Genomic DNA, 72,089 nt, shown 5'->3' with positions numbered 1-72,089 from the left:
CTTTTGGTAAGGAGTAATCTGTTAAAGAAAATACATTGCAGCATACAACAGGCCTGTTTGACTCTTGTTGGAATGGAATACTTCAAATCAGGGTACTCATTACAGCTTCTGGAGGTACTAAAGAGCATACAGGGAGTAGGAGTAGCATCCGACAACCATGTCGGCCTACAACTCTACATCCTATTTTGAGAAATAAAACAAAAAAACAAAAGAAGAAGAAGAACGGGGAAAAGAAATAAGGGACAGAGAGAGAACAGATTGAGGGAGAGGGGGAAGGGGGAATGAGGGAGGCATCATAGGGGGAGTGTGTGAGGAGGGGGTGGGATCACCACCAGCTACCCTCCCCAGTAAACCCCCAGTGTTGTGAGAGGTATAGCAATCTTTAATACACCTTTCAAGGGTTATCCCGGGATAAGTCCAGAAAGCGCTGCGAGTTTCAGCATTCAAGCCAGGGAGCCCATGTTGCCGAAAAGTAAGCTATTCTGTCTTGGGCAGTGCAAATCAACTCCTCAATCGCTGCTATCTGGTTGACCCGCATCACGCATTCCTTTATGGAAGGGGGTGACTTGGACCTCCAGTGCACTGGCAGGCATAGCCTAGCGGCATTAATCATATGCATAGCTATTGATCTATAGTATTTCTTTCGGGAAATTTTGGAGAGGTGAAGGAGGTACTGCGCTGGTGCGAACTCCAAAGCAAGTGAGGATATCTCAGTCACCACTTCTTGTCCTCTACGCCAATATGGCTGGATCAGTGAGCATGTCCACCAAATATGAAAGAGTGTCTTTAGACCCTGTTCACACCTCTAGCACTGGTCTGACACCGCCGGGATGAATTTGTGGATTATTTCCAGTGTTCTATACCACCTCATTTTGATTTTGTACCCATTCTCCTGAGTATGAGCATTCAAGGAGCCCTTGTGCATATACAGATGAACTCGATCCCAGGCAGTGTCATCGATCACTGTACCCAGCTCAGTCTCCCAGTAGGCATGTTCAGATCTCAAGGAGGCATAGGGCTCCCCAAACATTGTGGCATAAAGCCCTGAGATCAGGTGACTCTGGGGATAGAGACATGAGCACAGCCATTCCAACACTGTAGGAGTTTTCATGAAGCGTTCTCTATTCGCTGGACTGTCCAGGAAATGTTTCAGTTGAATGTAGGCCCAGAAAGGGAAAGACTTTGTATTTGACAATGACGCAAGCTCACTTTGTCGGAGAAACCTTCCTCTGGAAAAGAAGAAATGGCCTGCATTTCTGCGTAAGGCCATTCTGCTGCTAGAAAGGCCCCTTCCATACCAGGAGAAAAGTCCGGATTACCCTTGACAGACGTGATTTCACAGTGCATGGTTGAAAGCGAGTGGACTTTGCATGCCCTATCAAAGGCATGCAGGGTTGCTCTGACAAAAGGGTGAGAGTAAACGTTATCCGGTACGTGTTTCTTTGAGAACCAAGGCATAAGATGAAGTTCGGTACCAGAGATCAGTTTTTCCAGCAACACCCAACCCTTGTAGTTGGTATGAAGCCTCCAGTCCACTACCCTAGTCAAGTGGACTGCCCAATAGTACCTTTGCAGGTCTGGGAGTCCAATTCCGCCCCCCGACTTCGATAGTACTAATTTTGCCCACCCCACTCGCGCTACCTTCCCTCCCCAAAGAAAAGCTCTAGACATGCGCTTGTAAGCTGTAAAAAAGGAGGGCGGCAAGCGAATCGGGATAGTCTGTAGCTTTTACAATAAGCTGGGGAGCACCGTCATCTTTAAAATTGAGGCCCGAGATGGTGGGGGCATCCCATCTGTGGAGATCCTGCTGTATGAGTTTCAGTTCCGACAGGAAGTTCTTTTCATATAAGTCTTTAAGTTCACTAGGAAGTTGCATATCAAGATAGGTAATGGCGTCCGTTTTCCAGCGGAATGGGAAGTTCGCCTGGCATAGCTGTACTAGTTTAGGGGGCAGAGAGACCTTTAGCGCATAAGATTTTGAATAGTTGATTTTCAGATTTGAGATAGTCTTAAACTGCTCTAAAACTGGCATAAGATTGGGCAGAGACCTCAACGGGGATGAAAGAAAGAGCAAGATGTCATCTGCGAAAGCTGAGATCTTATACTCCCGTTGATGTACCTCTATACCTTTTATGTTCGGATTTGCACGGATGTTTTACGGAGGAGGGGTTCCATGGTAAGAATGTATAAGGGAGACAGGGGACATCCCTGTCTGGTCCCATTATGGATGGGGAAGGCGTCCGACAGGTGGCCATTGACCCGGACCCTAGCCCTGGACCTGGCATAGAGCGCTCCAATAAAGGCCCACATACAGGTTCCCAGGCCCAGGGCCAGGATCGCATCCATGTAGTCCCAGGCCACTCTGTCGAAAGCCTTTTCCACATCCATAGCCAGAAAACAGCCCTCCCCTGTTAGTTGAGGTGAGCCAGTATATGTAAATTGAGGGCCTTAATGGTGTTGTCCCTGGCTTCTCGTCTAGGGACAAATTTAACCTGGTCTAGTCCTATCCAGGCAGGAACATGATATCTGCCTATCCCGGTGTGTGGCTGTCCAGATCCTTCTACACGACTATATCTGCACCAGCAATCGCCAGCACCTGCGGCTCTCTGCCTTTTTGCCTTGGAGGAAGAGAAACTTCAGTTTGGTCTGTCCGGAGCGGTGGTAATTATCTTTATCTTATTCAATAGAGTGGGAGAGGGTGTTGAAAGCCCTAAGAAACTCCGGCGTCAGGAGATCAGCAAAACTTTTATAATATTGCGCCGAGAAGGCATCTGGCCCCGGGCTTTTGCCAGGCTTCGTAGCCTTCAAGGCGTCTCCCCACTCCTCCAACAACAACGGGGCCTCCAAGGCTTGCCAGTCGTTAGTAGACAGCGCCCGGGGGCTATTCTTGCCCAAAAACTCCCTAATGAGATCAGAGCGCGCACTCGCTGAAATGGGTCTATGCTCGTGCGATTCAAGGTGATATAGCTTGCTATAAAAAGAGTGAAACTGATCAGCAATGTCCTCATTTTTGGAGTGAGTTACTCCATTTGTGTCTACAACATGATGAACAGTTGATGCAAGGGTTCGCCTCTGCGTAAACCTCGCCAATAACCTCCCCAGTTTATTGCCCTGCTCGTAAAATAATTTCTGAGATAGCACCTGCCTCTTCCATGCCCTTTTATATAGTTCCTCAAGTAGAGTCGCTTGAATATCGGCTAATTCCTTAGCTACCTTAACTGCAAGTGAGCGCTTATGCTGTGCTTCCAACATGGCTATTTTTTTAGAAAGGTCATGAATCGTGATTTGGTGTTCTATTTTTTTCCTAGCTGTGATGGCTAGCAGATGTCCCCGAAGGACGCATTTGTGCGCTTCCCATTGGGTCATGGGAGTCACGTTTGGCGTATTATTGTGTCAGAAATAGTCTCTAATGGTCTGTGTGATGTCAGCCAGGTCCCCAGGGTCAGTAAGGAGAGAGGCATCCAGTCTCCAAGTCCTGGTAGTCGTTTCCCTTTGTAGGAACTGCAAAGTCAGCGTGATTGGATTATGGTCAGAGAGTAACATACTCTCAATGGTCGCGTCCTGAAGGAAGATCAAATCTGTCTGGTGGATGAATAGATAAACTAACCTTGAGTAGCGATTGTGTGGAGGCGAAAAGAATGTGAAGTCTTTCCCTTGCTGATATAACGTTTGCCAGGTGTCATGGAGCGCAAGGGAGGCTAAAGCTAGCTTAACTTGGCGTAGAGCAGAGAACGGGAGTGAGGAGGTACCCATAGCGGTTTCGAGAAGTGGGTCTAAGGCCATATTGAAGTCTCCCCCAAGTATCAAAAGGCCCATTTGGAATGTGGTGAGCTGCAAAAGGACCTCTTTTAAGAAGGTCACCTGTTTAGAGTTGGGGCAATATATGTTTGCCAAAGTCATTAGCCTATTTTTCCAAATCCCCTTTAAGAACAGGAACCTACCCTCTGGGTCAAGGACTTGGTCAGTAAGGCAGAAGGGGAATGATTTGGCAATCACTATGGACACCCCTTTTGTTTTGGAATCCAAGCAAGTCGCATGGTAGACCTCCGGAAAGCAGTTATTGGATAAGCGGGGGATTGAGCCCGATTTAAAGTGTGTTTCTTGCAGAAATTTCACTTGAGCCCTACGGCGGTATGCCTCAGCAAGAATACTGCTACGCTTCTCTGGGATGTTGAGGCCTTTAGCGTTCAAGGAATAAACCTTGAGCAATAGAGAAGTTGATGATTGCACCGCAAAAGGCATGTTCAGTGATCAGAGATGCTTGTCAGTGCCACCCTCAGAGTTCCAATGGAGGGGGTTAAAAAACCAAAAGGGAAGAAGGGTAGGGGGTAGAGGTAAGAAGAGAGGAAAAGAAAAAAAGGGGGGGGGAGTAAAGAGAGAGGGGAGAGAAAGGCAAGGATCGAGCCTGCTTCGGAATGTCACTCAGGGCCTACGAGAGACCCAAGAGAGGCTTGACACTTGCACTAGCTAGCTACTCCCTATGTGGGGAGCACGAGAGACATACCGGAGGTAAAACCAGACCAGCTGAATTACCTAATAGGGAAGGTTATAGGAGACAAAAATAGTACCTAAACAAGAATGTATACACATCCTACCATCCAGGGATTAAAGAGAGCAAGCATGAACAGAGATGATAAACCTCGGCTCCGCTGGGTGGGGTGGCACCACGGAGGTCCTCCCACAATGGGTGAGAGAAGCCCGCAGCGGACCCCCAGCAAGCCTTGCCAAGACAGGAGTATCACCCTATAGTAACATATAACTTTACAATACTTTATATTATAGGAACATTTACAGCAAAGTAGAATAAACTAAAGATTTAACAGTCCTAACCATTAACCTTTTAATATATATTAACACTTCAACAGTCTCCGTAGTGGCTGACCAGGACCGTCAAGGCCCCCGAACCCAGGACCCACCAGGTCTCTGGTGGGTCCAGGGATCAGAGGCCCTGTGCATCCACAAACATCTGAGCCATATTCACTATTATAACTAGCATATGGGAGGATATAGACCCCTATATCTCTTTACTACCTATAGGCCCCTATAGCCCATTAGGGCCAGCGAGGACAGGGTAAGGACCTCCCCTGACTTCGGGATTCCTGGGGCAACCATCCCTCACATCCACAGCCAGGCAAAGATGCAAGGGATAGAGCCCACCCTCCACAGGGTGTCCTGTAAGCTCTGACATTGTTGAATAAGGCATTGAAATGTAATGACCCACAACCTGTATAAGAAACAAACAGAAAAAAAAAGTTTTTTTGCTGAACCAAGTTAGACACTCATCCCTAGGGCCTATGGCAGTGGCATAGTGTACGAGTCTCTAAACTGTAAGCACAAGCGCATGGCCCGCAACCACATACTGGCAAGTCCAGATCCCCTCTACCCCTATGGAGTGGAGGAGGGGGTGTTATGGATGATATGTTTCTTTAAATGCAACTCTATGGTTCATCTCTGTTGTACTTCTTCCTGTGTGGCGTTTCCTGTTCCTGCTGGGTCTTTCAGTAAACATGGCTTCTGTACAGTAATGGCTTGTGCTGTCTCTTTACATATATCACTTCAAACATGGTGTCAGAAGATTTCTGGATCCATGCTCTTTCTACACACTTGATGCTGAGAGCCTGCTAGCCTTGATGTGAGTGTTCTTGGAACTGATTGTGCCTCCTGACAATTGCAGTCCTGTCCTGGATGCTGAGTATTTGCAGCAAGGAAAACAGCATCATGGCAGCTAACAGCATTCCACTGCCTGAGGCAATGAGGGTGAGTGGAGATGTCAGCAGTAACTGGGACAATTTCAGGGCAGAGTTTGAGGACTACTCCCTAGCCACAGGGTTAAATGAGAAGCCTGCAGCAGTGCAAGCAGCCACACTGAGGAGGGTGATGGGCAGTAAATGCCTCCATGTTTACAAGCATAATCTGAACCCTCTGTCATACAAGGTGTTACAGAAAAGTTAAGGATTAAGAGACAAGTATCAAAGGCATGATATGACACATCGGCCAGAGATTTGCCAGAATTGAATATTGGGGAACGCATCCGTATGAAACCATTACCTGGCGATCGAACAGGCCGTTGGAAAATAGGTACTTGTCTGCAAAAGGTTGCACCACGCTCCTATCTTATGGACGTTGAAGGAACTCTCTATCGCCGCAATCGAGTGGATTTGAGAGTGGCAGAGCAGCCTGAATCTCAGTATCCCGTTGATAGATCGGACTCACCCAGTATCACAAGGACATACCCAATGACAGTGAGGCATGTACAGAGGCAATGCCTCATACCAACGGCACTGACAGTTCTGGGCAAGCAAGTATATCTGACAGCTGTCCAGCGCAGAGCATGCCAGTACGTAGGGAATATGCCTCTCTCGCAGAACTTGTAGAAGAGGACGGAGATCCCTCCTATGTTGCAAGGTAATGGCGGACAACTCCTGGAAGAGCTGGATACATGCCCCGTCATGTTCTAGGTGGGCATGATTGTGGGCCAGGCGTAGGATCTCTTCCTTCTGGGTAAAGCTGACCAGACAGCAGACAGCATCCCTGGGTGGATCATTGTCCCTTCCCCTTGGCCTCAGCGCTCTGTGGCATCTCTCCATCTCCACTGGCGCATCTGGCAGTCTCCCCAAAAGGGTAATAAATATGGCCCAAACTGCAGCTTGCAATTGGGAGCCCTCGATTGACTCCGGGATCCCCCTGACACGAAGATTGCACCTGCGGCCATGGTTGTCGAGATCCTACATGTGCCTGTGCATGTCCATGAGATGTTGGTTATGGACATTGACTGCCTGCTGCACCTGGTGTATGCAGTGCCATGTTCCACACATGAGGCAACAGCTTTAAGCTCCGATTTTTTGGAGTAAAAGCAAACGCTTTGTGTAGCAAAAACTAACACTGTATATCACCCTGAACACACCATCCCCACCGTGAAACATGGTGGTGGCAGCATCGTGTTGTGGGGATGCTTTTCTTCAGCAGGGACAGAGAAGCTGTTCAGAGTTGGTGGGAAGATGGATGGAGTCAAATACAGGGCAATCTTGTAAACTTGCTAGCGTTTGCAAAAGACTTGAGACTGGGGCGGAGGTTCACCTTTCAGCAGGACAATGACCCTAAACATACAGCCAGAGCTACAATGGAATGGTTTAGATCAAAGCATATTCATGTGTTAGAATGGCCCAATCAAACTCCATACCTATATCCAAATAAGAATCTTTGGCAAGACTTGAATTGCTGTTCACAGATGCTCTCCATCGAATATGACTGAGCTTGAGCTATTTTGCAAAAAAGAATGGGCAAATATTTCACTCTCTAGGTGTGCAAAGCTGGTAGAGACATTTCGTATATGTCTAAAACAGATAAAAGTCTGTTTTAGACATAAATATACGAAAATTACATTTAAGTGTCAAATCAAAATTGAAATATATCATTCCAACTCAAGAAAGGGTGCAAACCGAATCGAGTCATTCAATCCTGGGTAGACATTAGCCCTTAATCTATATATCCATTTTGATTCAGTCTGTAAAATTAGTCGTCAAAGTCTCCACCCCTCGGTGGGGGATGTATTCTTGCTAAAGCTATGAATTTCAAAGAGACTGTCTTGTATTTACCCTTTAGTTTCATATGGACTCTATGTTTTTGTTTTCACTTATCATGGGTCTTTGTTTGTGAGCGCTGTATTTATAATTTGTCACTATGTCTTGTATTTGTTTCTCTCAAAAATGTCTGGCCACTGGACTTTTGTCCAGAATCCCTGTGGTGATGTAATTTACATGGTCACTAATTCTTTTCCAGAATTTTCTCTTGATCTTCCCAACATAATGGGAATCACAATCACATGTTAGTAAATAACCATTGCTGAGGAAGTCCCGCCCAGGGACAATACGCCTGCGGGAGGACTCCATGATGTCACCGCAGCCACCTTATCCGTGTTGATGAAACGATTACATGTAATTTATCTTAGCCCCCCCCCCTCTCTTTTCTTTTTCCTTTCCCCCTCTCCTTCTCCCTCTCCTTAAATTTCCCCTCTTTGTTCCCTTTTGCTTCTCCTCTCCCCCCCCCCCCTGCTTTCTTCACCTAACGACTATTTTATTCACCTGGGTGGCTGCCGCTTATCCATAGTTGACTCCATATACCAACATCTAATGCATACTTCGTCTTCTTTATATACCAGTGTATTCTGCCAAAAAAACCCCTTGCTCGCCCCGGGGGAACGCCCATCACGGGCGTCTCACAGTGCCGGATTGGGCAGTCATTGGTGAGTGTACAGGTTTATCTGTAATTATGTTATCACCTGTATACCATCTTGTTATAGTATATTTGTAATCATAACTACCGTATATACTCGAGTATAAGTCGAGGCCCTAATTTACCACAAAAAAATGGGAAAAACTTATTGACCCGAGTATAAAACGAGGGTGAGAAATGCACAGCTACTGTAAGTGGAAAAGAGGGTCAACAATGCCCATTTGCAGCCATAGGTCCCCTGAACTTCAAACTTGGTAGTTAAGGGTTCCTAGATGCCCCCTAGCTGCAGCCAAAATTTGGGGTCTCGGAACCCAAAGGGTCCCGAAATGACATTGCTGCAGTTGACCGAATTTGGGGCCCCGTATCTCGGGGTCACTTAGTGCTAGGAACCCCAAATTTGGTGTGCAAACCCAGTGGAACTAGCACCATAAAATATCCAAAGCTGTTTCTAGCACTAAGTGGTCCCGAGATACAGGGCCCCAAAAATCAGTTCAGAAAATGTCAAGCACTTTTCTGCAGCAGAGAATGACATTTTCCGAACCTATTTTGGGGCCCCGTATCTCGGGGCCACTTAGTGCTAGGAACCCCAGCTTTGGATATGTTATGGTACCAGTTCCACTGGGTTTGCACAAATTTGGGGTTCCTAGCACCAAGCATCAAGTGGCCCTGAGATATGGGGCCCCAAATTCGGTTCAGAAAATGTCAAGCACTTTTCTGCAGCAGAGAATGACATTTTCCAAACCGACTTTGGGGCGTCGTATCTCGGGGCCATTTGGTGCTAGGAACACCAGCTTTGGATATGTTGTGGTACCAGTTCCACTGGGTTTGCACACCAAATTGGAGTTCCTAGCAAGAGGCGGCCCTGAGATACGGGGCCCCAAAGTCGGTTCAGAAAATTTTTTGCTGCAGAAAAGTGCTTGACTCCAGTATAAGTCGAGGGGAGCACTTTCAGCACAAAAAAATGTGCTAAAAAACTTGACTTATACTCGAGTATATACGGTATCTGATTTATAGAGAATCTACTTGGACGCCTCCTGAAGAAGCATCTTGACCGCGAAACTGTCGAGGTTACGGTCTCAAGTACTCTAAAAAAACCGCCTCCAACTACCTTTGTGGGCGTTTTAAATGTTATTTGAAATTTTGTATTGTAATGTACTTCTGTCAAATCTATATGATGTATGTATAGATCTTTCAACACTTATGTTTTGAATAAATTCAATTTTACTTATGTTTGTATACATTTATGAGGTACCGCGATAGTCCAATTAGCTCCAGATGGTGAGGTAGGACTTGATTGGAGATTGCCATTCCTCCCTAATCCCCCTCATTATCTTACAATTGAAGGATGAAGGTACCCACTAACAATCCACCTTTTCTCATTTATGTGGCAATTACTTTATAATATCTTAGCACTGGGTTAACAGTGCTAGACTAGTGAGTAACCTTTTTAATCAATAAAACAAGTATGTTTTAGCTACACAGTGTGCACTATATATTTCTTATTGATTTTCTATGGTACCATGATCCGGTATATTGAATATAAGAGTGACAACGTGCGGTTGTTTGAAGTGGTCTGTTATCGAATTCCAATCACCTGGGTATTCAATTCCATCTGTGACTACCCTAGCGGTGAACGCATTATAGACCCATCTGTTAATTCAGGGGTCCAGAGAGTGAGGTGAGCGGTTTGGCTAAACGGCGGTGGAAGCACTAAGGACACACCATTTGAATGTGTGAGCACTTTTATCACTGCCGAGGAGAACTTATCTGTCAACTTTTCTTATTTTCTTCTATCAGAGGGGACTTTTAAGCTTTTTATAAACATTTTTGTTTATTATTGTGTCATTAGCGCTGCACTGTTTCTTTTTATCATTCGCCCAAAGGATTACTATATATTGACCTTTAGTGTACAGCAGCTTATATTTTGGATTTGTTGTATATTTACTTTTTTTGCGCTGACTGAACCCACACATTTTACATCACATCCACCTTCGCTGACTTTTTATCAAAGCTATATGCTAAGCCGGACACATTCCCCCTTGAATGGGCAGAAGCATTCTTCCGTGATCTGACCCTTCCCGCACTAGCCGATGATGCGCGTGACACCCTTAACGCCAACATCACTGAAGCTGAGGTCCTTCGGGCTATCAAGTCCTTAAAGCCTTCCTTGGCCCCGGCCCGGATGGATTCTCTGGCCTTTATTCTAAGAAGTTCTCTGAGCTCCTGGCTCCCTATTTAACCAGCTACTTTAATGCCTTGAAACAAGGGTCATTGCCCTCCCCGGACGCACTTAGAGCGCACATTTCCATGATCCCTAAAACATCGGAAAATACTCTGGAACCGCAATCCTTTTCGCCTTATCTCCCTCCTAAAGGAGGACCTGAAGATCTTGGGGAAGATCTTAAGCCTTCGCACCAACAAATATTTGCACCGTCTGGTCCGTAGAGACCAAGTTGGCTTTGTTCCCGCATGACAAGCCGAGACAATGTCCGCAAAGCTATCCATCTTATACACCTTCTACATCAATGGGAAATTCCAGGGTTCCTGCTCTCTTTGGATCTCAATAAAGCTTTTGACTCTCTATCATGGGAGTATCTGCGCTTCATACTGTCCCACTGGGGCTTTGGAGAGGCCATCTTAGCCTGGATTCAGGCAATGTAGTCCACCCCCTTCGCCTCTGTGAAATACGCTGGGTTTTTCTCACCCCCTTCTCAAGCTTCAGGGGGAATGAGGCAGGGGTACCCTCTATCCCCAGCCCTTTTTATCCTAGCACTTGAGCCCCTTGCGATGACCCTACGAGCCAAATCGAACATCTCAGGAATCCCTTACACGGGTCACGAATATAAACTTAATCTCTTTACAGGTGACGCCCTTCTGACCCTGACCAACCCCCTAACCACTCTGCCCAATTTGCAGCAGACCCTGTCACAGTTCTCATTGATCTCGGGCCTACGTGTCAATTTAGACAAGACGGTTGCCCTTAACCTCCCTGACGGTATTCCCGAGTGTGGCTCGGCGTTAAATTTCAGCACCATTAGCGGTAACCCCGAGCCATACTCAGGATTACATCTCAGGATCCTGTTGCAGTGTTATTTACCTTGTCCCCAGGATCCTGGGATGTCCCCCGCTGTGTCTGCGGGATGTGTCCTCCGAAGCCTCTCTGTACCAGGCTCCGTTCCCTGCGAGTGTTGCGATCAGGGCAGCTATCAGAAATTGTGGGGCCCCTTAGACAGCTTTAGGCCTGGGCCCCCCAGGCCTGACCGCCAACATTCCCCAGGGCCTGCCCACTGGCCATCCCACCGAATCTGCCCACTGGCCATCCCATCAAGTCCTTCCGTGCACACACCTTTTATTTTAACAGTTACAACGTCATATATGAAAATGAACAGTGTATTATAAGTCATCAGTGCTTTCACATTTATATTTTGCCCAAAAGAGACATCCTAAACCAGCAGCTGTACACTCGCAGCCCTCCTTACACTTGTGAGCTCGAAGCCCCAGTCACACTTGTACGCTCGCAGCCCCTCTTCACATATGTTCTCTCTCAACCCCCACACACTTGTATGTTCTCAGCCCCCCTAACACCTGTGCGCTCTCAGCCCCCCTAACACCTGTACGCTCTCAGCCCCCCTCACACCCGTACGCTCTAAGCCCCCCTCACACACACACGTACACAGACACACACATGTACACAGGCACACACGCATATGTACACAGACACACACACACACACGTACACATGCATTGGCACACACACACACATATGTACACAGTCAGACACACACATGCACACACACACGTACACATGCATTGGCACACACATATGTACACAGACACACACATGTACACATGCACATAGGCACACACACATATGTACACAGATACACACAGGCACACACATGCACACACACACACCACCCTACCCCCCCGTTCCTCTTCAGTTGTACATTAGTCCTTACTTGGAAGGTGCTGTTCCTGGTCCCAGCTCTTGTGCAAAACACACGATGCATGCACATGCTGGAATTTACCAGAGGTGGCAGCAAAGAGCCCAATGTCAGTGACACAGCAGCAGCTGCTGATTCGCACACATTCTTGAAAGCCAGCGCAGCCACGGAGCTTTCATGCATCTCTCCCTGCCTTCTCTCATCCCCGCCAGACAGCCGGGCCCTTCTAGACTCTCGGGCCCCTTACAAGTGTGTGGGCTGTACCCCCCTGATGGCGGCCCTGGTCGTGACGCACGAGGGCAGTGCCTAGCGGCAAATGAAAAAAAATGTAAAAATCATAACACATACAGTACTGTAATCTTACAGATTACAGTACTATATGAATCATTTCACATCCCTTTTGTCCCCAGTGCTTTGTCCAATACCCTGCATGCAGTTTTATATTATATATACTGTTCTTTCTGCCTGGAAACTGGAGATTGTCCATAGCAACCAAAAAGTGTGCCTTTACGTCAATAGTGGCTTTATACCAGCTATAAAACAGCGATAGTAAATTAGAACACTTGCAGAATTGAGCGATAGTGAATCGTGGGGAAATTTATTTTATTATTATTATATTATTTTTTTTTTTAATTATTTATATTTATTTATTATATTATAATTTATGATTTTGTTTCAAACTTCATCATACCCGGGATGTCTACTAGACTCTTGTTTGGACAGATTTAAGTGTGTTATTGTTAAGAATTACAGGCCTACAATATAAAACACCAAATTTCCATGCAAAATAATTGTACCGCTTTCAGCACCTAAAATCCGAAATAATCATACCGCCAGGGAGGTTAATATGACTTTAGCACCAGACCTAGTTACTCGCCTACAGACCAACTTTCCCTTCCAATGGGCTTCCTCCCATATTGATTACCTTGGTATTCGGCTGACCCCTTCATATTCCTCTTTATTTTCATCGAATTACTACCCCTTGCTTCGCTCCTTATTGGCACATATGCAGTCTTGGCAGTTCCCACACTTGTCTTGGATAGGCCGGATTAACTCTGTGAAAATTACCATCTTGCAAAAATTTTATATTATTTTCGTACCCTTCCGGTGTGGGTTCCGTTACACTTTTTGCACTTGTTCCAGAATAGAATTCTGAGGTTCATCTTGGCAAACATTCTAGGATCTCCAAAGCGACCCACTTGACGCATAGGCTACAGGGGGGCCTGGGGGTTCCAAACATCGCTAAATATTATCTGCCACCCAGCTTGCCCAATTATCCCTACTTCATGCCTCGGTAGATGTTCCCCTGTGGATGCTCCTGGAAATGCCCAACTGCGCTCCCATCCCTCCTCTGGCTCCCTCACAATCTTCAACCAGCGTTACTAAGTCTGCTTATGCATCATAGCCCACAAGTTTGGGATTCCGTACGGTATTCTGCTGGACTCATGTCCCCCTTTTTACCCCTGCTCCCTATCACCAACAACCCTCTCTTTCCCCCAGACCTGGACTACCCTCCGGCATTCTCCTGGTCGGTTGCTCATGGGTTCACACCGCCAGATAGTTCTCCTAGTGGGCCTCGCTGCGGGAGTCCCTTCATATCCCAGAGACGAAATCCTTCCGCTATCTCCAACTTCAGCACTGGCTTGCCTCGCTGCACAGAGCTGCTACGTATCTATTTAAAAAAACTACCTTTGAACACATCTGCCAGCACTCTGGTTTCCCCGGGCCTCATATCAGCCCTCTATGCCTCTTTGAATAATCATCCCTCCTCCTCCCCTCTCACCTATGTAGCTCAGTGGGAACGAGACTTGGCAACTGAGATAGAGTTAGCTGACTGGAGCAGGGCCTGGTCCTCTGTGGCCAAATGCTCATTTAACACAGCCACTTTAAAGGCAGCATATAATGTGCTTTTACATTGGTATTGGGTTCCGACCCGCATTGCCCATGCGAGAACGAGACTTGGCAACTGAGATAGAGTTAGCCGACTGGAGCAGGGCCTGGTCCTCTGTGGCCAAATGCTCATTTAACACAGCCACTTTAAAGGCAGCATATAATGTGCTTTTACATTGGTATTGGGTTCCGACCTGCATTGCCCATGCGAGAACGAGACTTGGCAGCTGAGATAGAGTTAGCCGACTGGAGCAGGGCCTGGTCCTCTGTGGCCAAATGCTCATTTAACACAGCCACTTTAAAGGCAGCATATAATGTGCTTTTACATTGGTATTGGGTTCCGACCCGCATTGCCCATGCCAATCCGTCCTCCAGTGACCGCTGTTTGCGGGGCGAGGTGATGTAGTTTATACATGGTGGACGTGCCCTAGATTAATTTGTTTCTGGTCCCATGAATTCAGCCTCTTATTTACTTTATTTCACCTGCGCATACCAAAAGAAGCCAAGTTTGCTTTACTGCATTGTCCCATCCCCGGCCTATTCGCCCATCAGCGGAAGCTCGCTTCTTACCTGTTCTTGTCAGCCAAAAGAACAATTGCCCAAGCCTGGGAAAAAACATCTGTCCCCTTCCAGGGGGTTAGAGACCGCATGACTGCATTGATGCTTAATGAACATATGTCCATCATCTGCAACGACTCCCATGCTAAGTTCCTTAACCACTTGCCGACCGGCTCCTGTACATATACGTCGGCACTTTAAAGATGGATATCTCGGTAACGGCAGAAGCTGCTGCCACAACCGAGGCATCCATCTCTTCAGGAGCCGGTCGTGTTTACGATAATGGTGGTCTCTGTGGCAGATACTCTGCGAGATCACCGTTATCAGTAGCAGGAGAGGTGCCACCCCCCTCCCGCCGCTCTCTGCCGCTTGCAGGAGCCATCGGCAGTGGCAGGGGCGATCGGGACCTGTCCGTGGCCAGGTATGGAGACGAGTGAGGGGAAGATGGCCCCCACCCGTCTCCATACCATAGCACAGCGGAAGCGACGTCATAACGTCACTTCTGACCATACGTCTTAAAGGGCCATTTTTTCAAAGTCATTTTTTCAAATGAGAATTTTTTTTTTTTATTGTATTTAAGTCCAAATATGAGATCTGAGGCTTTTTTGACCCCAGAGCTCATATTTAAGAGGACCTGTCATGCTTTTTTCTATTACAAGGGATGTTTACATTTATTAGGAATAAAAGTGACCCTGTTTTTTGTTTGTTTTTTTAAAAAACAGTGAAAAAAATAAAATCAAGTAAAATAAATAAGAAAATTTTTTTTTTTTAAAGCGCCCCTTCCCGACGAGCTTGTGCGCAGAAGCGAGCGCATATGAAAACGGTGGTCAAACCACACATGTGAGGTATCACCACAATCGTTAGAGCGAGAGCAATAATTCTATCCCAAGACCTCCTCTGTAACTCAAAACATGCAACCTGTAGAATTTTTTAAACGTCGCCTATGGAGATTTTTAAGGGTAAAAGTTTGACGCCATTCCACGAGCGGGCGCAATTTTGAAGCGTGACATGTTGGGTAAAAATTTACTTGGCGTAACATTATCTTTCACAATATAAAAAAATTTGGGCTAACTTTACTGGTGTATTATTTTTTTATTAAAAAAAAGTGATTTTTTTTCCCAAAAAAAGTGCGCTTGTAAGACCGCTGCACAAATACGGTGTGAAAAAAAGTATTGCAATGACCGCCATTTTATTCTATAGGGTGTTAGAAAAAAAACAATATATACTGTTTGGGGGTTCTAAGTAATTTTCTAGCAAAAAAAAAAACTGTTTTAAACTTGTAAACACTAAAATCTCAAAACGAGGTTAGTCCTTAAGTGGTTTAAAGTCTGGGAACTATGGCTGTCATATGCTTTTCCCACCCCCACCCCCACCCCCCAGCCAGCTTAGGTTGCCTATGACGGATGGTCCCGACGCTCCGGAGCCCTTACCATTCCCCCTTCTCTTGATCTCTAACGCTCTGGTCCTCCTTTCCTTAGCCTTCCTTGCTTTTCTTAGCCTTTCTTAGCACTCCCTGTTTCTTTAGCGCTACCTTTCTGCCTCACTTTCCTTCCCCAGGCCTGTATAGGCCGTATATGACACAACTGTATGGGTATTGGTGGGACCAGGGGATGCCCCATTGGTTTGGGGAACCTTCTCAGGACCCCTGGCAGCCTTATGAAACAGGCTTATCTACTGCTGTGTTAATCCTTATTTTCTCCTTTATGTTTACATTACCTCTTTTGGCTGCTCTTTAGCTAACCTATGTGATTACTGTCAATGCTAGCCCCTGCGTGGACGCAAGTATTGCACGGTGGCTACTTGTTAAACTTGAATAAAAATTATTGAAAGTATCCCTATGGGTCAATATCCTCGAGCGTGCAGAAATTGCACTGATGATGACTTTGAAAAACAAGCAAAAATTCTACAAGATCGTTTTTTTCCAAAGGGGATATAGCAGAAAACTTCTAAAAAAAAAAAAAGTTTATAGCCAAAGATAGCCCACATGAATGCTATTCCAGGGGGAGGAGGATAAATTACACCTAAAATCTTTCCAATTGTAAAATTCAGTAACCAGGCAGACAATATCAAACAAATCTTTGACAAACACTGGCATATCTTGTCAGATGACCCAGGTGTGAGTAAATATGTGGATTCAAAACCACATCTCACCTTTAGAAAGAACAGAGCATTCAGGGACATGTTGACATTGCCCAATTCAGAGATGTTTCAGCCCAAACATTTTATTAATTGCAACACTACAGGATTAGTTTATTTACTAACATGTGATTGTGGTTCCCATTATGTTGGGAAGACAAAGAGAAAATTCTGGAAAAGAATTAGTGACTATGTAAGTGACATCACCACAGGGATTCTGGACAAAAGTCCAGTGGCCAGACATTTTTCAGAGAAACATAAATACAAGACAGACTCTTTGAAATTCACAGCTTTAGCAAGAATACATCCCCCACTGAGAGGTGGAGACTTTGACCAACTAGTTTTACAGACTGAATCAAAATGGATCTATAGATTAAGGGCTAATGTCCACCCAGGATTGAATGACTTGATTCGTTTTGCATCCTTTCTTGAGTTGGATTAATACGTTTAAATTTTGATTTGACATTTATATGTATTTTTCATATATGTACGTCTAAAACAGACGTTTTATCTGTTTTAGACTAGGAACTATAGTATACCAGGTTCAAGGAGAGGGATATCCCCCTTTTATTTTTATACCCAGTTATTATTATACCTTTTAATTTTTATACATTATTCTCTATCAATCTAGAATCTCAAATTTTACCTCATATGTAAAATATGTTGCATATAATATATGTATGAATGTTGTACTATCCGGTTCTATGGCTTGCGCCTCCGGCCCATGTCCCCTTTCTTTTCCATTTGTGGCCCTACTGCATCCCTTCTGGCATTGTGTGAACGTGGACTGTTCTTCGCTACCTCCAGTATAATGTCTGACCATTTTTCTATTACAAATGGAACTTGACAGGGGTATCCCCTTTTCCCTTAGGCCCCTTTCACACTGGGGCGGTGGGGGCGTCGGCGGTACAACAGCGCTATTTTTAGCGCTGCTGTACCGTCGTTCTTGCAGCGGTATTCGGCCGATAGCGGTGCGGTTTTAACCCCCGCTGGCGGCCGAAAAAGGGTTAAAATCCCTCGTACAGCGCGGCTATAGCCGCGGTATTGCCGCGGTATAGCTGCGCTGTCCCATTGATTTCAATGGGCAGGAGCGGTGAATAAACCGCTCCTTCACCGCTCCAAAAAAGCGGTTTGCAGGACTTTTTTCACCGCCCTGCCTGCGCACCGCTTCAGTGTGAAAGCCCTCGGGCTTTCACACTGAACAAACAGCGGAGGCTGTTTAGGGGCGGGTTGCAGGCGGTATTTTTAGTGCAATACCGCCTGCAAACCACCCCAGTGTGAAAGGGGTCTAATTAAATGTTCTCATTGCTTAAGGAGCTATTAGCTGCCCTTGTTAGAACTCATTCCCAGATTAAAGGTATCACAGTAAGAGGACAGGCACATAAAATAGGTCTGTTTGCAGATGATTCTTAGTAATTCTTAGCCTCGCCGACCCGCAGTCCTCTCTAAAGCCTCGTACACATGATGGGATTTTCCGCAGACAAAACCGCTGACTTTTGTCCGAAGGGCGTTGGCCCCAAACTTGTCTTGCATACAAATGGCACACAATTGTTGGCCAACAAACACGAACGTAGTGACGTACTACGTGGTTTTTCAGTTCTTTAGCGTCACACTTTGTGCTCCTTCTGCTAATTTCATGTTAGTAGAAGTTTGGTGAGTGTTGATTCGTGCTTTTCATTTCATGCTTTTTTTTTTTTTGCGCTTTTCAGTTCGTTTCTGAATGGCCGTTCGTCAACCAGCCATGTTGCGGAATCGGAGGAGATAACGTGTTATTTATTATTGTATATAAATCAAAAGTCGCGCTAAAAACTAGAGGTGACAGACAAATGTCTAAAAAACTTCATAAGGATATGAAGGTGAATAGTGATCACTAAATAGATGAGTTTCATAGGAGTGCTGAACAATGTAAATACACACTACAAAAATAAATGCTGTTAATTAAATAGGACACAGAAAACATTGACTATGTCCGTGTGAAAAGATCAATATTGCATGACCCAATCAGTGACAGGTGAATATCTCAAATAACTGTAGGAATAATATTGTGACAAATCTGTGACTCAAAAACTGAACCGTGATGAATGAGGAAAAAATATAAATGAATAAAAAAAATAATACAATAAACCCAAAAAAAGTCAGTGGCTCAACAAAAACAGTGATAGTAAAAGTCCATCCGTGCTACATTGATATGCAAAGAAAATAACTTGTCTCCCAGTGCTCTGGTGAAATAATGTAACAGAATCTTGCTGTGGTAAAAATTAGAGTGCGTAGACAGACCTCCACCTCTTGGAAATATGCTGCCTCTTACCAGATAAAAATGGTCTCTAAATTACAGGAGACCCAGGAAGCGGATGGCTGCAACCCCAGCCAGGGATCTTTAAAGCAGGCACTCAGCGTCTAGATCCAGGGACTCTCTCCCACCAGCCTCCGCAAATAAGGAAATGTCACCATGCAAAAAACAAAGTGCTCCACATAGCATAAAACCAGCGTTTTATTAAATATAAAATTAAAGGTTGCACTTACAGAAGCATAGAAGATTTAAAACACATAAGAAAAAGCCGGCCGGCTCCAAAGTAACCCGTGTCTTCCGGGTGTGTGAATCGCGGTGTCGTCGGGACGTAGCTCCTCCTCCCTAAATTATTGGCCTTGGAGTTATTGCTTTGACCCAAGTCCAGTCCAGGAACAGGAGGAAGAGGATTTCTTGGACCAAAAATTGTTTGCTTTATTAATCGTGACCAATTATGTCATATGCCTTTGCTGCGAGAGCTCTAGGAGAATAATCCAGATGATTTTCGGAATTATCTCCGGATGACAGACCCCTGCTTTCACCAACTCTTGGCATTGTTGACCCCCTATATTAAGAAGCAGGACACATGCATGAGGCTTTTATTTTATTGTTTGGTTGAATAATGACTTGATTTGGTATATTTTCTATATTTCTGGATGCATAGAATGCACTTTTTGGTTAAGTTCTATTGGCAGATAGCATGTCTAATTTTATTTATTTTTTTTAATGCACAATAAAAAAATTGTGGAGAATAATACTTGGCTATGTGTTTTACTTCAAATGACAGTTTGGGAGTAGGCAGTTACATTTAAAAAAATACAATGTAAAATTAACAAGGGACACCAACATAGTTGTATCTTTGATCTTAAAAACTATGGGATAATAGTGTTGTGGTAACTTGCACAAAAAAAAACAAAAAAAAAACAAGCATAATATTATTATTCTTGATATCACTAGAAAAAAAAAAGGCTTTGAAAATTTGTTTGCCATAACTCCATCAGTATCACTAGCAAAGCAGCTTCATTATTATCCCATTAACCACTTAGCAACCGGCCCATAGCCGAATGACGGCTATAGGGCGGTGGCTTAACTCTGGGAGGGCGTACAGTGACGTCCTCCCAGAATCCCGCTCTCGCACGCCCCCTGGGACGCACACCCGAGAAATTCCGTGACCAGACCCGGCGCATCACGACTCACGGTAAACGCCCGCTGATCGCGCTCGTTTACCATGTGATCACTCCGTCAAATGACGGAGCGATCACATGTAAACAAACCGGTGTCATGAAGCCGGTTCCTCTCTCCCCTCTCTGTAGCGAACGGTACAGAGGGGGAGAGATCGGATGGCAGCAGCGCTGTGGGCTGGATCTGTAGTGCCCACTGCGCTGCTCTGTGACAAATGCAGTCACACCCAGCCATCCATCCATCCATGCTCAGCCATCCCTCCATGCTCAACAATACCCTGCAATACCCTGCACTACTCTGCAATACCCCTCAATACTCTGCAATACCCCTCAATACCCCGCCATACTCTGCCATACTCTGCCATACCGTGCCATACCCTGCCATACCCTGCCATACCCTGCCATACCCTGCCATACTCTGCCATACTCTGCCATACTCTGCCATATTTGGTGATACCCAGCCATACTTTGCAATACCCAGGCATACTCTTCAATACCCAGTGATACCCAGCCATACGCTGCCATACTCAGCCTCTGTATGTGGCCAGGCTGTGGAAGTCTCACACATGTGGTATCGCCGTACTCAGGAGGAGTAGGAGAATCTATTTTGGGATGTCATTTTTGGTATGTACATGCTATGTGTTAGAAATATTGTATAAATGGACAACTTTGTGTAAAAAAAAAAAAAAAGCGTTTTGACCACTTCCCGCCGCCGGCCGTCATACGATGTCTTTGACTTTGTGCAGGGATATCTGAATGATGCCTGCATGCAGAAGCGAACGCATACATAAGTCCTGCCCACATATGAAAATGGTGAGGTATCGCTGCGATCGGTAGAGCAAGATCAAATATTTTGGCCCTAGACCTCCTCTGTAACTCAAAACATGTAACCAGTAAAAAATTTTAAAGCGTCGCCTATGGGGCTTTTTAAGTAGCGAAGTTTGGTGCCATTCCACGAGTGTGTGCAATTTTGAAGGGTGACATATTATTTACTTGGCATAACTTCATCTTTCACATGCAAAAACATTGGGCTAACTTTACTTTCCTGGCCCATCCTCCCGTCAGCACATAACGGGTTAACACCTCCTTTGGAGCACCCAATGACCACATGTTCCAAGTTGAATATAAAAGACAGCCCCTCCCCCAACTAAGATGTTCTTTTTTTGGTCATGCTCCAGCCTCCAGGCCACATGCTGATTGCAGTTGGTAAGTAATTTGTTTGCTGCATCCCCCCCTGCTGAACCTACCCCTCCATGTTCAGCCTCTCATAGAGTTGGAAGACACAGAATGCTGAAAGTAAATCTTTCTAAAAACTGAGGTGCCTTGTGCCAAGGCTGCAGGCAAAATAATGCTTAAACAGCATTGATATATTATATACAGGTGTGGTATTATAAGAGCTCTGTCATCACTGCCTCTCCCTTTGGGATTTTTTCCTGTCTTTTTTATATGCAGCACACTGCACTGCTCTCCTGGCTTTATTATCAGTCTAATGCCCCGCACACACGGTCGGACATTGATTGGACATTCCGACAACAAAATCCTAGGATTTTTTCCGACGCATGTTGGCTCAAACTTGTCTTGCATACACACGGTCACACAAAGTTGTCGTAAAATCCGATCATTCTGAACGCGGTGACGTAAAACACGTACGTCGGGACTATAAATGGGGCAGTAGCCAATAGCTTTCATCTCTTTATTCTGAGCATGCGTGGCACTTTGTTAACGTGAGGCGCCTCTGATGACGTCTTGATGACGAAACGCGTAAGGCGTGGTCATGTGGTACGCATACGTCGCTTCTGTTTTTTGCTAGAGTCTTCCGGTTTCTGGTAGGCAGGCTGTGGAACGCACGCCACTACCACGTTGTTGCTGCGGTGGTTGGCTTTGAGCCAGCCAGCGGAGCAGTGTCAGCTCCATTTTTAACTGTTTTAATAAACATTACTTTTTGGACTTAGGCTCCTCTTTTCTCACTATATATGGATACACTTCGGTGGGGACCACTAAGAGGACACCAGTGGCATACTGGGAAAGGAGATAAGGATATCGCTGGGAGGAACATCGATCGCTAAGGAACACCACTACTGGACTCACATCCACATGCCTATTACCCCTGCAGGGGTTGGGCGCTCTGGTGAGGGCACGAGTGGGGGTATAACAGAAGACGTGGAGCACCAGTCACAGCATTATACCAAGATTTTTATTGGACTATTTGGATGAACACATTGCCATTTTATTGCAGACTTTTTCACATTCATAGGACACTATATCAGTTTTTCTCATTTTTATATTCTTTATTTAAAAGGAATTTTTTCTTATTTATTCACTTATCACTATTTGGGATTTTTTGTAATTTTTCTGTCATTTTTTTAAATATTGGTTGAGAGAATCAATAGATGCCATTTGACACACCGTGTCACACTGCTTATATTGAATATTCACTTTTTGGGATTTTCACAGTGGTTGAGAATTTAACACGTTGAGTTTTAAAAAAAATTTTGTTGTGGTTTTTGTGATTACAGTGCATCTGATACACACATTTCATAGGTTTCAGCACCTTATAGGATTTCTTTAATTATTATCATTTATTATTTTTGTTGGTGCACTTTCATGCACATACACTCCCTATTTTACACACACTTGTATAGATATACTTCTTGAACAGCGCCAATTCCCCTATTAGAGATTTTTATGTTTTTTGGATTTCACCTTGGTGATTTTCTTTTTTGGGGGGGCTGCAGTTCCTCTTTTCTTTGTCCTAAGCGCGGAATAATTGATTTTCAAAGTAACACTTAATGGCTTTTATACGTGCCAGACATCCTATGTGATATACATCCTCTTATGCCCGTGCAATCTCATCTATGTAGGTGAGACTACCCAGAAAATCAAGGATTGCATTGCACAACATCGCAGTACGATCCGACATCCACAGTCAGGTCTCCCTGTATCACGTCACTTCTCTGAGATGGGACACAGAGATACCGATTTGCGATTCATGGTTTTGGAGGAAATATCTTGTGACAAAATAGGGGGGGACAGGATTTTGAAACTGAGGAAACGTGAAGTTTGGTGGATCAGTAGACTACAGTCTCTATACCCTGATGGTATGAATAGAGATTATGATCTATACCTATTTTTATAGGATGTGGATGCAGGGTAGTGTAATGATCCGATATATGTCATGTATATTTTACATCTTCTCCAGATTCAATGGAATGAATTCCCGTTTGAGAAATCAGCCAACAGAGTTAATAGTGGAAATGGGTTAAGAAATCTGAGCCTATATTATTATGAACCGGAATGATTGCTGATTTATTAATGCATAGATAAAAATGTTTTGAAGATAAGAGATCTTGTTGACTTCGAGATTACGTTATTACGGTTATTGTTTGTAAATACTTTTTGGTGTATGGAATTGTAATGTCATTCACTATTATCTTTATGCAGTGAGGGTTAATCTTTTAGGCTTAGTTAATCGGTAATGGTTTGATTCGATACATGTGTGGTGATATGTTGGGTGGGGATAAGAGAAGAAAATGATGTCGGGTTCTCCACACACAGCCAGAGAAGCCTGATGAAGAGCGATTCACGCTCGATACTGTACAGTAGCTTGCACGTCTGCACTTTCAAGTTTTGTATGATTGGAATTTTCAAGTAAAAGAAACATTTGCATCAAGCATCGGTCCATGTTTTTTCTATATATAGATATATATATATCTATATATCTCTCTCAGAAAAAGGCATAGGTGGACTTTTTTTTACAGTTCCTAGGCTTCTTCCCTTACCCTCGCTGCAGGATACTGATATAATAGCAGATCCAAACTTCACCCATCACGGCAGGCTGCGTTAGCAAACCTTTAAAGACCGGGTCCCTTTTAATAGGGGTTCCACTCCTTTGGACCTGTATAGCACCCCTCAGGAACAACTTTAGGTAATGTAGCAAGACCAAAAAGAGTCCTGGTTCCTAGGGTCCAGCCCTTAAAGAGAAGCGTTACAGGCAAAACCTCATTCTTCTATGCGAGCCCTGGGAACCATGCTATGGCCTCAGTGGCGTGGATGGATCCGGTTGTGGAGGTTTTTTCAAAACCAGCATGGATCCCTCCTGGAGCTCCTCAGAGCATATCTTCACTCGTGACCAACACCTTAGACATTGGCAAAAAACTGAGGTACTCCTCGAAGGAGGAGGGGTTATATAGGGGAGTGAACTTCCTGTATTGGGTATACCAGTGTCAACACCTGAAGGTGGCCCATAACCCATTAAGAAATTACTTAGGCTCTGTGTCCCATGATGTACCATAAAGAAATGTGCATTTGATAAACAGTTGTGCAAATATGGTGCGACAGAAAAAAAATTGCAACATCTTTTTTTGTATACAAGGCCTTTGATTTCAGAAAATATATAATGCTCCAGGGGTTACCTTTGGGAACAGGTTACATGTTCCCACTGCTGCAGCTGCTCCCCGCTGCTCTCTCTCCCTGTGAGAAGTTCCCCGTACTAGCTGTTACTTTTTGAGAACAAAAGTTTTTTTTTGGAGGTTATTTCTCCTTTAAAGGGGTTGTAAAGGTAAAAGTTTTTTCACCTTAATGCATTTTATGCATTAAGGTGAAAAACCATCCGACAATACCGCCCCCCGTTTTACTTACCTGACCCCTCGAAAGTCTCATGCTCGCCCCCGACATCCTCTTCGCCGCTCAGCCTGGCTGTTGATTGGTTAGAGTGGATGGATTGAAAGCAGCGCAGCCATTGGCTCGCGCTGCTGTCAATCACATCCAATGACGCGGCACGGCGCGCCGGGGCCAAGTGATACAGTGAGCGGCTATGGCCGCTGGCTGTATCATGGGAGCGCACCCACAAGCACTCAACACCATGTGAGGGAGCTCGCATGAAGGTGTTGAGTCCTTGCGGGGGGAGCCGAGACAGCCGCCGAGGGACACCAGAAGACCAGGTTCGGGGCCACTCTGTGCAAAACGAGCTGCACAGTGGAGGTAAGTATAACATGTTTGTTATTTAAAAAAAAAAAAAATATATATATATATATATATATCTTTAGTGATCCTTTAAGGGGGTGTGTCCTATGCCTACATACATTTGCTAATAGGTGTGCCTCATTCCTATCTCAAAATGTTGGGAGGTATGTCAGAGCTCCCTGGAATGTTCCACCCTCTCCCCCGGTCATATTGCACAGGTCACAGCGGGGCAGGTTGGAAGCAGAGGGTGTGGGTGAGTGATCCGAGGCCTGGTACACATGCTATTACTGATTTCAATGCTGTGCAGGGTGTCCTGTCAGAAAGCCGCTACTCATTAGAAAATGCAACGGAAGTGACGTTCCGTCGTGGCCATCTTGGTACACCCTGCACTTTCCTGCAGTAAGCCTACAAGTCAGAAGGCGGCAAGCAGACATCTTTTTACACCCACCGAAGTCTTGCATTTAACACATATTTTTACCAGTAAACTGAGCTTAAAGAGTCAAATACAGTATTTTGAAATCCATGACGCTGTTTTGATGCTGAATTTTAAAAGCATCGGCAAGCCTGCCAATCTCACAGGTTTGCTAATCTGACAAAACACCACTGCTTTTAAGATTCAACATCAAAACAGCTTGACGGATTTCAAAATCCTGTATTTCACGACATATAAGCTCAGTTTACTGGTAAAAATAAGTGTGAAATGCAAGACTTTGGTGGGTGTAAAAATATGTCCGCTTCGCGACTTCAGACTGTAGGCTTAGTGCGGACGATTGCGGGTGTACCAAGATGGCCGCGACGGAACGTCACTTCGGTTTCACTTTCTGATGGGTAGGGCTTTCTGATAGAACACAGGGTGGTCAGTGTTTCGGTTCTCTTTATGTTTCTTTTCTTCTGCTGGCGACCACCCATGGAAAACACTGCCTACAGATCAGGCTGCTGCCCACTAGTCCCTATGTCAGTGATGGCGAACCTTGGCACTACAGATGTTTTGGAACTACATTTCCCATGATGCTCATGCACTCTGCAAGGTAGTTGAGCATCATGGGAAATGTAGTTCCAAAACATCTAGGGTGCCAAGGTTCTCCATCACTGCCCTATGTATTCTCCTGGTTACTGCTGATACTATTGCAGCCTGGGGGTGCAGCATTTAATAGAACTGGGCTGTAGTTTCCTCCGCTTGCAGCATCTGAAAGCTGTCTTCTCCACCTCTCCCTTCCACCGGAAGACAGCGGCTGCAGGAAGAAAATACAGCCAATTAGTTCTAGTAAATGCTACCTCCTCCTGTCCAGGGGTCTGTAAAACCGCTGCACCTATTTATGAGATGTTCCCGCCATCCCTGTGCCAAGCTCCCAGGTCTGTACACCCATTGAGCCCATGAGGGGGTTCCCACCATCCCCGTGCTGAGTTCCTAGGACTGTACACCTGCTGTGCCCATTATGAGGGGTTCCCAGCATCCCTGCACGGGTGTTAACAACTGCTCTGTCCATTATGAGGGGATCCCAACATCCCTGCACTGAGTTCCTGGATCTCTACACCTGCTGTGGCCATTATGAGGGGGTTCCTTACATCCCTGCACTGACTTTACGGGTCTGAACACCTGCTGTGCCCATTATGAAGGGTTCCCAACATGTCTTTGCTGAATTCCCGGGTCTGTACACCTGCTGTGCCCATTATAAGGGGTTCCCACCATCCCTGTGCTGAGCTCCCAGGTCTGTACACCTGCTGTGCCCATTAGGAGGGGTTCTCACCATCCCTGTGCTGAGCTCCCAGGTCTGTACACCTGCTGTGCCCATTACGAGGGGTTCCCACCATCCCTGAGTTGAGTTCCTGGCTCTATATACCTATTGTAACCGTTATAAGGGGTTCCCAGCATCCCTGCACGGGTGTTAACTGCTCTGCCCATTATGAGGGGATCCCAAGATCCCTGTACTGAGTTCCTGGATCTGTACACCTGCTGTGCAGATTATGAGCGGTTCCCAACATCCCTGCACTGAGTTTACAGGTGTTGACAACTGCTATGCCCATTAGGAGGGGTTCCCACATCCCTGTGCTGAGTTCCCGGTTCTGTACACCTGCTGTGTCTATGAGGGGTTCCCACCATCCCTGTGCACAGTTCCTAGGTCTATACACCTGCTGTGCCCAATATGAGGGGTTCCCCACTGATGGGCACTGACGAGATAGCACTGATAGGTGGCACTCAGTGCCCATGGATACTGAAAAGCAGCACCGATGGGCCTACACTGATGATCAGTGCCTTGATTATCTGTGTATATATCCCCTGTACAAGGCAGGCGCTACCTATAGGCAAGGTAGGCGCCGGCCTAGAGAGCACATCAGTCAGGGAGCCGTGTCGGTGACCCCCCACCACCTCCGGGCCTCTACATACGCTTCATGCTTATCATACGTCAGGCCAGTGACTCACTCCACCCCCCAAAATGGTAGCAGTCATTAAAAAGGTGGGGTATACATAGGCAGGACAAAGGGGGTGGAGTCAGGGGCAGAGCCAAGGGGGCAGGAAAATTGGGTTTCACCTAGGGCAGTGATGGCAAACCTTGGCACCCCAGATTTTTTGGAAATAGCGCTACTCTGCAGAGTAGTTGAGCATCATGGGAAATGTAGTTCCAAAACATCTGGGGTGCCAAGATTCGCCATCACTGACCTAGGGTGTCAAAAATCTTTGCACCAGCCCCGGGTGCAATGCTCTCCAGGCTCCTAAAAAAAAAAAAAAATTGTAGATGCACATTTTTTTTACCTGAACTTATCATTTAAATCATTTTTTGGCCAAAAAAGCAACTTGCTCTAGTGCCGAAGTGGCAGTAAACTATCAGAGAAAAAAAAATTGGTCCCCCATGCAGGTTTAAGTCATAATGTACTAGTATGCACCACATACTAGCACATTACGACAGACTTACCTGGACACAGAGCCCTCCAGCACAGCGCTTCCATCTTCACCTGGTCTTCCTTCTGGGTTCACAGACTGGGGCTGTATGAATGGCTGGGGCGGCGATGACGTCACTCCTGCGCATGTGTGCGTAAGACCCGACCCTAAAGGTATGGCATGGGTGTGCCGTCCATTCAGGGTGCATGTGCCGATGACGTCACTGGCTGCATGCTGTGTGAATATCTCCTAAACAGTGCAGGTTTAGGAGAGATTCACTGTACCTACAGGTAAGCCTTATTATAGGCTTGCCTGTAGATACAAGTTCAAAAGTGGACTTTATACCACTTTAGCCTAGGTCAGTGATGACAAACTTTTTTGAGCCCGAGTGCTCAAGCTGCAACACAAAACCAACTTTTTTTTTTCAAAGTGCCAACACCGAATTAAACCTGCCAGCGGCTCTGTACAGAGGATGCAACTGATCACCCCTCTGAATGAGCCCAAATGGTAATAACCTTTTGGTAAATAGAAGTGGTTTCTACTGATGTCCCAAGCGTATCCTCCAAGGCAAAACGCTGTGAATGTAGCCTGCCTGGGGACCTAACAGATTGTGGGGAGGTCGCCATGCGTTCCAAGCCCATCAGTCCACGTGCAAAAAAAAAAAAAAAAACCCAGAAGGGAGGCTCTAACCGGCACCAATGATACCATCTGATGGGCCCCATGCACTGGGTGGAGAAAATCCGGCCCCATAGTGGAGACACTCCCCGATCCTCAAGCAAAGGCAAAATAACCACGGCCCTTTGTAGAGAAAAATCGTGTGACATGAGCTGATACATAAGGAGGAACACATTGATGTGCAGCTACAGAAGCATATAAAAAAGAAATTTGAGGTTCAGCTGCCGGGGGGGGAGGTTGTAACGATCCGGCAACCGCAATACATCCACGATTCGGGAAAATGCAGCAAATCTTGTACTTTTCCTGCATCGCATTGACCTGGGTTCACACTGGTGCATGCAGAACACCGCATTCCTGTGCACATCACATGCGATGTCTGTGTGGTGCAATTTCAGCCATGCATTTTGTATGGATGAAATCGCATCCACACCAAAATGGAGCAGGACCCCTTTTTCCTGCCCACACCTCAATCGCCTGGGTGTTTACAACTGTGTTTTGCAGTGTTGTTAAACTAAAACTGATGCTGTTTGATTGCTATGCAATGCGTCGCATCAGTGTGAACCAGGGCTCATAAAGATCATGGTTGTACACACAACCAACAACCAGGGTAAGCTGGAAACCTGGCTGTATTGTTGTCAGTGATGTCTGGATCACAAAGGTTCCAGTAATGTCTGCTGGGAATATTTCCTCCCATTTTGTGTTATTTTAGCTTTCTCAAATCGTAAAGAATATACAGCTAATATGGCGTTTACATTGCATCGTCCATTCTGTAGAGGGTTGTTTTACCTATAGACCCGATTGTGTTTCTCGGTAAAGCTATTGTGCAATGTCTGTTGAATGGCGACAGCTTGTGCTGATTAGAAGCACGTGTAGGCAGTACAGCGCACACAAAGCTCTATCATACTTAGCCCATCCTTGCTGCAATATATACCAGACTGGTCAGTCTGAGGCAGCACAGCTCCATGACGTGCGGCTACTTTGTAACCCCTTATTAATAAACCAAGGCCTTACAAATTAGCGTGTCACAAAAAGAAAACGTTACAGGCAACCGCTTTCCTCGCGGTAACATCTTGTATGCCCACAAGGGTTACAGCGTAGCCGGCAAAATTCGTTTTTTGTGTTATATTGTAAAAACAAGAAATTGCATACGTGAAAAGACTGTGCTTAACCGACCAGCGACTGCAAAATAAGAAACAGAGTATAGACGCCTCAAAAACAAAGCTTCCCTCGACACACAAAATGGCGCCCGCGCCACCTCCTCGTTTCCTTTATGCGCCCGTACACTAGCCAAAAGTTATTTCGTTCTATCGCCAGTCATATACAGCCAATGGAAGTACAATACGATTTCCCGCCCTCACCAGTTATGTACAGCCAATTTCAATGCAATAACTCTCTCCTGCCCTCACCACCCCCGTACAGCCAATGATAGCACGCCTCCGTCCGCGCTACAATGGCGCCTCGGTACTAGCAGAGACCACTTATTTTCAGGGGGGGTTACCACCTAAACTATAGCGAATAACGGTATTTATTCGGCAATCTATAATAGTAAATAAATAAAAGAAATTATATACGGTAATTGCTTTCGCCACCCGGATTTCTGACGATACAATATAGAGAGAACAACGAGGCCAGTGAGGAGACGGAAGTAGATGGTACAGTCCGCCGTGGTGATGAATTATTCATAGAGTGGGCGTGGCTACACTGCTCTATATAAGGAGGAGCCCAGCAGTCATTGCGCACTCTACATTGCCGTTCTCTGGGTGAATTGTGTACAAACAAGGTAAGGTGTAATGGCGGGCGGCTTTGTTGGGGGGAGAGAGAGGATAGTTATGCGGTTTCGGCCTGTGAGTCTTTTATACAGTAACCCGTTTTGTGGTTACCGGTTATCTCCTAATGTATCATGTTGTGTATGAGGCGTCGCCTCTTTGTGTAGACGGGGAGCGGGGCTCCTGGAGGGAATGACTGGACTCCGAAGTCACTGGCTTCCCCTCCCTACCGCCTTCCCGGGGTCCCCTTTCCAGCGGTCGTTACCGGGTGGTGACTGGGAGGGGTCGTGTGGACGAATGACGTAAGCTGTTCGGCGGCCATTTTGTGAACGAACACGTTGTAGTGACCGGCCGGCGCCATTTTGTCTCCGCAGATCTCATCATGTCATCTGACGAAGGAAAGCTTTTTGTTGGAGGTCTGAGCTTTGATACCAATGAGAAGAGTCTGGAAACCGTATTCTGTAAATACGGACAAATCTCTAATGGTGAGTTTGTAGGAAGATGTGCTTGAATCCGTTGGATATTTAGTGGCTGAACTTTAATGACTCTTCTGTATTCTATTTTAATAGTGGTTGTGGTGAAGGATCGGGAGACCCAGAGATCGCGTGGCTTTGGATTCGTTACTTTTGAGAATCCAGATGATGCTAAAGATGCCATGCAAGCAATGAATGGAATGGTGAGGTTTTCCTTTCAAAACATCAAATCTTTTAGGTTGCATTGTGAAGGTTGTTAAATCAAGAGTAGAAATTATAGTGCTTGGGAAATGATGGGGGTTTTACAGATGCATAGAATCTCAAGGTTTTATTTGTATGTTTTTTTTTGTTTACAAAGGCATGTTTGCTACTTAATTTTATAGTTCTTCAATGTATCTATATACAAATGAGCACTGCATATTAAAGGTCAACCGATATTGGCTGGCCAATATATCGACCGATATTTGGCTTTTTTTTACTTAATCGGCTGTGCTGATAAAAAAAGCCGATTATAACTTCAGCTGGACTTGCAAATGACTTCTGTAATAGAAGTCAATGCAAGTTGTCTGAAGTTTTCTTCTCTCCTCCCTGGGCAGCCTGCCAAGTCTGATAAGATACATTGTATCTCTTCAGGTTCTTTTATCAATAGACTGAACTGTGTAGAAGCTCTCAGTTTAACCATTTAAAGACTAAATCTTTTCTGACATTTGTTGCTTACAAGCAAAAACCCCAAATATAGATAGATAGATTTTTTTTTTTTTTAGCAGAGACCCTAGGGAATAACATGGCGGTTGTTGCAATATTTTATGTCACACGGTATTTGCGCAGCGGTCTTTCAAACACAATTTTTTTTTTTTTTTTTTTTTTTTTTTTTTTCACTAATGAAATAAAATAAGCAGTAAAGTTAACCCAAAACTTTTGGGCGAAAAAAAAATGATTACCTGTTTTTGTGTTTAATCTAAATTCTACATACAAGTGAACTGATTGGAGGTTTGTTTTGTTTAAATGTAAAAAAAAGTCTATTACTTAAGGCTGCTTTCACACTGGAGCGGGCAAGCATTGACGGTAAAACGCTGTTTTAGCGGCGCTATTCGGCTGCTAGCGGGGCGCTTATAACTTAGCTAGCGGCCGAAGGAGGGGTTAAATGCGCTGCTGTCGAAACGCTTTGCGGGCTCTTTGGCAGCGGTGCGCATTCATTTCAATGGGCAGGAGTGGTGGAGGAGCGGTATACACCGCTCCAAACATGCTGCTTGTAGGACTTTTTTTTTTTAACATCCTGCCAGCGCATCGCCTCAGTGTGAAAGCACTCAAGCTTTCACACAGACTGCAGGGGTGCCATTTTACAGGCGCTATTTTAAGCCCAAAAGCGCCGGCAAAAACGCCCCAGTGTGAAAGAGGTCTAACTGTTAGATTTTATGAGATGAAGGGGGGAAAAAAATCGGCCTAATATTTCGGCCCAAAATCTGCATCATATCGGCCACCACGATTTCTAAATATCGGCTTTGGCATCGGCCAGAGAACCATATTGGTCGACATATACTGTACAACCATTTAAGGGTTAATGTGTAAGTTCTTTAGGGATTTTCTGGATTTTTTTTTTTTTTTTCTTGCATTTGTAGTCTTCATAATCTTGAAGCTTGCTTTTCTTTAATGCGACTATTTTATTTGGTTTTAGTCTGTGGATGGACGTCAGATTAGAGTTGATCAGGCCGGAAAGTCACCAAGTGACAGGAGAGGAGGCTACAGAGGTGGTTCATCTGGAGGAGGAAGAGGTTTCTTCCGTGGAGGTAGCGGCCGTGGTATGTTCTATGGTAGATAGAAATGTTTGGCCTTAAAGTGGATGTATACCCAGTGAAGTGAACAGCCTCAGTACACAAAGGTGAAACCAGTTTCCCTGCACAAGTTTTACATGTATATCTAGTCTTCCCATTCTTGAATTCTTACATTGTGTAAGATTTTTAATTCCTTATTCTGCGGTGTAGCTTTGATTGCTGAAAAGGTGCACCCGTCCCCACTTTTTTATAGGCTAGGACTTGCAGAGCTTTCCTGTGAATCATGTTGCAATATGCTAATCTATAGCAACCTCACATAACAAATGTCTGGCGTCTGGCTCCTGTCTTGGGGGAATTTGGTTATCAGGCTGATAACAGAGCTATCAAGCAGAAAGCCACACAACTTGGTGCTTTGGAGAGAGATGAGAACACTGCAGATAATGTACCCAGTTCAAATTTCATGAATCTGGTTTGCATCCACTTTTTAAAGTGGATGTAAACCCAGTTCATGAAATTTGAGCTGGACACATCTGTGATGTTAGATCTCTTCGAAGCTCTAAGTCCCATGGCTTTCTCTTGCTCCATTCTTTTATCAGCCTGATAACTCCTGACAAGTTCTGAAAACTGACTGAATTGTCAGGGTGGGTGTGTGCTATAAATTGGCTTGAAAGCTGGTCAATTCAAATCACAGCTCTGCAAGTGTCTTTCCTCAAATCAGCTGTCTCAGTGTATGGTAAGACTCCTCCCCCTGCTGGAACAGGAAGGGAAAACTCTTAACACAATGTTCACTTTCTAAACAGTATATAAAGCTGAAGACAGCAGATGTGCAGAAAACTTGTGTAGGGAGAATTTTCATCCTTGTGTATCATATGAGCCTGTTCACTTTACTGGGTATATGTGGTTTTACTACATCCACTTTAAGATGGCTTTAGGATTAGTAATATTTTCAAGTACAAATCTGTACCTACAATGCCAAACAAACATCGTCAGCACATTTTACTGTACAGGAAATCTTACTGTAAGACCCCTTTGACACTGGAGATGTTTAAGGCGCTGAAGGGCTAAAAATGGCACCTGAGAAATGCCTCGCCTCCAGCTCCAGTGTGAAGGTCTGAGTTTTCACACTGGAGCAGAGTGTTAGGAAAAACTTGCAGGATGTTGGATAAAGTCCTGCAAGCAGCATCTTGGGAGCAGTGTATATACTACCCCTGCCCATTGAAATTGGCACCGCTGCCGAAGCGCCTGCAAAGTGCTTTGGCAGTGGTGCTTTTTGGGTGTATTTAACCCTTCAGCTGCTAGTGGCCAAAGTGCTGCTAAAACTAGCAGTGCTTTATGGCAAACATGGCCGTGCTGTGAGTGTGAAAGGGCTCCTCCCCAGGGCTTGTTCACACTTAAGTATCTAATGCTTAACAAATGCTCCTATAGTGTTAGTATGGGTGTGTTAAGACTGGCATTGGCAAGTTAAAATGCTTCCCAAATGCCCTATGGGCAGTAATGAAGAATTTGAGTGTTAAGGCATGTTAAAACCACTCCACAAATGCCTATTCCAATAAATTAGCTAATCTTAATGCACCAATTGCCTGCCAGAGCATTTGTGACGACTTGAGGGAGGCATTGAAATGCTTCAAACGCCTCCTGACTTAACGCTTCGATTTTGAAGCAATGCTAGTGCTTCATGTTTTGATATGAACAGCATTGTGTGCTGTCATATCTTGTGCATAGGCATTTGAGGGGCATTTCACCACTTTCAAACACCTGATTTAAATACCAGTGTGAACGTAACCTTGCTATAGGCTTGGGCACGTTAAACTTCACATTTAACTGAGGGGGTGTTTTTATGCTTTGTTTATGTATGACAATACCTTCACCATTTTACGTGACTGTAGGTATCTTCACTTTTTTTTTTTTTTTTCTTCTCCCCCCCCCCCCCCCCCCCCCCCAACTATTGCTATCACAAGGAATGAATAACATCCTTTCTGATAGCTGGGGCAGTGACATATACACTTAGAACATTGGTTTCTAAAACCCTAATCCCTTCAGAGCCCTGGGAATGATGGTGGGGGGCACTCCCCTTTACTGGCATTCAGAGAGCATTAACAAAGCATGTTTGAAGAAAGTGTAATCTAGCCCTAAAGACTGTTTGGATCACTTTTCCTAGCCTGTTGCCAGCTGAAAATTTTGATATCGGGATCATGGCTGCAGCCATGGTCCTGGTATAACTGCTTCCAAAAGAGGATGTAGGTATGTCCTAAGGGCTGGAAGTGGTTAAAGTAAAGGGTTTTTTTATACAGTGGCTAGGGTGGTGCAGCATCAGGTCTGATTAATCTGTCCCTGGCGCTCCTACATTGAAAACCGAGTGATTGAACACTGCCAATCGGCAGCTGCAGACTGTCAGTCGCAGCTCTCTTCTCACTGGAGTGCTAGGCTGGGGAGGGGCCGGCCATTTGTCTCAGTGGCTTGCTGAGAGGCTGAGCTAGGTGTTGGACCAGGCACCTGGTGGATCCAGACTCTGGTCGGAATGACACTGTGCCTGGGGACTCTGCTGAAAATGGGTCACAGGCGTGCAAAAAAATTTACTCCTGTGATCCCTAGGAGAGGTACAGCCAAATGAGCTTTGGCTATACGAAAACCTAAACAATTGATATGCCACATCTTTTCCTTGGGTATGGTGGCTGCATTAACAAATTACCTAATGCTGAGGAATGCAGTGTGCTAGTCACTTTGCAAACTAGATTACTGTTCCTTCAATACACATGTAATCAAAATATATATTTGCGTCTCTTATTAGATGAGCCAGGCGTTCTCATTTAGTAGCCTGGCTTCAGAGCTTGGCCCCTTACAAGTGTCTGATCAGGGAATGGTTGGTTTGTGGATGTATGAAAATGGCACATGCTTTTGTTTGCCTTTCTGCTGCTACATGAAAGCTAACACATTTTTGTTAAGGTGGAGGTGACCGTGGTTATGGAAGCAGCCGATTTGACAGGGGTGGCTATGGTGGTGGATCCCGGGATTATTATGGCAGGTAATTTTATTTTTTTTCTGAATTGTGAAGTACTTTTTCTAGTGGGCATAATGCCTTTTACTTGCTATATTAGGGTTTTTGTTTAATTTTTTTTTTTTTTTTCTTATTAGTGGCAGGAGTCAAGGAGGTTATGGGGATCGCTCAGGAGGAAGCTCATACAGAGAAGGATATGACAGCTACGGTAAGTTGTGGCAGAGGGGTGTGATGTGAGGATTTATTTTTATTTTTTGGGGGGGGGGGGGGGGTTATTTTACTCTAGTGGTATCTGGATGGGTTTGCTTGTAAATCTCCAGCAGCCCAACAAATGATGCATGTCTAAATATTTTGTCAAGTCTTAAAAAGCTCTACAATCATATTAGCAGTGGGGCTATGTGGGTTGGGCTTTAGTGTAGGGGTAAAATGCTGGGATCTGACGTCTTCAAGTGTCTTTACAACTGTGCCTGCTTCTTGTCCTCAGCCTCACACAACGAGTAAAATACCTTCCTGACTCAAGATCGTCCTTCCAATGGCTGTATTTATAAAGATTTTTTGGAGCTTCGCTGAATCAATAATGTGTAGTATGTCAACTTGTGTTCACTTTTTTTATATAAATTTGGTTAATCTTGACAGCCTCACTGGTAGAATGTGAACAGCTGTTCCGAGGGAGTTATCTTTCGGGCACGCTTACATTTACTACTTTTTTTTTTTTTTTTTTTTTTTTTTTTTTCATACTGCTGTTCTGAGGCTGCAGATACGTGAAGCTCTTATTTGTAAATGAGCAGATTCATGCTGCAGGAAATGGCTTTGCTCAGCAAATGGGGTGCTGCTTCTGCATTCGCATCCCTGTAAATGGGTATGCCTCCTACTACAGCGTGGTCTTACTAGATTTCTTGCTGTTATGTAAATAGTCATGGGATTGAAACCGTGAGCTTATTTTGAGCTCTTATTATTTGAGAAAAACATTTTTTTTTCTTTTGTGTGATATAGTGCAGAGCCTGGGCATGCTGCAAATGACAGCTGTACCACCTTGATATAACTAAAGTGAACAAATGGATCTGTCACAAGACGTTCTTAAAATGTTTGTTTGTATTGTCCTTTTTTTATACAAATATTTCATTTGAATACTGTACTGAAGTGGTTACAGAATTGTATTTACTTTCTTTTTGGCTTCACGAAGCCTATTAAAAGACAGTCTGAAAGAAACGTGCTCCTGAAATTACCTTCTGCACAACACTGAAGTGGGACTTCACATAGCTGGGGGGAAAGCTTTAGTCAACTTACCCAGAAGTGCTTTTAAGGGACTGCATGGCAAATGGTAACACAATAACAAGCTTTAGGAAAGGATCTAAACGATGGGTTCTATTGCAGGTTTTTATGCCAATAGTCTGGTTTAAAAAGGAAAGTGCAATAGAACCCTGATTATTGCAGTATCTTAAACCTAGAAGTATTACACAGAAAAAGCATTTTCCACATTGGTTGGGAGGGGAAATATGATTTTGCAAACTTGCTCCTCCTGTTGGGAACTGCTTCAAATTTTTAGTTTTAACTTTTATCCTCGAACTGTTTCATGGGCAGTAGTACACAAGGTTAACATGTGCAAGCTTTTGTGTAAAAAATTTTTTTTTTTTTTTTTTGACTGAAGTTTTGTTTCAGGGTTTTTCCTTAGAATCCTGTCACAAAGCAAGTGTAATTAAACTTTTTTTTTTTTTTTTTTTTTTTTTTTTTTTTTTAATAGTGCTTTGTCAAACGGAACCACCAATATTACGTTTTAAAAGTAAATTCAGTGTGGTGTCCGCAGTGTTACTAGACCTGTACTTGACTGTTTCAGCAGGCTGAATAGCTTGCAAATTTGTTCAGAAGGAGCAAGTGCCCCCTCCCTTGAGCAGCAGGTAATAAGGTATTGCAAAACCTTGAACAGACCAACACTTGCTGGTTGCCAGGTGAAAATGTATTTAATTTTTACTGTCCTATTAAAGATGAGAACCAATTTTCTCATGAATCCTAAAAAATGTAATGGGGTAAAAATGTGTACTTATAAGAAATTAAGCTAATCCTATTGACTGCTCTAAACCACAAATTCTAGTGTCCATGCAAAGCATCAGACCCATGGCTGTCTGTTTCTTTGACAGCCCCTTTAAATGCAACACTTCGCTTTAGATTTTGTGAAGCTGAACCTGTTTGGAAAGCTATTAGTCAAGTGGGCAAGGTTTATTCAGTCAGGTTTTTGACATTGCACAATACTTCCTGTAACAACCTCTGGAAGTGAGAAAGTATCTTGACAGCAATAATAACTTGACAGATATAATCCTTTCCCACACTCCATCCACACTTTAATGACATGTGGAATAAGTTGGGCATTTTGCATGCCTAAGGTAATTGTGTACACTTTTTGTGAATGGGTTTTCTGCAGAAAGGTTACTTATGGCTCTTAAATCCTGTGTTGAAAGGCATATGCAGGCTGCCATTGCTGACTTCTGAAGATGCTAGTTGCCAATCTTCAATACTTAAAGTCTATTTAGAACTAACATTAAAGCAGTGTAGACAATCCTTGATTATACTTTTTTTAATTTCATGACTTCAAGTGTTGAAACTGGATCAGCTTGATGGAGAAGCAGGTAGCAATTATAGGCTGGGTTCACATGTATGTGCTGCGGGACACCAAATGTGATTCAAATAGAAATTGCACTGCCTTCCTTGTCAAATCATGGGATTCTTTGCAGTGCGCTTTGAGCCCATTTTGTGTTTGATGCACTGGAATTGGGTTGTATGGGTGTTCCACCAGTGCAATCCAACTTCAGTTGCAATAAGTTTTTTCAATCTGTTTTGCAATGTCGTTAATTATAACAGACACCGATGGGCAGATTGCATACATGGAGTGCGATGCCAGAAACGCTCAATTTGCTGCTTTTCTGCACCACATTTGAACTGTGAGCCTATGAAGTAGATCATGGCAGCCCCTATTCCTAATTGTGAATCTAATTCAGCTGAAATGAGATTTGAGTCTGCCTAGTTATGCCTTTTTGTCTACACTTGTCATGTCCAACCTGCACTCAATATGTAGCTTCTGTTGTAAGTCTGCATTATAGTATAGTTGTGCCATATATAAAACAGCATAGATTCCTAACTCTGTAGCTAGTGAAAGCAATGTTAGTACAATACTGTTACCTTCTGAGAATCCTCTGCTAAGTACAGAAGCTGCATTTTCCTGGGAGAAGTCAAGTGTTGTGCATCCTGTGGAGCCTGACGAAAGCTGCTCATGGCTAGTTCATTTTCGGAATTAGTGCGGTAGTTTGAGGTAACTCTTTTGCTAATGTCCACATCCCTCTTCCTCCAAGCTCATGTTGTGCCTGATGCATATAAAGTTAGCTCACTGATCTTGGTACTGGTGTGCTCGTACACTATAATTGGCAAGAATTCTTTGGTTATTCAGCAGTCTGGTTCTATCTAGCATATCCCCAGAATCTGTCCACAACCTGCTGGGTATTTTCAGGTGCTACCAGTACTCCATGTAGTTGCTTTTCACATGTCCCCAAGCAAGCTACATATGTTAAATGTTCTACCTGCCAAAGGATTTATAATGCTATGGAATCTGTTCCAAACTATCATGACTTGCACCGTATGCCACACTGCAAAGCCAGGTAGATGACTGTTGGTTCAGTAATGCAGCTTCCCATGTCGCCTCTGCCGCTCTTTTGGAGTGGTGATCTTCCTGGCTTTGGCGTCTCATAAGGTGTGTAAAATCTAGAAGCTCAGCTTGTATAAAGTCTTAATTAATTTTGGCAGGTGAGAGTTTAATATATTGGCAATTTTCAGTTTGCCTGGGGCCTTTTTTGAAAGAAAACAAAATGCTTTACAGCTGCAAACCAGACTTAAAAAGCCCCACCCTTAGATATCTTTCATTTTTTGAAAAAAGTGGCATCCATTTTAAACTTGTGTTCTTGTTTCAGGATGACCATGACAGCTAAGCTTTCTGGTGCTGGTGGATTGCTGTTTTCACAGTATTGTGTGACTTCTATAAATAGAATCATAGGTAAGTTGGCCTTGTCATACTACTATATGGGTGTTTTTGTTTACACCCCCATGTGAATTTGGGTTGGTAAAATATTATACATACTGCAAGATCTGTGTAACACTGCAGTTGTCAAACACCAGCTTTTTAGGCTCCCTTCACATCTAGCGATTTGGGATTGTGGGTAATTCCAAAACTCTATGATGCTGTCTAAAATTGGCATTTGGGTGCAATTCACCTTTCAATGACCACTAAATGTGGTGTGGTTATGCCTTGGCAATAAATTCTAGCAAACCACAGCTAGAAGCTTGTTGCTCAAAAGTGTGCTGCGGTTGCAACATTTACCGCAGCAAAGCTGCACTGCATTTAGGGGTTGTTGAAAATGAATGGCACGTGAACATGCTTACTGCATTTTGCCAGCATTGCAGTGTGATTTGGAATCACTGCAAATTTTTGCCTACAATTCCAAATCGCAGATGTGAACAGGGCCTCGCAGAGCTGAGTGATTACCTGACTGCTAATCGGTCAGCTCTTAACTTTTTTTTTTTTTTTTTATATCAAATTGGCCTTGGCAAACTCAGGGGCTGAGATATATACAACACGATAAGATAAAATCATTTGTGCAAATATCTGAGGAATTTGGGATTCCAAGACAGGTTCTTTCAGTATGTCCAGGCCCGTACATCTGTATTTAAGTTTAATGTCTCTAAAATAACAATATTGCTGAAGAAAAGGGATCAAAAGAAGGGACTTATCTCTAAAATATGAGATATTGCAGTGTAAATTTAAGGAAACGGTAGCGGTGCCGGCCAGGTCGCAGTGGGAACGAGACCTGGGAGCACTGACTGACGCTCAGTGGTCGGAGGTCTTGTCTGCGATCCCAAAGGTATCTGTCAGCTACTCAAAAATTAACAACTTTTTATTACACAAAAACTAGTTAAAATGGAAACGCAGGGAATCCCCCTTATGCCCCCGATGCAGTGGTGCACCGGCTAATCTAATACACATGTTGTGGAAATGCCCCAAACTCCGTTATTGGCAGGATATAATTATAAACATAAATAGCACATTGGGTATAGAAATCTCACTAGACCCAAATTTATGTTTGTTAAATATAATGGAGGAACCAAATATTTCAAAACATACCCATACCGCAATGACGAGAGGCTTGTTTCAGGCACGAAAGCTAATTGCTCAGAAGTGGATATCTATATACCCCCCCCCAACGGTCGAAGAATGGAGAACACAAATAAAAGAAACCATAATAAAGGAGGAATTTATTTATACACATGGAGGGAGCCAAGATAAATTTGACGCTATCTGGAAAAGCTGGGTAGAGGCCTGGGACAATGAAAATAAAAGATGAATCAATATGGGAGAGGGACAATATTGGGGGTGGCTTTTGGGGTCGGGGGGGGGGGGGGGGGGTGGAGAGATACAGTAGGGGGAGGAAATTTATTTTTGTTGGGTTTTGCCCCTTTTTTTTTTTTTTTGTTTTTGTTTTTGTTTTGTGCGGGTTTTTTGGGGGGGGGGGGGGTGGGGGCGGGTGAATGTTAGAAGCAATATTATGTATCGCATAAAATGGAGAAATGTATAACTTGTACTGCTATGAAAAGAATAAAAAAAGTACTGAATCAAAAAAAAAAAAATTGGCCTGGTCTTCATGTGGAACACGAATTAATTTGAGCTAAAGAGAAACCATGGGGGGCCCTGTTAAATCTTGTGGGCTAACTTGTGCTGCTGTCTTAAAGTGGTTGTAAACCCCTGTAAGACCATAGCATACTAGCTCATGTATTGCTTGCCTTAGATCAAGCCCCTGCCGTGGTCCTCGTTCACCACTCCAGCCAGTGACATGGCTCCTGGAGTTACTTCTGGGTATCGGGCTCCAGTGCTGCGATGACACTCCTGTGCACAGGAGCCGCTGGTAATGGCAGTCTAACTGAAGCAATGGCATGTACGTGCCATTGCTTCAGTGCCGATGTTGGCAAATACAGGGGTTATCTCCTTAACTGTTCAGTTTTAGGAGATATCCAGGGTAGCTACAGGTAAGCCTTATAGCAAAAAGTGTTTAAGGGTTTACAACCAGTTTGCCTGGACTGAATGCCTTGAGCAAGGGGGGTTCTGTAGCCAAAAATTATTTGGATCTGATTCTGAAAGATGACTGATGCGCAGGCAGTTGTCTGAAACTTTCCTTGGAGAACAATATTGGGATGTGGACACTCTAGGCAAGTGTTGGGTGAAAAATAAAGGGGTTCAAAACTAATGCAGCCAACTAATAACCAGTAAAGTACAACATATTAAATGGTTTTTTTAGGTATTCTTTTAAAAGTTTCTCCAATCCAGATGAAAGCTGAAACTTTAACATATGTAAATGAAATACTGGCCTAAATTTTTTTTTTTTTTTTTTCTCCTTTTCTAGGTGCTGAAGGAAGGGGAGCGCTTTTTTTTTTTTTGTGTGTGTAATAAATTTTTTATGAATACTTCACTTTTGTGTGCTTCTTGTGTTAGTGCTTTAGGCACATATGTACTGAAATACCTAAATATCCCTGATATGGATCTTTGACAAGTGCCCTGGAAGCCCTAATGTGGGCACTTTGACCCCATTGTGTTTAGTTTGACCTTGTGTGCCAGAGCTTTTGATGATCTCTCAATGGAACTCTGAATTATATGCAGGGCTGAATGCATTTGGTTCTTGACCTTGGGTCTTTGGGTTGGCTTGTTAACCAAGTTAATAATAATCACTGAGATGACAATTGTATGCTTAAATATTTCTTAACCACTTTAAGACCACAATACATATACAAGCGCATCTTATCAAAGTTTAATTTATTGCAGAAATTCAAAAAGTGAAACTTGTGTTTTATTTAGATGCATTAGAGTGATATTTTGCTTTTCTTTTGCTTATGGCTTACAGCTAGTGAGAACACAAAATTTAATATCACTGAAAATTAGTGTGGCATAGAGGTGATTGATCAGCCTGTGGCACTGAGGTGGTATGAAAGCCCAAGTTGCTTTCTCTATGGGGTTTAGGTCAGGTCAATCAAGCACATTGATACCATGATCATTTAAACCAGGTATTGGTACTTTTGGCAGTGTGAACAGGGGCCAAGTCTTGCTGGAAAATGAAATGTGCATCTCCATAAAGCTGGTCAGCAGAGAAAAGCATGAAGTGCTCTAGAATTTCCTTGTAGAGGGCTGTGTTGCCTTCAAACTAGATAACAGTGGACCAACTCCAGCAAATGACTTTATTCTTCAAATTGTCAGACTTGGTTAGTTGTAAAGTTGAATAAAGACAATAGTTCAATCTGGGTGAGTACACCCTCACATCAATCCCTACCCTCAAGGAGCCCACAATCCAAGATCCCCCAACTCACATTCATATACTAGGGTCAGTTTTTTTGGACAGAAGCCAATTAACTTACCAGCATGTCTGGAGTGTGGGAGGAAACCAGAGTACCTGGAGGAAACCCATGCAGGCACAGGGAGAACATGCAAACTCCAGGCAGGTAGTGTCATGGTTGGGATTTGAACCAGCAACCCTTTTTACTGCTAGGTGAGAGTGCTACCCACTACACCACTGTGCCACCCAATGCAGACTGGGACCTTGATTTCCAAATGAAATGCAACATTTTCCTGAGTCTGGAGGAAGAGTGTAGAGGCACCAAATCTAAGTTACATGAGGTTCAGTGTGAAGTTTCCAGTCCATGATGGTTTGTGGGGGGCGCATGTCTTCAGCTGGTCGCATCTAAATGTAATTTGCACCACATATGAAGTATCTCCATGAATGTTACAGTGATAGCAATAATTCTAATGCCAGACTTCTGTAACTCAACAGGTAACCTGCTAATTTTTAGTCCCTAATAGAGATTTTTCGTCTTTCAGAACAGCCACCATGAGAGATAATCTCCTCCTCTTCCTCTAGGAAACACTGCACCAGCCCATAAATTCTTACTTCCCCCTGCCAGACCTCAGTATTAGTGTTTCCTCCGGTGGGGAGACACTGTAAGGAGTCAGGCCATTCAGTCAGGGTGACTGTGGCTGATGTTTGTGGTTTTTTTTTTTTTTTTTTTTTTTTTTTTTGATCCGGTAAATGGGAGCAGGGGCTTCCTAGGAGCAAGGGAGTATTTACCACTCTTTCACTTGCCACCCCATCCTAGCTGAGCGCGGCTTCAGGTTGTGGGGGATCCCTATCACGGCCGCAGCAAGCAGGTGTTCGCCATTCCCTGTACAGGCCGTTCGTTTTGGAACTAGGCGGGCCGGGCAACGTCATTTCTGGCAGAAGGGCGAATGCTTGCCTTTGACCTGCGACTTCCGGGTCGCGGAGCTGATAGGGAAGCCAGGCTCGAGATGAGTCTGGGATGCACACAGGCAGTGTGGGACTCGGTAGTAGCAACCACCTGCAGTCATGTTGTAAGCAGATGCTCAGCCAATGGACACTACCTCCAGCCTTCCTAAGGTAAGAGCGCCCTGGGGAAGGGCACTTTTTATCTGGGATTGTCCCTCCATGTATAGTTCCTGTCGTGGGGTGGGGCAGACAACCTGGGTGGTCAGGGGGAGGGAGGCTCAGATCCCCACATATTAAGGAGGGTCTAGTGCACTCCCAGAGTTGTGTCCTAGTTTTAAAAAAAAAATATGACTTTTTTTTATGTATTTCAGAAAGCTACAGAGAAGTCTAAGTCTACATATAGCTCTAAGAAGAGATGTGCCTCTTGCAGGGACACATTAGGGGAATCTTGGACAAAGGTCTTGTGTAGGGAGTGCATAGACTCCCTTGTTAAAGAGAGGGACTCTGAACAGGAGTCAGGACTAGCAGCCTCGGTAAAGGAGCTCTCGTCCACCTTTTCTTCATTTTAAAGCCTTATTTGAAAGGTTTCAGCCTCCCGTTAATCTAGTTCCCCAGGACACAACTCAGGCTCAGGGCTCTGCTCCTGCCCAACCTGCAACTTCAGTTAGGGCAGAGGAAGCTCCAGGCCCCTCCGGAGTGGAACAAAGACAGCCAGACAGTTCCTCCTCCGATTCCCAGGATGGTTCAGAGGGAGAGGACCAGGATGGGGAGTCCCAAAAATCCTCCAGATATAAATTATCCCTGGAAGAGGTAGAAGACTTCTTAGGGGCTATTTATACAACCCTCGGTATTCAGGAGGACAAGAAACCCCTGACCCTTCACGACCAAATGTACAGGGGCTTGGGGGAACAAAAGAAAGTTTTTCCAGTGCATGAGGTACTGGTCGAAACTATTAAAAAGGAGTGGCAAATCCCAAAAGGAAGCACTTTTTTTTTTTTTCTAGATCCCTAAAGAGATTTCCGTTCTCAGAGCATTCTGCATCTATCTGGAATAAAAATCCCAAGTTAGATGCGGCCTTCTCCCAGGTTTCCAGACACATGGACCTGGTGTTTGAGGACATGGGGGCCTTGAATGTCATGGATAAGAGAATAGATTCTCTTCTCAAAAAGACTTGGGGGGGGGGGGGGGGGGGCCTGGACATGGCGGTGTGAAGACATGCTATAGTGGAGCTCCGGGACTATCATGCTCTCGCCGACTAATAGGCGCTACTGCGGCATGAGGACAGCCTGGGAGACACGATCTACAACAAGGAGAGTTCAGCCTCCTGCCTCTCACACTATACAGGGAGATATTCAGCAATATTTCGTCCCACCTCCACGAGAGTCTCCAAGCGCTACAGTGGCTGCTTTACATAGTTCAAGCCGGGCTGTCAGTACTAAGCCGAGCCTACCTGCTCCATCCCATATGCCGGACTCTAAGCTGGAAATCCCGGCGTCCTCACATCATGCGCAGGCGGAAGCCGGTGATCCTGTACAAGCTGAGGATACAGGCAGTATGGAAGGAGACATCCGAGCGCTGCTGAGAGCTTCTCACACGCCGGGATATTGAGAACCTGATTCGCCGAGTAGAAGAGTCACACCACTGGGATATTCAAGCGGTAAGGACAGCTATTGAGACACTTGTGGAGAGTGTGAGCATAGGAGAGGGAACTGTGTCTTCCCTCGAACAGCGAGTAAAAGCTATTGAAAGAACACAGACTATTCAGGTTGATACAGTGGTGGAATTACAGCTCCATATGGAGGTTTTGGAAGATAGAAGCCGCCGCAACAATTTGTGGCTTCGGGGTATCCCTGAAGAGACGGAGGTAGAAGATCTCCAAAAAATAGTGAATACCATATTTCAGACGGCTTTAAAATCCCCCCAGATGGTGGTTGAGTTAGATAGGGTCCATAGAGCCCTGGGCCCTAAATCAAGAGATCCAGAAAGACCTAGAGATGTTATATGCCGACTATATAGATATTCACAGAAGGAGCAGATACTTAGAGCTGCGTGGGGAGCAGGAAATATTGACTTTGAGGGGAACCCTATTAAAATCTTGTCGGATCTATCTCGGGCTACCCTCCAGCGAAGAGCATGTCTGCGGCCAATTATAGATCTGGCTAAAGAACAGGGGTACACATATAGATGGGGATATCCATTGGCGGTGACATTTTGTAAGGCATCATCTTCATATATGCTTCGCACACCGACAGATCTTCCGGGGCTATTTGCTTTTATGGATGTGCCACCTATTCAGATCCCCAACTGGCTCTTTTATATCCCACATATGGGGGGTAGATCGGGCCCCCAGAGCAAGCAAGGTCGTGGTGATACAACAACAGCAGCCTTGATGCGGACCCTAAAGTTTCCGCAGGGCACAGAACTAAGAACCAGGACTCAGACCTTTTGTCCAAATTGAGGGAAAGAGGTGACAGGACACTAGGGGACATTTTTTCCTCCTATCCTAGATTTGTAATTTTGACCTCTGCTATATGTATTAAGATAAGCACCCTGGAATTTCTGAGAGGACGCTATAGACATTCTAAGACAGGACACTAATGTAATTATTTATTGAACTAAGAAGCGGCAAGCTTTTTATTTAGGATGCATTAAGAAGATAGTTATTTGCATTCAGTATGATGTATAAACTCCTTTTTTTTTTTTTTTTTTTTGGGTAATTATTTAGGAGGGCCTGCACCTGTTGCCTCATAGCACTTAGTAGGCAATTATTCACAGTTGAAAGGGTATTTCCCTCTCTCTTTTTTCTTAACATGAATGGAATCAGTCTTTAAGGGCTCGTTAGTAACACGATGTTATGTGGAGATTTGTGCAACTTAAAAGGATTTAGTCCTTTTTCTTTTTACAAGGGGTTTTTTTTTTTAGACACTTGGGTATCACTGTGTTTTTTGAGTGGCAGATTCTGCAACTCGTATTTGATAATTTTTTTTTTTTTTGGTTTTCTCTTAACACTTATTTGTGTTTTATCTAATTGAGGCAACGGGTGTTTTCTTCCTCCTCCTAAAATGTCTATGGCACTTGTTTTTCTTTTGAATTTGTGATTTCTTTTTTTTGTTCAGGTGTCCATTTGTAGCAATATGGTTTAGTGTCTAGCGGTAGCCCCCTAATATATATATATATATATATATATATATATATGATACACTCTGTAAGACACCTTGCTTTTTTTTTTTTTTTCTCTTTTTGGTATTGTCTAAATGTAAAGATGTTTAAACTGGGTCTGGAAGTAGAGGAACCAGTAGAAACATGAGTGTATAGATCCGTTTTGGTTAGATATTGGGGTCATCCCCCCTTTTTTTTTTTTTTTTTAATTTTTTTTGGCAGAGGCTTTCACCTGTTGCTCTAGAGCACTTGATAGATAATTAGCTATCACAATTGGAAGGATATTTCCCTTCCCACCCCCCCCCCCCTTTTTTTTTTTTTTTTTGTTTTTTGCACTTATTGGTGTTTTAACCCATTGAAGCAACAGGTATCCCCCCCCCCCCCTTTTTTTTTTTTTCCTCTGGATGTAATGACTTAAATTATTATTGGGGTTTTTTTGGGTACATATATGTGTATGTGTGTGTGTGTGTGTGTGTGTAGGTGTGTTTAGCCACATATAGATAAATAGGTGGGTATGCATATTTTGTACCCTGCTTTGCGCCTCTTAGAATAGGGGATAGGTTATATGCCTAGGTCGTACCTAATGTCCTCCTGTTGACTATCTGTTGGTGGTATTATAGATAATAGAAAAAGAAGAGAGGCAATATAATAAACAGTTTAGATAAATTAAATAGGGGACCCCCTTTTGTAGAAGGCGACTGGAAGGGGGGTATAGTAGGGAAGATTGGTATCTCCCCCACTTGGAATTATAGAAGTGGGCCCTATGGAGGTATACATATAATTTGTATTTTGATTTAAAAGGTCTATTTAAGAAGAGAGAGGATCTTAGAAAAGGGAAACCCTCAGACTTTGAAGGGAACATACCATATGCTTTAGATTATAAACTGCTAATTATAATATAGTACCAGGGCTGATCCTAGGGTCACAGACGCCTGGGTGCAGAAATATTTTGGGTGCCCCCATGGGGGTGTGGTCATCTTACTAACTCCTCCCCTTTGCAAATGTTTCTATGGCAACGACTCAAACACATATGCTCCCCTAAGGAGTCTTTGTTAACCTGGGATCCTCCCATGATCTCTTAACAATAAAGAGAACAAGATAGTCAGAGACTGCAGACATACTAAAGGGGATGGTCAGAGACTGCAGCCATGATACAAGAAATGGTCAGAGGCTGCAGTTATGATACAAGAGATGGTCAGAGACTGCAGAAATGGTCAGAGACTGCAGCCATAGTACAGGAGATGATCAGAGACTGCAGACATGATACATTTTTTTTTTGAAAATTTTTGTTTATTAACATTTTAACAGCTCGTACAGTACAACGTGTACCAAAATTCCTCCCTTCCCTCCCCCCTAACCCTTACCCTTGTGCAGCCTTTCACTGTTGCTGAATCTCTTGCACAACCTTTAAATATTGCTTTCACTATGGTTAAATCACATTCCATACTCATAAAATATTTCGTTTGCTAGAGATCAATGGTACACCCAATCCTCACACAGTCAAATAATTATCTAATCAGGATTACATCATCATTTTACCCAATACTTAGAGTGCTTGCCAAGGCACTCCCCCACCGTAGCAGATCAATTCAAAGTGTCCTTGTCATCCAGCCAACATTGCCATACTTTTTCGAATTTTTTTGGACAACCCCTGCTTAAGTATGTTGCTTTGTAAAAAGGTAATGCTTTATTGATTATGCCTTTCCAATAAGACACTGTGGGCGGTTCAGGTTTTTTCCAACACAATAAAATAGCTTTACGTGCATAAAAAAGGGAGAGATCATAGTTCTTTGCGCCCTCCGGGGCGCCAACTCCTCCACTAGACCAAGCAAACAGACTGCTACCGTAACAGGAATCGGTACCGAAAGCACCTTCTGTATAGTGCGTGATACCCCCTTCCAGAACTCCCTTATCGGCTGACACTGCCAAAATATGTGGTCAAAATCAGCATGGCTAACCGTGCATCGCCAGCATTCTGTTGCACCTGTACCATATATCCCGGCTATCCTTGCAGGAGTATAATACACCCTGTGAAGTATTTTAAATTGAATGAGCCTATCCCTGGCCGACACCAGAGTCTGGAACGGGTGATCCCACATGTCGTCCCAATCTTCCCCCCCAAAATCTGTTACTAATGCACTCCATGTGTCTTTACATTTGTTAAGCATTTTGGGTCTTTCCACAAATAGTTCTTTGTAGACTGTTGATAGCGGTTTTTGTAGGTCCTCAGCCCCGAGCATGTTCTCCAATGGGGATGTGCCCAGCTCTAGTGTGTCAGAACTGAACTGAGTGAGAAAAGCATGTCTCAACTGGAGGTATCTAAATAGATACCAGTTGGGAAGATTATATTTATCTTTAAGTTGGTCAAATGTGAGTAATTTTTTTCCCCCCACTATGTGCTTCAGTTGTTTAATGCCAACCCTGGCCCAAATCACCGGGTCAGGGATCGCACCAAAGTGTGATAGTCTTGGGTTAAACCATAGGGGGGTGTCCTGTGACCAGCTCCCATCTCCAACCTTCATCAAAACTTGTGCCCTGTCCCATGCGCGGACAGTGACACGCATTGAGGCAGTCAGGGATGGGGAGGCTTGGGGTCCCCTGTAACCACTTTAAGACCAGCCTCGTTTTGGATTTTAGGTGTTTACATGTTTAAAACAGGTTTTTCTGCTAGAAAATTACTTAGAACCCCCAAACATTATATATGGTTTTTCTTCTAACACCCTAGAGAATACAATGGCGGTCATTGCAATACTTTTTTTTGCACCGTATTTGCGCAGCGGTCTTATAAGCGCACTTTTTTTGGAAAAAATTCACTTTTTTGAATAAAAAAATAAAACAGTAAAGTTATCCCAATTTTTTTTATATTGTGAAACATAATGTTATGCCGAGTAAATTGATACCCAACATGTCGTGCTTGAAAATTGCGCCCGCTCGTGGAATGGCGTCAAACTTTTACCCTCAAAAATCTCCATAGGCGACGTTTAAAAAATTCTACAGGTTGCATATTTTGTGCTACAGAGGAGGTCTAGGGCTAGAATTATTGCTCTCGCTCTACCGGTCGCGGCGATACCTCACATGTGTGGTTTGACCACCGTTTTCATATGCGGGCGCTACTCGCTTATGCGTTCGCTTCTGCGCGCGAGCTCGTCGGAACAGGGGGGGTTTTAAAAATTTTTTTTCTTATTTTTATTATTTATTTTACAATATTTTATTTATTTTTACACTTTTAAAAAAAAATAAATAAAATTGTGTCACTTTTATTTCTATTACAAGGAATGTAAACATCCCTTGTAATAGAAAAAAGCATGGCAGGACCTCATAAATATGAGATCTGGGGTCAAAAAGACCTCAGATCTCATATTTACACTAAAATGCAATAAAAAAAAAAAAAAAAGTCATTTAGAAAAATGACATTTGAAAAAATATGCCTTTAAGAGGCGTGGACGGAAGTGACGTTTTGACGTCGCTTCCGCCCAGCAGTGTCATGGAGACGAGTGAGCGCCATCTTGGCCTCATTTGTCTCTATACACAGCACGGCAGAGGACGCGGGCCCCTCTCCCGCCACCGATAAAAGTGATCTCGCGGCGAATCTGCCGCAGGGACCACTTTTATCTGAAAGCCGGCCGCCGCACGAAAACGGGGATACCGGGGTTATGGCAGCTAGCTGCTGCCATAACAACGATATCCCCGTTCAAACTTAGGACGTACATAGTCGTGCGGCGGTCGGGAAGTGAGTAAACTAAGTAAGATAAGCTCTCATATGATCCCATGAGAGCTGCCTCTAATACTGTTGCTGAGTCCCCATTGTCCCTCATCAACCAGCGTCTAGCAATCACCATCTGTCCCGCTATAAAGTATTTGAAAAGATCTGGCATTGCTAGTCCACCTTGACCCCATGGCTCCTGTAAAGTACGGAGACCAATTCTGGGGTGTGCAGTGGCCCATATGAAGGAGCTAAATAAGCTGTTTACCCTCCTAAAAAAAGAACAGGGGATCCAAATTGGTGTGTTCCGCAGGAAGTACAGGAAAACTAGGAGAATCTTCATTTTAAGTAGGTTGACCCTACCAATTAGGGACAATGGGAGATGTTTCCAGGCATCAAGCTGCGATTTGACCTTGACCAATGCAGGGAGTAAATTAATGGACATAAAATCACCAACCCTGGCCGATATACGTATGCCCAGGTACTTAAACTCGGTTACCCATGAAATGGGAACCCGTTTGGTTGCTGAGGCCTGGGTGTCTGCGTCAATAGCCATTGCACTGGATTTCTCCTAGTTAACCTGCAGTCCCGAAAAGATGGCAAATTTATCCAGTATTTCAAACACTGCCTCTAGTGACGGCCCTGCGTCCTTTAGGAAAAGTAGCATGTCATCTGCATAGAGTGCAATGCATTCCCGTATACCTCCCACTTCCAATGCTCTCACGTTAGGGAATCTCCTCAGTGCTATAGCCAAAGGTTCTATCGCTAGGGCGAATAGAGATGGTGACAACGGGCACCCCTGGCGTGTGCCTCTACCCACTGTAAGTTGGGAGGAGACCGAGGTGCCCAGCTTTATGACCGCTTTGGGATTGCTATACAATAATGAGATCCAGGTCATGAACACGTCCCCAAACCCCATGTGGCGCAGTACCGCCAGCATATATTTCCAGTCCAGAGTCAAAAGCTTTGGCCATGTCGAGGGACACTACCACCCTGGTTCCTGACTTGTCATGATCAATCTGCAAATGAGTAAACAGTCTGCTTAAGTTAGTGTCTGTCGATATTTGAGGCATGAAACCCGTCTGGTCTATGTCTACTAAGGTAGTAATAACTTGGGACAGTCTTGTAGCGAAGATCTTTGTTAAAATGTTTAGATCCTGATTTAATAGTGCTATGGGTCTGTAGGAGGAGCACGTCAAAAGGTCCTTGCCTGGTTTTGGCAATAGAATCACCTGTGCTTCTAAGAATGAGTCTGGGAGGCATTTATGTTTAAGACAATGATGAAACAGGGCTCTCAGTCTGGGAACCATGTCCTCTATATGTAGTCTATACCACTCAATACAAAAACCATCTGGTCCGGGTGATTTATGAGGAGGGAAGGCCCTGATAGCCGTTTCAATTTCTTTGTCAGTTATGTCAGCTTCCAAAACGTCCCTATCCATCTCGGTCAGTACTGGCACATTCAGTGACGTCAATAATGCTTCCAATTCTTGATTATCATAGACTGGTATGGGAGCATACAAGGCCTTGTAGTACTCCACAAACGTATCCATAATATCAGTTGGGTTTGTGAGAATGTCTCCCCGGTCGTTTTTAATACATGGTATGTTTGTTTGTATCCTCTGTTCTGCCACTAACATTGCCAACAACTTTCCATTCTTATCTCCCTGCTCAAAAATGGATTCAGCTCTTTTTGTCCTGGATGTATGTGTTAATTCGGTAAAGTGAAGTGCCAGCACGCGTCTTGCCTCTAGCAGCTCTTCATATGTTATATCGGACTGATCATTTGCGTGAGCAAGTTCACAGACCCTTTCTTTTTCCTGCAATTCCTGTTCTTTTTTTATTGTGAGACCTGCGGGCCTGCTTAATGGCCGAGATATAATGTCCATGCATACAAGCCTTGAACGCATCCCATACTGTGGTGGGGTCTGCCGAGCCTATATTATCTTTCCAGTAGTCAGTGAAATGTGGCGCCACTTGGGAGGACACCTCCTCCACCTCCAACCAGCCGGGGTTTAACCTCCATGCCCCTCCCCTAAGAGTCGAGGGAATACTAATATGCACCGATAGTGGAGTGTGATCTGAAATGCCCCCAGCTAGGTAACTAGCTCCTCCCACTAATTGTAACATTGGCGCGTTAGCGAATGCCATATCTATTCTCGAGGAGGACCTGTGTGTTTTTGATAAGTGTGAATAGCTTTTGGTGGTGGGGTTTTTCCATCGCCATAATTCTGTCAGGGAGGCCGCAGCCGCCCAGGCAGAAAGGTCAGCAGATGCCACCCTAGCTACATTCGATGAGTCTAGAGCGGCAGAGAGTATGGCATTGAAATCTCCTGCTATAATAAGAGGAAGATGCATGTAAGGGGCTAATTTACCAAGGAGATCATAAAGAATCTGTACCTGAAAAGGAGGAGGTATATAGACATTAACTAAGACCATCTTACATGTACTAATGTCAGCTATAACTATCAGGAACCTGCCGCCCGGGTCTGAGATGACATGGTGTATGGTGCAGGGTACCACCTTGCTAATCAGGATTGACACTCCCCTAGCATAGGTGGAGTATGTTGCGTGCATCGCCCTCTGTATCCAGGCTCTACGCAATGCCAGTACCCTGCTCCCATCCAGATGTGTCTCCTGTAAAAACACCACGTGCGGTGTGATCGTCTTTAAATATTGAAACATTAGGGCTCTGCAAAATTTGTTGTTTAGGCCTCGGACATTCCAAGATATCACATTAACCCTTGATCCTGCCATATTCACATTTTAACTCAACATATATTATATAGTGTACCTGTATCAAAGAGAAAAAACAAAGTAGATCATGCAAATCATGTGTGTACCACACCATTTGCATAACGAAGGGACTACAGTGAAAGGCTGCATCTGCTAAGTAGAAACATCCCAAAACCCCATTAACTCCCTGCTGCTGTGTAGCAAACCAAAACAAAGAGTACACGCAGCTTTTCCCCAAAACTTGTCCAAAAAAAGTCCTGGAAGGCATGACCATAGAAAAAATTAAAATAAAAAAATGCAAAAGAAAACAAAAAATCTGTACTAATGTCCATCTTCCTGAAGACGGTGTCTGTATCTGTAGGGCTCCATGGCTCCGCAAGGATATCCGTCAGTTGTTCACATGGATATGTTGTTGGTTAGCGCCCTTCCCTACCCCCATGAATGGTAAATGTTCCCAAAAAAAAGGAGGGGGGATACATGGCGCACACAGAGGCCAGGTTGGAGAAGTCCCGCACTGCACAAAAAAACCCCCAGAACAGTATTAACCAATGATAGCAAGTAATATGCTAGGTTAATCAAACCGCCACGGAACTAGAACAGATGAGCCTTGGGATAGGAACAGCAGCCAGGATTGCAGACTGGAGAGAAGGCTCAAAAATTACTGTAACGATAGTAACCAGGTGTTGGCCTCGTCAGGGGAGTCAAAAAGCTTCACGGAACCACCATGCTGAACTCATAGGCGGCTTGGGTAGAGCATTGAATATTTAATATCACGTTCCCGAAGTCGTCTTCTAATATCGGTGAAAGTTTTGCGACGTCTTTGTAGGTCTGCAGAGAAGTCAGGATAGAGATGCACCACTGTGTGCTCAAAAGGAAGGGTGGGATGTTTACGGGCCTCACGGAGGATGCGGTCACGATCTCTGAAATTGAGGAATCTCACCAAGAAAGGCCTTGGGGGAGCTCCAGGGATGCTCCAGCCCGTCGGGACTCTATGGGCCCTTTCTACCACATAAGTCGGGGTGACCTCAGTCAAGTTAACCACTTGAGCCCCGGACCATTATGCTGCCTAAGGACCAGAGGTCTTTTTCCAATTTGGCACTGCGTCGCTTTAACTGCTAATTGCGCGGTTATGCAATGCTGTACCCAAACGAAATTTGCGTCCTTTTCTTCCCACAAATAGAGCTTTCTTTTGATGGTATTTGATCACTTCTGCAGTTTTTATTTTTTGCGCTATAAACGGAAAAAGACCGAAAATTTTGAAAAAAAATGATATTTTCTACTTTTTGTTATAAAAAAAATCCAATAAACTCAATTTTAGTCATACATTTAGGCCAAAATGTATTCGGCCACATGTCTTTGGTAAAAAAAATGTCAATAAGCGTATATTTATTGGTTTGCGCAAAAGTTATAGCGTCTACAAACTAGGGTACATTTTCTGGAATTTACACAGCTTTTAGTTTATGACTGCCTATGTCATTTCTTGAGGTGCTAAAATGGCAGGGCAGTACAAAACCCCCCCAAATGACCCCATTTTGGAAAGTAGACACCCCAAGGAAATTGCTGATAGGCATGTTGAACCCATTGAATATTTATTTTTTTTGTCCCAAGTGATTGAATAATGACAAAAAAAAAAAAAAAAAAAAATATTTACAAAAAGTTGTCACTAAATGATATATTGCTCACACAGGCCATGGGCCTATGTGGAATTGCACCCCAAAATATATTCAGCTACTTCTCCTGAGTACGGGGATACCACATGTGTGGGACTTTTTGGGAGCCTAGCCGCGTATGGGACCCCGAAAACCAATCACCGCCTTCAGGATTTCTAAGGGTGTAACTTTTTGATTTCACTCTTCACTGCCTATCACAGTTTCGGAGGCCATGGAATGCCCAGGTGGCACAACCCCCCCCCAAATGACCCCATTTTGGAAAGTAGACACCCCAAGCTATTTGCTGAGAGGCATATTGAGTCCATGGAATATTTTATATTTTGACACAAGTTGCGGGAAAGTGACACTTTTTTTTTTTTTTTTTTTTTTTTTGCACAAAGTTGTCACTAAATGATATATTGCTCACACAGGCCATGGGCCTATGTGGAATTGCACCCCAAAATACATTTAGCTGCTTCTCCTGAGTATGGGGATACCACATGTGTGGGACTTTTTGGGAGCCTAGCCGCGTACGGGGCCCCGAAATCCAATCACCGCCTTCAGCGTTTTTAAGGGCGTGAATTTTTGATTTTACTCTTCACTGCCTAACACCGTTTCGGAGGCCATGGAATGCCCAGGTGGCACAAACCCCCCCCAAATGACCCCATTTTGGAAAGTAGACACCCCAAGCTATTTGCTGAGAGGCATGGTGAGTATTTTGAAGCTCTCATTTGTTTTTGAAAATGAAGAAAGACAAGAAAAAACTTTTTTTTTTTTTTCTTTTTTCAAATTTCAAAACTTTGTGACAAAAAGTGAGGTCTGCAAAATACTCACTATACCTCTCAGCAAATAGCTTGGGGTGTCTACTTTCCAAAATGGGGTCATTTGGGGGGGTTTTGTGCCACCTGGGCATTCCATGGCCTCCGAAACTGTGATAGGCAGTGAAGAGTGAAATCAAAAATTCACGCCCCTTAGAAAGCCTGAAGGCGGTGCTTGGTTTTCGGGGTCCCGTACATGGCTAGGCTCCCAAAAAGTCTCACACATGTGGTATCCCCGTACTCAGGAGAAGCAGCAGAATGTATTTTGGGGTGTAATTTCACATATTCCCATGGCATGTTTGAGCAATATATCATTTAGTGACAACTTTGTGCAAAAAAAAAAAAAAAAAAAAAAAAATTTGTCTCTTTCCCGCAACTTGTGTCGCAATATAAAATATTCCATGGACTCGACATGCCTCTCAGCAAATAGCTTGGGGTGTCTACTTTCCAAAATGGGGTCATTTGGGGGGGTTTTGAACTGTCCTGGCATTTTATGCACAACATTTAGAAGCTTATGTCACACATCACTCACTCTTCTAACCACTTGAAGACAAAGCCCTTTCTGACACTTATTTTTTACATGAAAAAGTTTTTTTTTTTTTGCAAGAAAATTACTTTGAACCCCCAAACATTATATATTTTTTTAAAGCAAATGCCCTACAGATTAAAATGGTGGGTGTTTCATTTTTTTTTTTCACACAGTATTTGCGCAGCGATTTTTCAAACGCATTTTTTGGGGAAAAAACACACTTTTTTAAATTTTAATGCACTAAAACACACTATATTGCCCAAATGTTTGATGCAATAAAAAAGATGATCTTAGACCGAGTACATGGATACCAAACATGACATGCTTTACAATTGCGCACAAACGTGCAGTGGCAACAAAATAAATACATTTTTAAAAGCCTTTAAAAGCCTTTACAGGTTACCACTTTAGATCTACAGAGGAGGTCTACTGCAAAAATTACTGCCCTCGATCTGACCTTCGCGGCGATACCTCACATGCATGGTGCAATTGCTGTTTACGTTTGACGACAGACCGCCGCTTGCGTTCGCCTTAGCGCAAGAGCAGGGGGCGACAGGGGTGCTTTTTTTTTTTTTTTTTTTTTTCTTTATTATTTTTTTGCTTTTTTATCTTATTTTTAAACTGTTCCTTTCATTTTTTTTTTTTTTAAATCATTTTTATTGTTATCTCGGGGAATGTAAATATCCCCTATGATAGCAATAGGTAGTGACAGGTACTCTTTTTTGAAAAAATTGGGGTCTATTAGACCCTAGATCTCTCCTCTGCCCTCAAAGCATCTGACCACACCAAGATCGGTGTGATAAAATGCTTCCCCAATTTCCCAATGGCGCTATTTACATCCGGCGAAATCTAAGTCATAAAATGCTCGTAGCTTCCGGTTTCTTAGGCCATAGAGATGTTTGGAGCCACTCTTGTCTCTGATCAGCTCTATGGTCAGCTGGCTGAATCACCGGCTGCATTCTCAGGTTCCCTGTTGAGACAGGAGAGCCAGAGAAAAACACGGAAGACGGTGGGGGGGGGGGGGGGCATTCCCTCCCACGGCTTGTAAAGGCAGTCTAGAGGCTAATTAGCCGCTAGGATTGCTTTTACATGAAAGCCGACCGCTGGCTGAAAAGAATGATACCAAGATGATACCTAAACCTGCAGGCATCATTCTGGTATAACCACTCAAAGTTGTGAATGGCGTACCTGAAGACAAAAAAATGGTTAACAATAAAGCACAGTAAACAATAAAGTATAAATAATTACATACCTGAAAAACAAACATGATAAAACATAATAACAATAACAATAACAATAACAATAAAACACTGCAGAATAGAATACAGTAAAAAAAGAGCAGAACAATAGAGAGAGAGAATAGAGAGAGAGAACAATAAAACGACAACTATTTTTTTTTATTTTATATATATATTTTTTTTTTTTACACTTTTTTTGTAACTAACTTTTATAACTGTAACCGGTTCCAGGTTCGGGTCTCTCAAAATGCGATGGCATCTTGGGAGACCCTGTGAAAGTGTGCCTAGTCTGTGCAATGCTGTACCCTACGCTAATACTCAACTAGTGTATGGTAGCGTTCAAAACATTCACCAATGCAAAGACCAGGATTGTCAGGACAGAAGGGACAATAATAGCGGGTGTCACGCCTATATCCGCGTTTGCTGCAGACACAACATCTTTTTGGGGGGGTTCGTTGGGTAGGGGTACTCGGGAGCACATAAAAATGCCTCTCATGCAGCCGACTGCATTTCGTTGGGGGATGTGAATGGGGGAAGTACGGGCGCTGCAGAAGTGGTGGGTTCCCAATTAGGATTGGCGAATGCAGCAGGAAGGGCACTATGGGCACGACGGGCCTGTGTTTGTCTTTTTGGTGGCAGCGGGACACTACTTGTGCTTGTCACCTCACCAGCTTGAACTGCACTTATGGGACTCGCCACGTCACCAAGTGTTACTGCAGTGCTGGTTTGACTACGACCGGGGTGTACTAGGCCGCTGGTGCTTGCCAGTTCAATAAAAAGCTTCCAAAAAAACTGTTAGCGATCGCAGGGATCAGGCCTGACTCTGCGAACGCTGCAGTTATGCGTTTAGTGTTTTGTAAGTGACAGTGATCGATCGATACTGCACTTGGGTGGGCTGGACTGGGCCGGGCGGAGGGGCAAAACGCAGGTGCTAGCAGGTATCTGGGTTGATCCCGCTAACACTGCGTTTTTGGGAACCCTAAACTGCTGGGGACGCTAGTATAGATCTGATCTGATCGGATCAGATATTGATCCGTTCAGATACTATACCACTAAAGGAGGCGTATGCTGCGTGCGTGGGTGTTAGCGGTACTGGCGCTAACCTGACGCTGCCTGGGGCCGGTGCTTGCTAGTTCACCAAAATGCTACCAAAAAAACTGTTAGCGATCGCAGGGATCAGGCCTGACTCTGCGAACGCTGCAGTTATGCGTTTAGTGCCTTGTAAGTGTCAGTGATCGATCGATACTGCACTTGGGTGGGCTGGGCTGGGCCGGGCGGAGGGGCACAACGCAGGTGCTAGCAGGTATCTGGGCTGATCCCGCTAACACTGCGTTTTTGGGAACCCTAAACTGCTGGGGACGCTAGTATAGATCTGATCGGATCAGATATTGATCCGATCAGATACTATACCACTAAGGGAGGTGTACGGTGCGTGCGTGGGTGTTAGCGGTACTGGCGCTAACCTGACGCTGCCTGGTGCTTGCTTGCCAGTTCACCAAAATGCTACCAAAAAAACTGTTAGCGATCGCAGGGATCAGGCCTGACTCTGCGAACGCTGCAGTTATGCGTTTAGTGTTTTGTAAGTGACAGTGATCGATCGATACTGCACTTGGGTGGGCTGGGCGGAGGGGCAAAACGCAGGTGCTAGCGGGTATCTGGGCTGATCCCGCTAACACTGTGTTTTTGGGAACCCTAAACTGCTGGGGACGCTAGTATAGATCTGATCAGATCAGATATTGATCCGATCAGATACTATACCACTAAGGGAGGCGCATGCTGCGTGCGTGGGTGTTAGCGGTACTGGCGCTAATCTGACGCTGCCTGGGGCGACGCATATCACCGCCGGGCGATCAGGGGGCTAAACCTTTATTAGGTAATAAACGGCGGGTGCCCTGACACTATAAAAAATAAACGAACTAACCTGCGTCACCCGTAACGGTTATACGGTGATCAGTGGTGAAAGGGTTAACTAGGGGGCCATCAAGGGGTTAAAACATTTATTAGATAGTATATGGGGGTCCCTGTCACTATAAAACGCTGACGGCGAACCTAAATATTTACCTCACTAACTAGCGTCACCAGCGACACTAATACAGCGATCAGAAAAATGATCGCTTAGCAACACTGGTGACAGGGGGTGATCAAGGGGTTAAAACTTTATTAGGGGGGGTTAGGGGGGTACCCTAGACCTAAAGGGGGGTAATACTCACTGTTCCAACACTGTAACTGTCACAAACTGACACTATGCAGTAATCAGAAAAAAAAAAAAAAAAAAAACCTGCTGGTGTCAGTTTGTGACAGGGGGGGGGGGGGGTGATTGGGGGGGGATCGGGGGGGGGATCGGGGTGTTTTGTATGCCTGGCATGTTCTACTGTGTGTGTAGTGTGTTGTGCACTCACATTTCAGTCTTCTCCCCTCGGCGCTGGAACGGAAACTACCGAGCCGAGGGGAGATGACATCATTTCCTTTGCTGCTGTTTAGCATACAGCAGCAAAGGAGTGTTCCCATTGGCCGGCGGCGATCGCGAGGGGGGGGCCACGAACGGATGGCCTCCCCCTCATCTCGGATCGCCGGGGAACAGAACGGGACCGCTTCGGGCACCGGGGGGGGGTCCGATCGGACCCCCCACCCGCGAGAGGCAAATCACGTACATGTACGTGATTTTGCCTGCCCGTGCCGCCTTGCCGACGTAAATCGGCGTTAGGCGGTCCTTAAGTGGTTAAGAAGTTTCTTAAAGAATGCGTCCTCAAATTCAGCTGGATGGTCCCCCTCCGCTCCTTCCGGGAGACCCAGGATCCTCACATTATTTCTCCGAAGACGATTTTCGGCGTCGTCCGATTTAGCCACTAGGGATTGGACAGTGCGCTGCAATGCGTGGATGGCATCATCATGGCGGGTAGTGAGGTCCTCTGTGGCGGAAATTCGCGACTCAGTCTCAGAAAGTCTGCCCCTGAATTTGTCCAGGTCTGCCCTGATGGGGTTGCATTCCGCAGCCAAATGGTCAATGCGGACCAGTAGGGAGGTTCTGCTCTGTTCTATGGCTGCAAGGATGACGGTGGTATCACTTACTGGTGCAGGTGCTTGAGGAGATGAAGAGGCCGTTGGAATCGCTGCCTGTTCCATGTCCACTAAAAGCGCTTTAAATTGTTCCAAAATGGCACTGGGGCACTGGGCGGGCTGGGCAGGCTGTGCTGGCGCCTTTTTACTCGCTGTTTTGCTCTTTGATGGCATGAGCAAGCAATCTGGAGTTACGCAGGATAGAAATTCAGGATGGATGTTTTGTTCCCTTTAAGAGCTTGCAGTAGCAGTGAGAGATACTGTCATACAGGGGCGATAAACATCTGTGGCTGGTGCAATGCTGAGCTCTCCCACTGAGGCCTAATGGTGCTGGCCTAAAGTCCCCAGATGTAGCAGTCACCACCTGTCCCCCCAGGGAAGTTGTCACAAAGGGGGGGGGTGTACACCGGCCGCCCCTTCACTGGTCACAGTACCTGGCTGAGGAGAGCAGTGCAGGCCTCGTAGGCCGCAAGATGGCGGCGGTCCACAGGTGTGTGCGGCTGGGCGTGTGGGGTCCCTCAGGCACCTCTGGAGCTGGCCGCCGATCGGGAAGCTGCCGTGGATGTGCTGGCGTGGGGCGATCGCTCGTTCCGCGAATCGCGGCACCCGAGCGCGGAGGCTTCAGGAGGCTTTGTAGGCCTCAAGATGGCGGCTGGTCCCTGCTGAGGAGTGGTGGGCCGGAGGCCATGTATCTACACAACCGGGCCGCCAGACTCCTAAATGAAGGGCGATACCGCTGCAGGAGTTAAACGGGGACAGGCAGGGCAGCTGTGGATGCTCACCGGGCCTGTCTGTGCAAAGGATGGCGAAGGATTTGTTCAGGATGGACGGAGCTCTACAGGGACACGTCCTCCTCGGCTTACATCTGGACACGCCCCCCTGCAGACATGATACATAAGATGGTCAGAGACTGCAGACATGATGCAAGAGATGGTCAGAGACTGCAGACATGATACAAGAGATGGTCAGAGACTGCAGACATGATACAAGAGATGGTCAGAGACTGCAGACATAGTACAGGAGATGATCAGAGACTGCAGACATGATACATAAGATGGTCAGAGGCTGCAGTTATGATACAAGAGATGGTCAGAGACTGCAGACATAATACAAGAGATGGTGAGAGACTGCAGACATGATACAAGAGATGGTCAGAGACTGCAGACATACTACAGAAGATGGTCAGAGACTGCAGACATACTACAGAAGATGGTCAGAGACTGCAGACATAATACAAGAGATGGTTGGAGACTGCAGACATGATACAAGAGCTGCTCAGAGACTGCAGACATCCTACAGAAGATGGTCATAGACTGCAGACATGATACAAGAGATGGTCAGAGGCTGCAGATATGATACAAGAAATGGTCAGAGACTGCAGGCATAGTACAAGAGATGGTGAGAGACTTCAGACATAGTACAGGAGATGATCAGAGACGTCAGACATAGTACAGGAGATGATCAGAGACTGCAGACATGATACATAAGATGGTCTGAAACTGCAGACATGATACAAGAAATGGTCAGAGACTGCAAACATGATACAAGAAATAGTCAGGGACTGCAAACATGCTACAGAAGATGGTCAGAGGCTGCAGTTATGATACAAGAGATGGTCAGAGACTGCAGACATAATACAAAAGATGGTCAGAGACTGCAGACATAATACAAGAGCTGGTCAGAGACTGCAGACATAATACAAAAGATGGTCAGAGACTGCAGACATAATACAAGAGATGGTCAGAGACTGCAGACATAATACAAGAGATGGTCAGACTGCAGACATAATACAAAAGATGGTCATAGACTGCAGACATAATACAAAAGATGGTCAGAGACTGCAGACATAATACAAGAGCTGGTCAGAGACTGCAGACATAATACAAAAGATGGTCAGAGACTGCAGACATAATACAAGAGATGGTCAGAGACTGCAGACATAATACAAGAGATGGTCAGACTGCAGACATAATACAAAAGATGGTCATAGACTGCAGACATAATACAAAAGATGGTCAGAGACTGCAGACATAATACAAAAGATGGTCAGAGACTGCAAACAGTACAAGAGATGGTCAGAGACTGCAAACAGTACAAGAGATGGTCAGAGACTGCAAACATAGTACAAGAGATGGTCAGAGACTGCAAACATAGTACAAGAGATGGTCAGAGACTGCAGACATACTACAGAAGATGGTCATAGACTGCAGACATGATACAAGAGATGGTCAGAGGCTGCATATATGATACAAGAAATGGTCAGAGACTGCAGACATGATACAAGAAATGGTCAGGGACTGCAAACATGCTACAGGAGATGGTCAGGGACTGCAGTTATGATACAAGAGATGGTCAGAGACTGCAGACATAGTACAAGAGATGGTCAGAGACTCCAGACATAGTACAAAAGATGGTCAGAGCCTGAATACATTGTACAAGAAATGGTCAGAGACTGCATGCATACATAGTACAACAGATGATCAGAGACTGCAAACATACTACAGGAGATGGTCAGAGACTGGCTGCATTTGATGGGCACAGTGGCTGCGTTTTATGGGCACAGTGGCTGCTTTTAATGGGCACAGTGGCTGCTTTTTGGTGGGGCACAGTGGCTACGTTTGATGGGCACAGTAGCTGCTTTTAATGGGCACAGTGGCAGCGTTTGGGCACAGTGGCAGCGTTTGGGCACAGTGGCTGCTTTTAGGTGGGGCACAGTAGCTGCTTTTGGTGGGCACAGTGGCTGCATTTGGTGGCACAGTGGCAGCGTTTGATGGGCACAAAGGCTGCTTTGATGGGCACAGTAGCTGCTTTTAATGGCACAGTGGCTGCGTTTGATGGCACAGTTGCAGCGTTTGATGGGCACAGTGGCTGCGTTTGGGCACAGTGGCAGCGTTTGATGGGCACAGTTGCTGCTTTTAGGTGGGGCACAGTAGCTGCTTTTGGTGGGCACAGTGGTTGCGTTTGATGGGCACAGTGGCTGCGTTTGGGCACAGTGGCTGCGTTTGATGGGCACAGTGGCTGCGTTTGATGGGCACAGTTGCAGCATTTGATGGGCACAGTGGCTGCGTTTGGTGGCACAGTGGCTGCGTCAGATGGGCACAACAGTGGCTGTGTTTGATGGGCACAGTGTACCCCCCACACACATATCTGTACCCGCCTGCCTGTGCTTCCACTATACCTGAGCCAGCGGGGGTGATGCTTTACTCTGGGAGAGCGGCGCTGCTGCCTGCCTGTCCATTCCACAACAGATCCCTAAACGACCAGGAGGAGGGGGGATATCGTGGCAAGCCTGGAGATACACATGCAGGGCTTCCATCTCATCCGCCCCAGCCGGTTCCAACGATCATGCGGCACTTCCGGCGGGCTGCTCCTTGTCCCGGCTCTCTCCTCTCCTCACTGCCGCTGCTAGGGCGGCACTGCAGGCTGGGGACATAGCGTTCCTGGATGTCTTCACAGGCGCCACCGCCCCTAGATTGGCGGCTGGCGCCATAAGGCATCGCAGCCGCCTGACCCGCGATTTCTTCCTCCGCTGAGGCGGCGCGCTCTGAATGCTGGGGCGGCCGGGGATTCTAGCTCGTACTCGGGTACTCGGTACTGGGGTACTCAGATGGACTGTGACAAGTACTCGGGTACTCAGATGGACTGTGACAGGTACTCGGGTACTCAGATGGACTGTGACAGGTACTCGGGTACTCAGATGGGCTGTGACAGATACTCGGGTACTCAGATGGGCTGTGACAGATACTCGGGTACTCAGATGGGCTGTGACAGGTACTCAGGTACTCAGATGGGCTGGTGACAGGTACTTTAATGGGTGGTGACAGGTCCTCTTAGGGGGGGCAATCAGTGTGGTTGGTGTACACTGTAAGCGGTAATGAGATGTTACCGCAATCTCCTCACACACGATCGGTGTGTGAGGAGGAGAATCCGGTAACATCTCGTTACCGCGGTTTGTTGACATTCTGTGACCGGCTGTGATTGGACACAGCCGGTCACATGGTAAAGAGCCAATTTGGCTCTTTACTGCAATCGGGGTTGGGCTGTGTCAGGGTGACAAGCCTCGTCCCCGATCTGCGTGTGTCCTAGGGGCGTGCACGAGCGCCGTTCACGTAGACAGTACATGTGACTGGCCAGGCTGTAAATTGGACACAGCCAATCATGTGGTAAAGAGCCATTCTTTATTGGCTCTTTACACGGATCTGGGATAGGTTGTGTCTGAGGGACACACCTCATCCCTGATCCCCACGCTGCGGGCCCCAGGGGGCCCGCAGGAGCAGCGAGAAACCGAGGACGTCATATGACGCCTGCCCAGGATGGGAGATCCCATCTGCGGGTGTCATATGACTATAGCTCGGCATTGAAGTTCATCCATACCAGACTGAAGGGCCTGGTTTGCTCTTGGAGGGGGAACCCCATGCCAAAGTCGGATCAGTCAAGACGGCGATCCGACTTCAGTGATGTTCAATGGGCTGAAGTAGGATCAAAGTCAGACCAAAGTAGTGCAGGGAGCATTTTCAAAGTCAGACCGACTTGTGTCGGACCAGTTAAGACGGCTCCCATAGGGAAACATTGATTTTCACACATCATGCGACATGAGCTCCCAATGTCGGAGCGTTTGTCGTACCAGTGTGAACCCCGCCTTATCCAAAGGTCAGAAGGTTTCATTTATCACTAGATTTGGATGTTATAAGCTGGGAGGCTTTCTGTCTCCCACCTTAGTGTGGGCTATATAAAGCAAGTTAAGTGTACAGCAATCTCTGTTAAAATATATTGTCTAAATATGTAGTTTGAGACTCACTTTTACTTCTCAACCAAATAAAATATTTGGTTATGTCTAGGAGCTGAAGCTGTACCTATTATGGGGTAACAGAATCTGTTATGGAATGTAAATGTATTGATGCGCTCTAATAAATGGTCAATCAATGTGCATCTGACACCACGTGAAGTTGCAAACCTGCGCAAAATATGAATGTGATAAAAAATGTAAAAATATATATGCACAAAATTATTCCATGAATAAATTACAAAGGGTGCAAATTAGTGTTGAAGTTCCCTAACAACTGCTCAATACTGATAAATGCATGAAAACCCCATGATAATCAATCGGTGATCATAAAAAAATCGGTCATAATATTAATAAAAGAAAATGATAAGTGCCAATCTAGTGAATATAACAAATAGAATACGTATTACTTTAGGGAAAATGTTCACCGGAGATAGACTAAGTCCAGGAAATAAATATAATTAGCCCAGCAGTTCATTCCTGATAAGGCAATTAACTTCTGTACTATTTGTTGTTCATGACTTTAACTGCATCCAGTTTCAGCCGAAATACTGTTGATATTTTGGTTCTCATTACAATTTATGAAAAACAAACAAAGAAATAGATCATTGCGTGATGAACTTAGAAAAAGGACAAAAGCAAACAGCACAGTGATACACTCACGTGTGCCAGGTTTGATTAAAGCATATAGGCATGCAGATGGCAGTCAGCCGCTGTGGACGAGGCTTATCGAAAAAGCCGCTGCTGCTAAGCTCGATGTGTCAGACAGCAGTGAACGTTCCAGGCTCCTCCCACGCGCTACGTCACTGACCATGTGACTTTCTCAAGGATAAACCTGAGATGCCAGAGTCTCCGTATTTAAGTCTGATGGCATTCAGGTTACCATGGTGACAGCGCTGTGATCATCGGATCATCATACTGCTTACTGCTTATAGTTTCATATATACATTTATTTATAGCCAATATTTAATTTATACATGCTTTAAAAACACTTTATAATAACAGGATAAAAAATATATATAACAAAATAAGAACATTTTCATTATATTAATGGACTCCCTCAAGTGGTATATATCGGCATTGCACGCTCTCAGGCAAATTATTTTTCATATACTAATGGACTCCCTCAAATGGTACATACCGGTATTGCACACTCCCAGGCTTAAATGGTATATCAAGCTCCCTCAAATAACTGAGAACGATATTGTGACCCATAATGAAACAACGTAAAGAGGTGACACAGATTCCCTTAGGCCATTGTAATCCAGTATTGTGCACCCACCTAAACATAATGAGAACTCCCTCTAGTGGTGGCTCTGCACAATACATAATCCAAGGACATAACTAGATGTATAATTTTATCCAGATAAATAAATAAATACGTCGTATTGCGGATGAGTGTGCCAAGAACATATAGGTAATACCATAAAAATTATGATCTATTTCATGAAATTAAAAACAATATATAAAATGAATAAAATAATAAAATGAATAGAAAAAAATAATTAAAATATACTAAAAGTTAGAAATACTTATAGGACAAATTTAAAATATTTAATAAACTGATATGAAGCAATTAATATCAAATTCAATATTCAAGCCTTTTGGCGCAAGAGTACCCATCTGAAATATCCATTTTGACTTGTTTTTATTGAGTTCTCTGATCTTGTTTGAGCCTCTCCAATGTGGCTTGTATCTCTGTATTGCCCAAAATTTTAAGTCTGTGGGGTCTCTATTGTGATGCGTAGCGAAGTGTTTAGAAACACTATGCTTAGGGAAGGCTTTTTTAATATTTTGAATATGCTCCCTGATACGTTTCCACATAGGCCTTTTTGTTCTTCCTATATATTGCAGTGAGCAAGAGCATTGTAGGACGTATACTACACCTTCAGTTCTACATGATATGAAGTCCTTAAAATCGTATTCTTTTTTGGTGCTGGTTGATATAAACTTATTGCACTTTTGCCCATTTTGTTGGGTGTTTTTACAAGCATAACACCTCTTACAAGGGAAGAAACCCTTCCCCTGAAAAAAGGATAATTCTGTCACTCTTTTGGGAGGTTCCGGAACATTTTTAGCTATCAGATCTCTTAATGTTGGAACTCGCCTATAAATGAAGCGAGGTCTGTCAGGTAGAATACTGCAGAGAGTTTTATCTGTTTTTAGAAGAGGCCAATATTTATTGATAATTTTTTCCATTTTTTTATGCTGGACACTGAAATTCATTATCAGGGGTATATCATTATTAATTTTATTATCCTTGATTTTATCTTGGATCAATGATTCTCTTGGGATCTGATTGACTTCTTTGATTTTTTTCCCCAATGAATTCTTTGCGGTATCCTTTATCTTCAAACTTTTTACCCATCCATTGTGCTTGTGTTAAGTATTCTTTGTTGTCAGAGCAATTTCTTCTTAAGCGTATGAATTGTCCCTTTGGGATGTTGATTAGCCATGGTTCGTAGTGACAGCTATCAGCTGGTATGTAGCTGTTCCTTTCAACTGGTTTGAAAAACGTTTTGGTACTAAGAGTTATTCTCAAGCTGTATTTCTAAATCTAGAAAGTGGACGGTTCTCTTGCTGATCTCATATTCGAGTTTGATGTTCTTCTGGTTGACATTCAATTGATTAAAAAACTGAACTAGACTTGATTCATCCCCTTTCCATATTACTATACAATCATCAATAAATCTTTTGTAAAGTACCATATTGTCTGGAACATCAGAAAATATTGCTTCTTCCTCCCATTTGGCCATAAAAACATTGGCAACACTTGAGGCATACTTAGCACCCATTCCAATACCAGTTATTTGTCTATAGTAGTTTTCATTATACCAAAAGTAATTGTGTTGTATTCCAAAAGCTAAGCTTCTCAAAATAAATCTTTTTTGTTTTGAAATGAGGTTGCTAAACTATCCATGGGACATTTTGATGTTCCAATGATTTTGCTAACTTCTATGTCTGTACAAGGGGCATTGAGAGATTCAATTTGTTCCCTGGAAAGAGTGGGTAATGTAATGTCGTTAAGCCAGTCCAGGTAAGACTGTTTGGGGGATGATTGTGATGTGGAAAGAAGATTTTTATAGAAGTCTAAGAACAGTTTCATGACTTCTTTGGGATGGGACACTGTATTTCCAGATTGGTTCCTTAATTTGTAGGTCTGGTTTCGTAGATTGATTTAGTTTTCTAGCGAACATGGTGGAATATGAATTGCTGTTGAGTAAGAATCTAGCTTTAGACCATCTGAGGGCCTTTTCGGTGTCCGATGCTAATATTGTGTCTAAGGTAGTGCGTTGCTCTTGAATCTGTTTAAAAAGGTCACTAGATGGGTTTTGGTTGTTTCTGTGATATAAATGGTCTAGATCTTTCGTGAGGGATCTAATATCTGCAAGTTTGGATTTGTTTTTAATTGAGGCGATATTTATCAGATGGCCTCTCATTACCGCTTTATGCCCCATCCAGATATTTGTAGGAGACACGTCTGGTGTTACGTTATGTGCAAAGTATTGTTCAAGGTGGGCTGGTGGGGAAATGTTAAGGCTGATTAGAGTCCTTGCCCATGCAAAACACATGACATGATTTGCAATGGTTGTGGAACCCTCTGTCAGGAAAAGCCTTCTTGCAAACATTCCAGAAACTGAAGTTCAAAAGAGTGCCTGTGCTCAGAAGCGCTATCCAGCACTCGCGCGCGCGCACGGGCGTACGCGCATGCGCGATAGCGGTGCGCGCGCCCCCTGTGACAACACTTGGCGCCAAGATAGGCTATTTAAAGGGAACTGCTCCATTGCTGCCTTGCTGTCCGGTCTACAGCGTTCCTGAAGACCCCTACTGCCCTGTTACCTTGTACTCTGCATTTGCTGCCTGATACCTGTTGGATTGTTCCTGATTACTCTGTTTGCTGCCCGCCCTGATCTTGGCTTTGGACTTTGACTATTCTCCTGGATTTACCTTCTGTACCTGATCTGCCTGCCTGTGTTTGACCCGGCTTGCCTGTACCCTGCTGTCTACATCCTGCTGCTGGACTACAAGACACCTCCTTGCTGTCTGCATCCTGCTGCTGGACTACAAGACACCTCCTTGCTGTCTGCATCCTGCTGCTGGACTACAAGACACCTCCCTGCTGTCTACATCCTGCTGCTGGACTACAAGACACCTCCCTGCTGTCTACATCCTGCTGCTGGACTACAAGACACCTCCCTGCTGTCTACATCCTGCTGCTGGACTACAAGACACCTCCCTGCTGTCTACATCCTGCTGCTGGACTACAAGACACCTCCCTGCTGTCCAATCCTGCTGCTGGACTACAAGACACCTCCCTGCTGTCCAATCCTGCTGCTGGACTACAAGACACCTCCCTGCTGTCTACAACCCTGCTGCTGGACTACAGGGCTTCTCCCAGCTGACTACCTGATTCAGCTCTCTGCTCCAGCCTTCCAGTCAGGCACTTGTGCCCCTTCATACTCTCGAGCTCCTATCATCTCTACCAGGGGTTCCCGAGTCAGAAGTATACGAGAGGCCGTTCCCTGCATTCCGGGCTCTACTTACCAGGTACATGACAGTACCGGACAGCCATGTCCGAGCCCACGCAGGGTACGTCGCCCATGGAGGACTTATGCCGTCATCTAGCTGGACTTACACAAGCTGTCAAAGACTTGCAAGACGGTTATAAGCAACTAGAGGAGCGTGTCCAAGTCCTCTCTACCCCAACTCCGGGTCAACCTGCTGTTCCCTCAGTGGTCATGTTGCCTCTGGAACCCAAAGTACCTACACCAGAAAGGTTCTCCGGGGACCGCAGCAAGTTTAGGGCTTTCCGTAATGCCTGTGAACTCTTCTTCACATTACAACCCAGAACTTTTTCTTTAGAAACCACTAAAGTGGGGTTTGTCATCTCCCTCCAACTAGGCGAACCCCAGGCATGGGCCCATCGTCTTCTGGAGCAGAAGAATAACTGCCTCGACCACTTGGGGACCTTCTTCCAAGCCATGGCTCTCTTATATGAAGATCCACAACAGGCAGCTACCGCGGAAGCGGCACTGTTCTCACTCCAGCAGGGCCATAGGGCGGCGGAGGACTATGCTTCTGAATTCAGACGTTGGAGTTCTGACACAAACTGGAACGACGCCGCCCTACGCTACCAGTTTCATATGGGACTTTCTGAACCATTAAAAGATGAATTAGCCCGGGTAGGCATTCCGGCCACACTTGAAGACCTTATCAACCTGTCGATTCAAATTGACAGACACCTAAGAGAATGCAGGGCAGAACGTGCAACTGGTCCCTCTCACCCGGTGTGGATGTTACCACGTGTGCCTAATCTTCCTGCACACACCCCTACTGATACCTCTGAACCGATGCAACTCGGCCTGATCCGTCCTTCTCTCACCCCTGAAGAACGACAGTGCCGGCGGGCTAACAACCTCTGCCTGTATTGCGGGGAATCTGGACATTACGTGAGGACTTGCCCTGCAAAGAACTGTAAGCATACTACCTTCTCTTCAAGTTCCTTATCTGCTATGTTTAACAATACCACTCACCTGGCTGTTCCCATTTCTCTGCAGCTTCCAGGAGGGAACATCCGGGTAACTGCTATAATTGATTCTGGAGCCTGTAGCGGATTTATGGACTTATCCTTTGCTCACAAGTTCCAGATCCCTCTACGACCCAGAGCACAGGGACTGTCTGTACACCTGGCCGACGGATCAGCTATTAAATCTGGGCCCGTAACACAAGAGACAGTTCCTTTAGACACCATCATTTCCGGCAACCACCGGGAGTTACTCCGTCTTGACATCATTGAGTCACCCCTGTTTCCCATCATACTGGGCATGCCCTGGCTCAAAGCTCACAACCCACGAATTGACTGGTCTACTGGAAACATCAGTTTTCCCTCTCCCTACTGCCGTCAACATTGCCTACAAAGTTTTACCACCATTCCATCTTCCCTGCTTGAAACCGATGTTGAAATCTGCCAAATCGTTCCAGAAGCGTACCATGAGTTCCTGGATGTGTTTAGTCAGAAAGGAGCAGAGACACTTCCCCCACACAGACCCTACGACTGCCCAATTGAACTCCTTCCCGGGGCAGAGGTCTCCTTTGGGTGAATTTTTCCTTTAATCAAACTGGAGCTTGGTACGCTTAAAAAATACATAGACGAGAATCTGGAAAAGGGGGTCATACGGCCTTCCACCTCTCCGGCTGAAGCAGGAATCTTCTTCGTGGAGAAAAAAGACCATTCCCTATGCCCTTGCGTAGACTACCGGGACCTTAACAAAATTGCAATCAAAAATCGGTACCCCTTACCCTTGGTACCCGAACTATTTCAGAGGCTGGGAAGTGCAGCCATATTCACCAAACTTGATCTTCGGGGA

General features: G+C 44.7%; 1 protein-coding gene across 6 annotated transcripts; it reads left to right on the top strand.

Moving 5' to 3' along the window:
• The first annotated feature begins 30,366 nt into the window (after window positions 1-30,366).
• LOC141106309 (cold-inducible RNA-binding protein-like) lies at window positions 30,367-42,249 on the top strand. Of its 6 annotated transcripts, none has more exons than XM_073596998.1 (8): window positions 30,367-30,523; window positions 30,884-30,994; window positions 31,079-31,185; window positions 32,658-32,781; window positions 35,698-35,772; window positions 35,887-35,957; window positions 39,703-39,785; window positions 42,184-42,249. In XM_073596998.1, exons 2-7 carry the CDS (start codon window positions 30,892-30,894, stop codon window positions 39,718-39,720), a joined length of 498 nt encoding a protein of 165 aa, XP_073453099.1. In that variant the 5' UTR covers window positions 30,367-30,523; window positions 30,884-30,891; the 3' UTR covers window positions 39,721-39,785; window positions 42,184-42,249. The 6 variants fall into 6 exon arrangements, with proteins under 6 accessions (XP_073453099.1, XP_073453117.1, XP_073453109.1 ...); XM_073597016.1 differs by having other exon boundaries at window positions 35,698-35,776; XM_073597008.1 differs by lacking the exons at window positions 39,703-39,785; window positions 42,184-42,249 and adding an exon at window positions 36,234-36,958 and having other exon boundaries at window positions 32,658-32,769.
• Window positions 42,250-72,089: the final 29,840 nt, after the last annotated feature.

The sequence above is a fragment of the Aquarana catesbeiana genome, linkage group LG01 (genome assembly GCF_042186555.1).
Source record: "Aquarana catesbeiana isolate 2022-GZ linkage group LG01, ASM4218655v1, whole genome shotgun sequence".
NCBI classification, from domain to species: domain Eukaryota; kingdom Metazoa; phylum Chordata; class Amphibia; order Anura; family Ranidae; genus Aquarana; species Aquarana catesbeiana.
This window is presented reverse-complemented; position numbering and strand designations above follow the sequence as displayed.

Bases quoted from the DNA above. Each gene is read 5' to 3' on its own strand.
- LOC141106309 (XM_073596985.1), top strand. From the start codon at position 30,892: ATGTCATCTGACGAAGGAAAGCTTTTTGTTGGAGGTCTGAGCTTTGAT. The intron at 30,995-31,078 runs GTGAGTTTGTAG...CTATTTTAATAG, and splicing joins ATACGGACAAATCTCTAATG to TGGTTGTGGTGAAGGATCGG. The intron at 31,186-32,657 runs GTGAGGTTTTCC...ATTTGGTTTTAG, and splicing joins TGCAAGCAATGAATGGAATG to TCTGTGGATGGACGTCAGAT.